The sequence below is a fragment of the Sorex araneus genome, chromosome 6 (assembly GCF_027595985.1).
Source record: "Sorex araneus isolate mSorAra2 chromosome 6, mSorAra2.pri, whole genome shotgun sequence".
In the NCBI taxonomy this organism is placed as follows: domain Eukaryota; kingdom Metazoa; phylum Chordata; class Mammalia; order Eulipotyphla; family Soricidae; genus Sorex; species Sorex araneus.
Window position 1 is genome coordinate 157,010,356 of NC_073307.1, and position 72,089 is coordinate 157,082,444.

The 72,089-nt window shown below is 39.1% G+C and overlaps 3 protein-coding genes and 2 pseudogenes across 3 annotated transcripts; 4 read left to right on the plus strand and 1 right to left on the minus strand.

Annotated features, from left to right (window-relative positions):
• Positions 1–2,706: 2,706 nt before the first annotated feature.
• LOC101549073 (olfactory receptor 1440-like) lies at positions 2,707–4,930 on the plus strand. The gene is made up of 2 exons (XM_012935867.2): positions 2,707–2,784; positions 3,968–4,930. Exons 1-2 carry the CDS (start codon positions 2,707–2,709, stop codon positions 4,928–4,930), a joined length of 1,041 nt encoding a protein of 346 aa, XP_012791321.2.
• A 920-nt stretch (positions 4,931–5,850) lies between these two features.
• Positions 5,851–24,344, plus strand: LOC101549608 (olfactory receptor 5A1-like). Its single transcript, XM_055143785.1, has 3 exons — positions 5,851–5,902; positions 20,671–20,690; positions 23,382–24,344. Exons 1-3 carry the CDS (start codon positions 5,851–5,853, stop codon positions 24,342–24,344), a joined length of 1,035 nt encoding a protein of 344 aa, XP_054999760.1.
• A 908-nt stretch (positions 24,345–25,252) lies between these two features.
• LOC129406042 (olfactory receptor 1440-like) lies at positions 25,253–54,190 on the plus strand. Its single transcript, XM_055143786.1, has 2 exons — positions 25,253–25,330; positions 53,228–54,190. Exons 1-2 carry the CDS (start codon positions 25,253–25,255, stop codon positions 54,188–54,190), a joined length of 1,041 nt encoding a protein of 346 aa, XP_054999761.1.
• On the plus strand, positions 34,264–34,346 carry LOC129406157 (U4 spliceosomal RNA; annotated as a pseudogene).
• Positions 37,634–37,730, minus strand: LOC129406154 (small nucleolar RNA U3; annotated as a pseudogene).
• Positions 54,191–72,089: the final 17,899 nt, after the last annotated feature.

Genomic DNA, 72,089 nt, shown 5'->3' on the forward strand with positions numbered 1-72,089 from the left:
GCATAAGGCTGACCCAAGTTCGATTCCTCTGTCCCTGTCGGAGAGAGCCTGGCAAGCAACCGAGAGTATCCCACCCACACCACAGAGCTTTGCAAACTACCTGTGGCATATTCGATATGCCAAAAACAGTAACAACAAGTCTCACAATGAAGACGTTACTGGTGCACCCTCCAGGAGAATGCACGAATAACTGGACGACAATGTTAACAGTGCTATCATTGATTTACTATTTGTGGAATACCAGTTTAGCGTTATACATCTATATCTGTGTAGGTGTCACCATAACCCAATTAAAGAAACAGAGTGGGGCATGGAGCTATTGTATTGCCCGTAAGGTGTTAGCCTTGCATGTGGCCAAACTGGCTGCCCTCCCAGTGCTACATCAGGTCCCCCAAATCCCTCTAAGAATGATCTTTAGCACAGAGTCAGGAATGAACACTGATGACCCCGGGGTGTGCCACCAAAATCAGAGAGAGTGACTATTCCTAACAAAAGAGAGAAAAGCAAAGATAGTAAGGGAACATCAAGTGGTCAAAGTCGTCAAAACTGATGAATTTGTCTAGAGAACTGAGCTCTTAAGGCAGGAGGAGTACTTAGAACTTTGGGCCTCCCGGGTATGTTTTCAGTAAGTAAGAATTTTATACATTTAAGTACCTAAATAAAATAATTTAGATTATATCATTCTTAAATAAAATGTGATTTTATTCATAATTTACTAAAGTGTAATTTTTATTTTATTTTAAGATCATCTAAATTTAGTTATTTACTGTTAAAATGATAAATCAATGTGGTAAATCTATATAGTAAAATCTTAAAGCCAAAGAACTGTTTCAAATAAGAATGTAGAAAGCTCAATCCCCTACTGAAGAAACACACTTCACCGTTAAAGGTTCACACCAGATTTTTCCCAGAGGTTCTCAATGACTATTAATATGTTTTGGTGATATAAATTTATTTCACCATTTAAAAGGTCATCAGAGGAACTGAAGAGATAGGTCTGGGTGAAGCACTTGCCTTGCATGTGGCTGATCTGCATTTGATTCCTGACACCCCAGATAATTTTTTAAACACCACCCAGAAGAGATCTCTGAATACAGAGCCTGGCATAAGCACTGAGCATTGTCAGTGGTGACCTCCAAACAAACAAAAATTTAGGAAGTGACGTTTATAACAGACCCATAATTCTTCCAAGGTGAAAGGAATTTTGATATAATGAAGTCTCAGAAGAATAATGTCATGAAGGAATATCTTGTTGAGACCAATTATTAGACTTCATCTGCCTCTGTACCCAGGAGAGGTCATTGCCAGCTTGCAATGTTAATTGCTCTGATTAATTGCCATTGGCCTCCCATTTTCTTTCTTAGATGTGATGGAGCAGGTTCAGGAACATTTAAGGCTTCTTTTTTCACAGTAAGATGATTTCTGGAGTTTCAGTGAGTCAAACATCATTAACAAAAGATTGTTGACTCCCCTCAAGTTAACTCCCTAATTCTCTTAGAACATTCATGAGGATCCCCTCAAAGCAGTAAAAGAAACATCTATTAGCCTTTTCTGAATCCTGCGTACACTACAAGTAAAAGAACCTGGATCACAGGAAAGTAGAACTTTGAAGAATTCTTAGGTGAGTTATTAGACACTGATTGGAAGAATATAAGCACCTATGAACTAGAAAGAAATCAAAATGTGTACAAATATCTCAGTATCATTGTCCTTAAATTTTAAATTTTATAGGGGTCCTTTCCATACCTCATTTAGCATGCAAATGTAAAGCAAAATCTGTTGAAGGACAGTGTCATAGCATAAAGTGGATCTACACTGCCTCTAACTCGTCTGTTTAAGAAAAAAGAACTAAGAATCCAGGAGCTGTGAATTATTTTAGAGTTCTGTACTACCTTATCAATTCTATTCCTTAGTGGTCTCAGAAGATTCTCTGGGTTCCATCCAGAATTGAGTAGCTCTGTGTGTCATCTATTACGGTGCTAGGCTCTAGAATAAGAAAAAAGAATCAGTCAAGAAAATGGAACACTTGCTTTTCTGAGAATAATCTTGTTTGTACTAAAGTGTTCAAAAGAGCTCTTCAGACTTTGCTTCCTGGCCTACAAAATTTTCACCATTCAGACAATTAAATATTAGAAAGGATTACTGGTCTTTCCTAAGAAACAAGCGCCACTTTTCATGTTTCTTTTTCATCTTCTCCTTATTCTCACCCTCCCGCTCTCCCCAATAACTTCCCCCTATCCTCACCCCTCCTCCTCTTCACCCCTCCTAATCAACCTCCTCCTTCTCCTCCTGCTCCTTCTGTTCTTCTCCTCCTCTTTGTCCTCGTCCTTTTCTTCTCCTTCTCCTGCACCTCTTCCTTCTTTTTCTCCTTCTCCTTCTGATCCTTCTTTTCTCTTTCTCCTTCTCCTTCTCCCTCTTCTTCTTCTTCTTCTTCTTCTTCTTCTTCTTCTTCTTCTTCTTCTTCTTCTTCTTCTTCTTCTTCTTCTTCTTCTTCTTCTTCTTCTTCTCCTTCTTCTTCTTCTTCTTCTTCTGCTTCTGCTGCTGCTGCTGCTTGTTCTGCTTCTGCTTCTTCTTCTTCCTCCTCCTCCTCCTCCTTCTCTTTCTCCACCTCCACCTCCTTCTCCTCCTCCACCTCTTTCTGCAGGGTCCGGTGGAAATGAGTATGGAAAGATGAATAAGTTATATCAATAATTATGTGATGGAAAAATGAAAGATGAATCAACAGCACCTGTATCTGAAACAAAAGAAAATTTTGATGAAATATATGATGAACTCAAAGTAAAGGTGAGCTAAAATATGTGAAGTCAAAAGTTCTTAATAAGAAATCATGAATTTTGCATGATTTGGAGAACAAACATGGTCATTAGACTTACTCAGATTAGGAACAGTGTCGTTGGTTCCACATAGTTCTTTGAATATGGTTCTTTTATCGGTTTTGCAGTTTTATTCAGTTCAATTGCTGTAATTATTTATATTCTACATATAAGCAATATGCATTGTCCTTCAGTATAATTATGTCCTTTCAATTCATGACTCATTTCTCAGGATAATCAATTCAAGATCCATCCATTTGTTTCAAAATGTATTTTATCGTTTTTAATGAAAAAACATTCAAAAAATAATATGCACCAACTTCTAGTACTGACCATCTGTTGATAGATATATTGGTTGGCAGTTGCAAGTAATGCTCTTATTAGCATATGGATTTAATAAATGTATTCTTACATGTTTAATAAGTGCCTGAGAGTAATACTATGGAAACATATAGAATTTCCATTTCAATATTTTTAACTCCATGATATTTACCACAGTGGTTGTACGAACTGATATCATGCTCAACAGTTTACATTAACCTCAATTGTGCACCAGAATTCACTTTTCTCCACTTCTTCGCCAAGAATGATTTCAATATTTGCCTTATGTGATTCTCACAGATGTGAACTGATATACTGTAGTTCACTATTTGGTTTTCACTTCCTAATAAACATACAGAACATTCATTTCATGTGTCTGTGGAGAAGTGTGTAAGTTTTATGCCAAAATTGATTTGGTTGTTTTGTTGTAGTTGTAGCTCTTTTGTATCCGTGTGATAAATTTATACACTCCCAAAACGTCTAAAACATTGAAGATGATTTATGAAATGTACAGATTGACACAATATTAGACACAAGGATATAAGTATAAGACTATACTCAGAGTCAGCTACCTGGCTAGAGAAAATAATGAGCATTCTGTTTGGTTTTTCTTTGTTGGGTGATGAAGTGAAGTGTTTGCTCACACATGACAGTGATCAGAAGTTACTCCTGGCTCTGTGCTCAAGGATCACCCCTAAGTAAAACATATGATTTCAAGGATTTGTCCGATGTTGGTCATGTTCAAAGCAAGTGTCTTTCCTGCTACACTCTCTCTCTAGCCATTTGTTTGGTGTTTTGAGTCTGAATATTTTCTTTCATCTTTTCTTCAACAGATGTCTGAAAGCATCTCTAAGGAAGGATATAGAAACCACACCTCTGTGGCCATGTTTGTCCTATTGGGACTCACAAGTGAAAAAGATCTACAGTTCATTCTCTTTCCTGTCTTCCTAGTGATCTACCTGGTGACCGTAATTTCAAACCTGGGTCTGATCATCCTAATCAGAATGGACTCTCACCTGCACACACCTATGTACTTTTTTGTCAGTTGCCTGTCGTTCATAGATATATGCATTACGAATGATGTTAGCCCAAAGATGCTTTCAGATTTCTTTAAGGATAGAAAGATGATTTCCTTTGTTTCATGTGCTACTCAGTATTTGGTGTTTGCTTGGATGGGTCTGTCTGAGTGCTGCATCTTAGCCACCATGGCCTATGACAGATACGTGGCCATTGGTAACCCTCTGCAGTACTCAGCCATTATGAACCCTAATTTCTGTTGCAAAATGGTTACTGCAGTCCTTGGAAGTGGTTTTATTGGTAGTTTACTTGAAACAGTGACGTGCATTAATCTTTATTACTGTGGTCCAAATGTCATTCGACATTTCTTATGTGACTTACCCCAGATTGTTTCCTTGGCTTGCTCCAATACCTTTGTTTGCCAAGTCATGATTTTTCTGGTGGCTCTGCTATTTGGGTTTGGTTCTATGCTCTTTGTCCTTTTATCCTACACTTTTATTGTAGCTTCTATCCTGAAAATATCCTCAGCTAGAGGCAGTCTCAAGGCCTTCAACACCTGTGCCTCCCACCTGGCAGTTGTCACCCTCTTCTATGGCACATGTCTCTCTGTGTACATGAGTCCTAATTCTAATCATTCCAAGAGTCAGGACAAGGTTCTGTCAGTGTTCTATGTTAATGTTATTCCCATGCTGAATCCTCTTATCTATAGTCTGAGGAACAAGGAGATCAAAGAGGCTCTTAAAAGGGTGATGAAGACGGCAAGATTTTTATCTCAATAGAGTAATACCTAGTAGGGGGTTTTAAGACATATAATAAAGGTAGTGTAAGAATTTATAAGTGCCCTATTGTCAGTTATAATAACAGTCAGATAGATATAATAATGAACAATCCTGTTTTCTTACTCCTTATGACATCATTCTAAGTGGTGAGGTAATGTCACCATAATTGAAATTGGTTTGAAAAATTTGTTTCTAGGAGCCCAGATTGATAGTACAGTGTGTAGGGTACATCCTGGCATGCAGCAACCCAGTTTTGATACCCGGCACCACATAGGGTCCCCTGAGCACCACTATGAATGATCCCTGAGCACAGAACTAGAAGTGAGCTCTAAGCAACTGGGTGTGGTGAATAACTTAAATAAACAGAAATAAAAGCTTGTTTCCATGTTCTAATCCAAGATCAAGGCCTACGTAATGAGACTAGAAATCCTTGTAGATATATGTAAAGAAATTAGAAGCTCAAGATGCCACACAGATTGTTGTTTTCATCCCTGTTTCGCTTTATTTATTTATACATTCATTAAGGATTTATACATCTATAAAAATAGAACAAAATAAAGCATGTGAAATTATTTTTAGACAATAAATGAATGCCTAATACATCTATACTGCAACAAAGAGAGTGACTGTATGTGTGTATCTGATAAAGATGTAAGAGAGAGAGTGAGAAAGGTTATATCAGGCAATTTTTTAGAAATACACTACATTTAGCAGTCACATGTTTCTTTCCTTTATTAACTAATGCTTTTATATTGAAAGACATTACAATGATTTATAAACATTTTTATAGCTTTACTTCACAATCACTAAGTGTAGCTTTAATAAGTATTCTTATGTATGTGGGACTTAAAGATACATCAGTAAGGTGCAACAAAAAGAACAAAGGCAACACAATCGAAGAACTGAGCAACACAACGGAGATGGTGGCTTGGATCGTTGATAGCAGCAAATTTGGGATTTTGAGGAGGAGAGGTAAGTGCACAGGGCTAAGTGTTGTGTTGACACATTTGCATTGGAAAGCATTCACCTGTAATAAAAGTATTGTAAATCATAAAACATCAACTAAAGTAGACATAAAAATAAATATACATTTTTAAAATATTCTTATAATTGGGCTCTCTCATATAACAAATTTCTAACTTCTGTATCTCTTTTTTTAAAAAAATTTATTTTATTGAAACACCATGTGGAAAGTTACAAAGTTCTCAGGCTTATATCTCGGTTATACAATGCTCAAACACCCATCCCTTCACCAGTGCCCATATTCCACCACCAATAAAAAAAAAACAAAACAAAAACAAAAACAAAACCAGTATACATCCCACCCCTCACCCCCCATACCCCCCATGCGTGACTGATAATTTCACTTCCTTTTCTCTTTACCTTGATTACATTCCAGATTTCAACACAAAACTCACTATTGTTGTTGGAGTTTCAACACAGACTCACTAATTTTGTTGGAATTTATCCCCCAAGAATAAAGCTCTATTGACAAGGAAATATTTGATAATAAGTTTTCCACTGATGAGAATGAAGAGATAAAAAGTCACGTGGCAGCCTTAGCAGCCGCGCGGTTTACAATTTCTGTATTATAGTAATTAAGTCCAGGGAGATTTAAGATGGAAATGAATCATTTCCCTTCCTGGAACAGCATGGAGCAAAAGCTTAGTTCACAGTCTGCATACATGGTTGCAAGCACTCGCTGGAACCCCAAGTCCTAAAGCTGTGTCTGGTTCCTGCTCGTTCCACATCCACGCGGCTGTGCAAAGGCATGGCCACCTGGACGAATCTCGGCCGGAGCCTGAGCTCCGGCCCAGGCCTGAGACTGCCCAGGTGTCCCGCGGCAGTTTCAAGTTCAAAGCACATTTCTCTTTTTTGGTTTTATCTAGGTCCAAAAATTATCAATTCCCTTCCCAAGATTATAGAAATGTATATGTATGCAATGTTGTAATGCTTTTTCACGACAGCAAGACTGATCACACATCGTTTATGAGAGAAATTATAATCTATAATTTAGAACATTCAATTTGCCAAATATTAAATCCTTACCAATATTCCAGCTTTTTTTAATTAATGAAGCTACATTAGGGCACAGATACAGATTTACATATTCTCGTGATTGTGTTTCTGTCATGCACAGCTTGAGTACCCATCCATTCCACCAGTGCCCGTTCTCCACTGATGACCCCATCATCCCTCCAACCCCCATAATCCATCTCCCCACCCCGCCCCTCTGGCAGGGCATTCCCTTTTGTTCTCTCTCTCCTTTTGTGTATTGTGATTATCAATGGAGGAATTGGGTGACCATCGTGTTCGGTCTATACTCTGCTTTGAGCACCCCTCTCCCATCCCGAGCGTACCTCCCACCACATTTTCCTTGGTGTTCCCTTCTTTATCTGAGCTGCCTTTCCCCCCAGCATTTGAGGCCATTTTCCAAGCTTTGGAGCAAATCTGGTACTTATTTCTGCTCTTCATGGGTGTTAGTGTCCCATTCTGTTGTTTTATATTCGCAAATGAGTGCAATTTTTCTGCGTCTGTCTCTTTCTTTCTGACTCAATTCACTTAGCATGATACTTTCCATGTTGATCCACTTATATGCAAAGTTCATGAATTCATCTTTTCTAACAGCTGCGTAGTTTTCCATTTTGTAGATTTACCAAATTTTCTTTAACCTATCACCTATTCTGGGCACTCGGGTTTTATCCAGATTCTGGCTATTGTAAACAGTGCTGCGATGAATATACAAGTGCAGATGTCATTTCGAATATACTTTTTTGCATCTTTGGGATATATTCCCAAAAGTGGTATTGCTGGGTCAAATGGGAGCTCAATTTCAAATTTTTTGAGCAGTGACCATACTGTTTTCCAGAAGGTTTGAACCAGTCGGTTTTACCACCAGCAATGTAGGAGGGTCACTTTCTCCCTGCATCCATGCCAACAGTGGTTGCTTCTGTTCTTTTGGATGTGGTCCAGGATCTGTGGTGTGAGGTGGTATCTCATAATGTTTTGATCTGTACCTCCCTGATGATTAGTGATGAAGAGCATTTTTTCATGTGCCTTTTAGCCATTTGTATTTCTTCCTTGAGTAAGTTTCTGTTCATTTCTTCCATTCCACTTTTTTTCATTTATTTTTGTTGCAAATCAAATTTTACTGTCATAGTACATTATCAATGTTTAGAATACTTGTCAATTTGAACTTTATGTCCTTTCTAATGACTTGTATTTTAAATTATAATTGGTTGTGTATTAATATACTCTTTCATCTCAGGGAGAATATTTATATTCATAACATATGCAGTGGGTACTCTATATTATAAAACTGTGCATGTCCTCTAACATCCTGACTGCATCCCTCTATCCTCAAATGTATTTATCTGCATCCCTCCATCCGCAAATGAATTTATCTTGTTTTCTTTACAAGCTGAAATCTTTACTCTCACCCTCTTAAAAGATAAAGGTCTACCTGACCTTGTTACCTTTTGATAGGTATTTATTTGATCCTAGTATATTTCAATAAAGTAAAAGTAAATTAAAAATAATTTACTAATATTTTTATGATTTATGTCTCCATGGTCCCAGACAGGTTGCCTTGTCTAAATCTATACCACAAAAATTGACTGTTTCTGAGGTAAATTATATCTCTGAAATTTGTCCAAATTAGCCTATAATATTCTACCGGCCCCCATTTTTATTCCATAGGTACAGTTTACATTCATGGTTATCTGCAGGCAAGAAAGGCAACACATTTTTTCTTTCTTTTTTAATGAATCAGCTTGAGGTACAGTTACAGATTTGCAAACTTTCATGCTTACAATTCAGTCATTCAATGTTCACCACCAGTGCCAATTCTCCCTTGGGATCAAGACAATACATATTGAACAAATTGCTGCATATTGAATGGTGTGCTGAAATATTTAGGAATTTCTACAAATACCATTCCATAGACTGAGATTATATCAGCAATAAACTTCTTTTGCCAGTCTTATTGAGATATAGCAACTGTGTCAGTGAAATGGATACAATATACTGATTTCATATCTGTACATATTGTTAAACAATTACAATGTTACAAATTGTTTTACACTATAATTTATATAGCTATCATGTTTTACTCATGTATGATGCAAATGTGCATAGATTTATACAATATGATACAATTTTTGGTTGTTTGGGGACCACGTCACTGGTGCTCAAGACTCACTTCTCTGTACTCAGAGATCACTGCTGGTGTGCTCAGGGGATCTTCTGGGTGCTAAAGATTGAATCCAGATAGGCTGCATGCAAGGCAGACGTTCTGTCCCCATGAGATACCTGATCTGTTGTTGACCCAAAAAATTCATCTTTAGGGCATGGCTGTATTAAACTCATAAAAACCCACTTATGTGGAGAATTTACAAGTGGATTTCTATAAACTGCACGTTACCTTTGCTTCACAAGAGAACCACATCTTATGCACTAGAATTATTGATTTGTAATGAATGGCACTTTTTTGTAGTAGTTAGCTAACTGGCAAAACCACTTGCTGTCTGCCTTCTCCAAAAATTAAAATTAAGAAGGGGTGGTGGGGAAGAAGAGAGTTAAACAAATGGGGGCACATACTTTGCATGTGGAAGGCTCCACTTCAATCCCTGGACCCCCATGGTCCATTGTAAACTCAAAGTTTTGAGTCAGCAATAGTACTTGAGCTATTTTCTGTGTGCCCCACTCAAAAATAAAACTTAAGCATACAGAGTTTCACTACTGTCAAATATACATGTGGCCAAACAAAGATATTTATAAGGACATATTCTGACTCTTTATTCCCATGAAATGTATTTAAAGATGATGATAGAGAAACCAGCATAAATAAATGATTAACTAAATTCAGTATAAGAACCCAAAAGGGTTGTGTAGGCAAAAAAAAAAAACCTGTACTTTCTTACCTTGCCCTATAGTCTAACTTTTTTGCTTTGTTTAGCTTCACAGATACGACAGAGTGTCCTGGACAATACAGTCTTCCTACAGAAGCATTTGTTGTTCATTCTGGCACCAATTGGCCCACACCCCCACCATTCTAAAAATGTGCTTCATTGTTCTCCTTCTCTACAAAAACACTTCTTTTGCCCCTGCAAGGCAGATGGTTACTGGGAGGACAGAAGTTCAGCATCACCCAACCAACCTATTTGTTGCCAACAAAGCTCTTTCTCAAACAATCACCTGATCAACTGACCCTCTAACAGCAGTAAAACAGACTCTTGCAGTCACCATAGCCCCACTAAAACCAAAGCATGAGGCCTGATTCCTTTATATAGTAAAGATTGGCTACAAAATATAAGTTTTAAGAAGAGTGTCACAGTGAACTGAAGACTACACAGAGAAGTGTGCAGAAGGGGGTTCTCATGTGTAAGGAGCTGGGAGATGGCTTAAAGGATGGGAGTGCATGCCTTACACTTGCCAGGTGCCCAGTTCTGTCCTTGGTACTGACCATCTTGTAGGTGGGCGGTAACGCTGTCTTTTGAAATCCTGTGGAAATCCAGTCTGTAACAGCTCTCGTCAGCGGTTGTCTCTAAATCACATTCCGTGTACAGCCCATCAGATTTTTGACATCTTTGCAAACAGACAACATCCTTGATTCTTGACTGTCGATGGAGATCAGAACTCAGGATTCCTACTCTCAATGGGGTGAAACTTGATTCTCCAAGCATTCCTCTTTAGGATTCCTGTTTTCAAGGGCCCAGGTCTCTGAGGCGGATGTTATTGCAGGAAGAACTGGGGAGTCTAAAAGATGTGCCCAGAGCCACAGATTCTTTGTCCTCTTATCCATTTCTTCCACGATGTTGACGCCTTTCTACACTGCTCCCTTCCTCCTGCACAGTTCTGGCAGCAAGTCATTCCTCATGTTGAATTCTCAACCCAGGTACACAGAGCTGCTGCATTTGGAGATGTTTGTTCCATTGTGAGCAAATGGAACGTCAGGAAATAGTTCGTTTTTCATGAACATTGTTTTCCTGAGATTCAGCTGCAGTCCGACCTTTCCACACTCGCGGTCAAAGTCAGCCAGCATTTCTGCCGCTTGGCTAATGTTTGGTGTTATTAGAATAATGTCACCAGTGAGGCAGAGGTGGTATAGTTGCCCACCCCCTATCTACACTCTAATTCCTTCCAGTTCCAGGCATCACATGACATTCTCTAGGTTGGCACTGAAGTGTTTTGATGAAATGGTATCACCCTGCTGAACACCTCTCTTTACTTCAGTGATCACTTCCTTTTAGAATGGTGAGATCCTGATGGTGAATCCGTAATACAGCTCGTGGGGGATCTTGATGTACTGAGTTTGAACGCCCTGTTTGGCTAGGGCTTCGATGACTGATGACTTCAGTCTCAACAGAATCAAAGGCCTTCTTTAAATGGAAGGACATTAGACAGAGCAGCATCTTGAACTCTGGTGAAACTTCAATGAGCTTGGTCACTGTGTGGAAATAGTTGATCGTGCTAAATCCTTTTTGGAACCTGGCTTGCTCACATGGTTTTCCTTTGTCTCGTGTTCTGCCTATTTTATTCAGGAATATTTGAGTGAACAACTTGTAGATGATGGATAACGGGCAGATTGGGTGATAGGCAGGTTGAATGATAGTTGCCGATTTCATGTATGTCTCCCTTCCTGTGTAACAGAATGGTCCTGCTGGTTTCTCATTGGGATTGAACCTTGCATACGGACAGGCAGTGTGTGAAGAGCCGAGCCAGTGTATTGATTAAAACAGGTCACAGATTCTTCAGGTGTTTTGATATGACCTCGTCTGGACTGGGTGCTATATGTGTCTTTACCAATGAAATGGTATATCGGTTTTTGGAAGGGAGGACATTGGGAATGACAATCCATCCTGTGGAATTTAGTATATGGGCAGGTGGATGTGGCTGTCGAAGATTTCTCAGTAGAAGTTGTGAATAATCCTCCCCATTGCCCTTCTGGAAGATGTGATAGATACATCAGAATGTCAGAGGGCAGTCATCTTGACTCTTGTATTTGGCAAATTACAGGTGGGCATTGCGAATACTTTTCCTGGCTTCTGCTGCATCGGCCAACACTGCTGCTCTTCTCTCTGTGAGTTCTTACTTTATCACTTCTCTGCACAGCTTTGCGAGCTCAGACATTAGCTTGTGATTGCCTGAGGCTCCTGCCAAACCACGTTGACGAATGAGCTCCAGAGTTTCCAAAGACAGGCGTCTGTTTGTGGCTTTCACACTCTCAGCATTCATCGTGCCATCATGGAGCTTATTTCTAACCCAGGATATATTAATTAATAGAACTTAAGGCATTTCCTATGCTTATGTGCATAAAATAAAAAATCAAAATTTAAGTCAAACGTTTTTAGTTAAAAATCAATTTTGATTGAGGTTTACTTTCATCAAAGTGGTTCTTGTATTCATACTTTGCTTTGAGTTCATCTGTAGAAACGTAAAAGCACAGAAAGATGAGCTTATCCCCTCCCATTGTCAATGACTTGTAAATCATTTTCAAAGGAGCATGCATTATTCATCACAAGTATATCAAGTTAATTTGGGTTTTGTTGAGCTTATTTGTTATAATTTGGTTGGAAAATTTAGCATGTAATTTTTTATTGCATCAATGAGAAAAGATCTCAACAAAGTTTGCCCTACTTCTTTTTAAAATTTATTTATTTATTTTTTCATTTTGATTTTTGTGATTTCATTTTCTTTTTTTAATTTATTTTATTCTTTAATCAGTGATTCACCATGAGGGTACAGATACAGATTCACACATTTTAGAACTTGTTTTACCCTCATAAAATGTTCACAAACACATCCCTCCACCAGTGCTCGTTTTCCATCACCAATTAAACCCAGTATCCTTCCCCCCAATCCCATCTCCCCCCCACCCCACTCCACCCTGCCTGTGTGGCAGGGTACTCCCTTTTGATATCTCTCTCTCTACAATTGGGTATTGTGGTTTGCAATAGGGGTATTGAGTGGCCATTGTGATCAGTCTCTAGTCTACTTTCAGCACACATCTCCCTTCCTGGGAGGGATCTCCAACCACATTTTACTTGGTGTTCCCTTCTCTATCTGAGCTGCCTTTTTCCCCAGCATGTGAGGCCAGCTTTCAAGCCATGGAGCCAACCTACTTGTACTTATTTCTACTATTCTTGGATATTAGTCTCCTATTCTGTTATTTTATATTCCACCACCACATACTTTATGTAGATATTATTTCGGGAAATGAACTGAGAAACTGCACTGCTTGCTACTTGCCTAGTAAATGAGATAAGTTGTGGAAGAATGTACTCCTTTTAGGAGGAAGAAATGAGAAAGCATCTATTCACAGCATTTTTTTAAATGATAAACATTGCAAAGCATCTATCCATAGGTTACTAAGGAATGAAATATCACAATAAACCCTACTGGAAACATAAAGTCATTTTAAACCAGTGATAATGCTTTAATCTTAGAAAATGTTGTTATCATATTGTTATTTCTCAGCCAATACAGACTCTATAATTTATGATTAAATCTTAAATCAAGTTTTCTCTTTTTTATTAAGAAATCAGCAATTTCCCTCTTGCTTAAAAAATTTATTTTGGGGGGCCGGAAGAATGGTACAGCAGTAAGGGGATTGCGTTTCACACAGCTAAACCTGGTTCGAAACCTGGCATCCCATATAGTTCCCCAAGCACCACCAGGAGTAATCCTGAGTCAAAGCCAGGAGTAACCCCTGAGCATCACTGGGTGTGACCCAAAAAGAAAATAAAAACTAATTTTGGTTTTGTTTGATTTTTCTTAAATTATTCTTAGTATAAGAATCATTTCTCAGGGGCTGGAGCAATAGCACAGCGGGTAGGGCGTTTGCCTTGCACGCGGCCGACCCGGGTTCAATTCCCAGCATCCCATATGGTCCCCTGAGCACCGCCAGGAGTAATTCCTGAGTGCAGAGCCAGGAGTAACCCCTGTGTATCGCCAGGTGTGACCCAAAAAGCAAAAAAAAAAAAAAAGAATCATTTCTCAAACAGGTACCTCGGATCCCTGCGTGCTCCACTTCCATCCAGCCCGGCCTCCCCAACCTCCACCGCCTGGGGCTTCCCGGCAGCGGGCATTGCCATCGCCTGAGCCCTCTGTGCCTGCGTCACCATCGCCGGTCCCCTCCAACAGGTCCTTGTGGATCCACTAAAGCGGACATTAACTCCAGGACTGACTGGGGGTGTGGCCTCCACGGAAGGGGGCGTAGCCTCATCAAAAGTGGGCGTGGCCTTCTGTGGAGCTGGTGGCTGCTCATGCTGCCGCAGTTATATCCTCCACTCCCAGCATCATGGACTCCCTCTAAACCTTCATTATCTAATTTTGTGGAAAGCGTTCTGGCCACCTCAAACACAACACGACAACAGAAAACTACAAAACGAGAATCCATAAAATAAAAGAGAAAACGACACGAGGAAATGGAAACATACTCCTTGCTCATGGATAGGAAGAATAAACATTGTCAAAATGACAATACTCCCCAAAGCACTGTACAGATTCAATGCGATCCCTACAATTATACCCATGAAAAACTTCAAAGAAATGGAGCAAACATTCCTGGAATTTATATGGAACAATAAAAGCCCACAAATAGCTAAAGCAATTCTTGGGAAAAGGACAATGGGAGGCATCACCCTCACCAACATCAAAATCTACTATAAAGTGGTAATAATCAAAACAGCATGGTACTGGTCCAAAGGCAGATCCACAGACCAATGGAACAGGGTGGAATATACCTACACACAACCCCAATTGTATGAACATCTAATCTTTGATAAGGGAGCAAGGAATGTGAAGTGGAGCAAAGAAAGCCTCCTCAACAAATGATGCTGGCATAACTGGACAACCACTAGTAAAAAATGGGTTTAGATCTCGACCTATCACCATGCACAAAATTCAGATCAAAATGGATTAAAAACCTCAACATCAGACCAGGATCCATAAGGTACATTAAAGACAAGGTTGGCAAAACTCTCCACAACATTGAAGCTAATGGCATATTCAAAGATGACATGCCACTAACCAACCAAGTGGAAACAGAGATAAACAAATGGGACTATATTAAACTAAGAAGCTTCTGCATTGCAAAAGATACAGTGACCAAAGTACAAAGACAATCTACACAATGGTAAAGAATATTCACCCAATATCCATCAGATAAAGGGCTGATATCAAGGATATACAAGGCACTGGTTGGAATCTACAAGAAGGAAACTCCCAACCCCATCAAAAAACAGAGGATAGAAATGAACAGAAATTTTCTCAAGGAAGAATTATGAATGGCAAAAAGTCACATGAAAAAATGCTCTGTGGGGACCGAGACCCTGGGAAAATGAGAACTTAGCCATTTCCCGAGACAGGGAGTGCCCACCAAGATACTGTATTCTGAAACAGACATCCTGTACCAAGGGCGAAACCCACAAAGATGACAGGCATATCATGTTCCAGTCTGCTGATCCCCCTTACGCAAATGCCCCGCGAATGCCCAGCGTGATCCACCCTGGCCCCCTTGCAAAAGCCTTGCCCCTCAGCCTATATATTCTGTATACTTTCCTTCAATAAACAAGACCTTGAAAACAGTTCCTACTATGAGGCTCTGGAAGAGGGATGAGGGGGAAAAAAAGGAAAAGGAAAAGGGAAAAAAAAGAGTTATGTACTTGGAGCATTGTGGCTACATATCTCTTCATTCTCAGCAATGGAAAACTAATTATCAAATGCTTCCTTGGTAGTAGGGCTGTCTTTCTTGGGGGGAAACTCCAACAACAATAGTGAGTTTTGTGTTGAAATATGGAACGTAATCAAGGTAAAGAGAAAATGAAATGAAATTTATCAGTTATAAGTTGGAGGTGGGGGGGCGGGGGTGGGGGGTATACTGGGGTATTTGGTGGTGGAATATGGGCACTGGTGAAGGGATGGGTGTTTGAATATTGTATAACTGAGACATAAGCCTGAGAACTTTGTAACTTTCCACATGGTGATTCAATAAAAATATGAAAAAATAAATAAATAAATAAATAAATAACTCCCGACTCTTTCACAGTCTGACCTCTGATTTAAATCACTAACTTATAGCCCTCTTCACACTTGAAGCTAAAATGTATTCACATAGTCTAATGATTCATTTCACTCTTAAGTAGATTTACTTTCATCATCGTCAACAATTCCCCACAGCCTAATAATCATTTATTATCTCTAATCTTCAAGGGAAAAGGCAATGAGTTATTTTTACATCTTTGATATTATTAATGAATTTAATGCACTCAACATTTCTTACAACAAGACCTTAATGATTCACCTAACAGTTCTGGTAAAATTTAATCTTGTGAGTTCTAACTCCTCAGACTTCATGGTATAACCAGATAGTTAAATATAACCAAGACATTGTTCACTGAAGGCTTCTGAGAGTAACCCACCCTGTCAGTACTCTGAGTACTCAAGTCCACAGTCTTTTGATAAGTGAAGTTTGGTTCACATAACTTTTTTTCAGAAGCTATCCAACCGGGGAAGATAAGGTCTCTAAAAGCTGTGGGGTTTGTTCTACCACAATTAAGAAAAGATGTGGGAACAAAAAGAAAAAATAATTAAAATTTTATAGGCTGAAACATTTTCCCTTGGGCATAGAGGAAGATCAACTCTATAATTGGTCCCTTGTTGAGGCTACAAGAGATTCCTATCACAAGAGTGTAATCTCTTGAGACATTATTATATGAAGATAAAACTTCCTTCAATCTTAAAAGTATCCTGTGGCTAAAAATCAGAGGTAACTCCCAAGATTATAATGAACATAATAGCAAAGTATAGAAGTAATAACTCATCGAACCCATCTTCCTGGCAAAAGCACCAGGAAATAGCATAACATAGTCAGTACTAAATCAGACTTTCTTCAATAGAGGAAGTCTCCGCCCTCAGCCTTCTTTCTTTGAATCACTTGTTTTACTTTCAGCTGGAATGCCTTAGATGAACCAAGTTCAGAAACATTAGAGGAAGCTGGAGTAGAGTTGATCAAATGAAGTCCTTTGTTTTTTCTCATGAGTAAATCTGTATGCTTTGAAAAGTAGGAGAGTGAGAATGAGATAGAAGAGATAAATGACTGTGAATGGAGGATGAAGATCAGGGGAAAAGAGAGAGGACCGGACAAAGTGTTCACTGTCACTGTCATCCCGTTGCTCATCAATTTGTTCTAGCAACACCAATAACGTCTCTCATTGAGAGACATATTGTTACTGTTTTTGGCATTTCCAATACGCATGGGTAGCTTGCCAAGCTCTGCCGCGTGGGCTCCATACTCTTCGTAGCTTGCCGGGCTCTCCGACAGGGGTGGAGGAATTGAACTCCGGTTGGCCGCGTGAAAGGCGAACGCCCAACCTCTGTGCTATCGCTCCAGCCCCAGACAAAGTGCTCATAAACATTAAACATATAATAAGCAAGTCTCCCCAAAATACATGCCATATTTTTTTCAATCATCACTTTCAATACTTTTCCTTCATTGAACTTTCAATTAAAAAGTGTGCTTGTACATATGTACACATCTGTAGCACTGTAGTACTGTCCTCCTGTTGTACATCAATTTGCTCGAGTGGGCACCAGTAACGTCTCCATTGTGAGGCTTGTTGTCACTGTTTTTGGCATACTGAATATGCCATGGTAGCTTGCCAGGCTCTGCCATGTGGACGGGATACTCTTGGTAGCTTTCAGGTCTCTCTGAGTGAGACGGAAGAATTGAACCTGGGTCAGCCCCATGCAAGGCAAACGTCCTCCCTGCTGTGCTATAGCTCCAACGCTGTACACATATGTACACAATGTAAACGCACACATTGTATGTGCATAGATATTATGTATTTATACATGTATGAGCTACAGAGGAAGACAATTTTTAAGTCTTTTACTACTCACAATAACAGTTTTCTAATCTTTATTTAATTATTCTGACCATCAATACAAGCTTAGTGTTGATAAAAGGGTGGGGGAAGTGAGTCTCCTTTGCTTGTTTTCTTATTTTAAAGTTATCTGTTTTTGCCATTGAGTGTGGACTTTTATTGTACTGATTTTGTTACATTGAGGTGTTTTCCTAATCTGCCTTGTTTCTTGAGTTTTTAAAACATGAGTCAGATGATTGAGTTTTGAGAATGTTGAATTTTGTCAAATTATTTCTGTATCTGTTGAACATGCAACTTTTTCCCTCATTTTTTTTATGTGGTACATAAAATGAGTTGATTTGCGAGAGTTGAAGCATCTTTGTTTCCTGGAATAAATCCTCAGGATAGAGAGATAGTACAGCAAATGGGGCGCTTGCCTTGCATGCAGCCAGCCCTGGTTCACTACATTTGGTCCCCTAAAGCTCCACCAGGATTGATTCCCTAAGAACAGACCCAGGAATAAATCCTGAGTATCACCTGATATAACTGAACAATAAAAAGAAACAACTAAGAAATATATCCCACTAGTTCTTGATGCTTAGTCATTTCATTGTATATTGAATTAGATTTATTAATATTTCCTTTATTGTATTTACGTGTTGTTTGTCATACAATTTTACATTCTTATGGTGCCTTGGTCTGATTTTTGGTATCAAGCTGCTTCTTCCTTCAAAAGTAAGTTTTGAAATCTTCCTTCATGAAAGTTTATTTCTCTGACAGTCTTTAAACCGATGTTTGATAAATAAAAACTAAAGTAAAGTGAATTAAAACATCATATATGCCTTAAAAATTTAGAAAAAGTTAACATGATGTCATAAAGATATGAATAGTGAAGAAATGTCAAAACATTGGTAAAATATCAAACATGTAATTGAGAGTAAAAAATGTATGTCATTACATTGGAATCCATATATTATGGGTAGTATGAAAAGTCAAAATAAATTCACTATCTCCTAAATTTGAAACTACATTCTTGCCCTCAATTGTCTGGACTTTCTCATCCATGTAATATGTGCTTTTACGATGTGTCTAGAGAAAGAAAAACAAGATCTTGAGGAGGAAGGACATACCTTATACCTTTTGTTAATGTCTGATGCTGCAAAACAAGAATTACTTCTGTTCATTTGGAGATTTAAGAGTGGATCATAATCAGTTGTAAAAGTTCTCCCATTTGTACTTGGGGAAAATTGACTATTTCATTTAAATGTTTTTTTCCCCCCATCGACTCAGTTTTCTATCTTTTCCCTTTTGTCTCTGCCCTTCTTCCACCTTTTTTCATTCCCTGTTCTTACTCTTTCATAACTGTAAAGAAAATAGTTGGAATCACAGGATTCAAGAGTAATTTTTGTTTCTTTCTCACTACTGCAAATCCCTATAAGTATATCTAAATATGATAAATCTCAATTAGCACAATGGGTAGGGCATTTGCCTTGCACGCTGACGACCAGATTTTGATTCCTTTATCCCTCTCAAAGAGCCCGGCAACTACCAAGAATATCTTGACCACACAGAAGAGCCTTGCAAGCTACTTGTGGGTATTTAATATGCCAAAAATAGTAACAAGTCTCACAATGGAGACGTTATTGGTGCTTGCTCCAGGAAAATGCATGAATAGCGAATGACAAGGCTAACGGTGCTATCATTGAATTACTATTTCCTGGAATACCAGTTTAGCATTATACATCTACATCTGTGTAGGTGTCACCATAACCCAATTAAAGAAACAGAGTGGGGCAGGGAGCTATTGTATAGCCCGTAGGGTGTTAGCCTTGCATGTGACCAAACTGACTGCCCTCCCAGTGCTACATAAGGTCCCCCACGCCCCTCTAAAAGTGATCACTGAGCACAGAGTCAGGAATAAACCCTGATAACCCAGGGATGTGCTGCCAAAAAAAAAGAGAGTGATCAATTCCTAACAGGAGAGAGAAAAGCAAAGATAATAAGGGAACATCAAGTGGTCAAAGTCATCAAAACTGATGAAATTGTCTAGAGAACTGAGCTCTCATGGCAGGAGGGATGCTTAGAACTCTGGGGAGGGAAGTGGGCTCTCCGGGTATTATGTTTTCAAGAAAAGGCTAAGTAACAGTTTTATAAATCTAAGTACCTAACTAAATTAATTTAGATTATTTCATTCTTAAATAAAATATGATGATTTTATTCATAATTTAATGAAATGTAATTTTTTATTTTATTTTAAAATTATCTAAACTTAGTTATATGCTTTAAAATAATAAATAAATATGGTAAACCCATATAATAAAATCTTAAAGCCAAAGAACTGTTTCAAATGAGAATGTGGAAAGCTACGATTCTCTACTGAAGAAACACACTTCACTGTTGACGGTTCATAGCAGATTTTTCCTAGAGTTTCTTTGATGATTATTAATATGTTTTGTGATATAAATTTATTTCACCATTTAAAAGGTCGTCAGAGGAGCTGAAGAAATAGGTCTGGGTCAAGCACTTGCCTTGCATGTGGCTGATCTGCATTTGATTCCTGACACTCAAAATCCCATAAACACCACCCAGCAGAGATCTCTGAATATAGAGCCCAGCGTAACCTCTGAGCACTGCCAGATGTGGCCCCTGAACAAACAAAAATTTTACAAGTGATGTTTATAACAGACCCACAATTCTTCCAGGGTGAAAGGACTTTGATATAATGAAGTCTCAAAAGAATAATTCCAAAAAGGAATATCTTGTTGAGACCAATTATTAGACTTCATCTGCCTCTGTACCCAGGAGAGATAATTGACAGCTTGCGATGTTAATTGCCCTGCTTCGTTGTAATTGTCCTCCCATTTTCTTTCTTAGATATGATGGAGCAGGTTCAGGTACATTTAAGGCTTCTTTTTTCCACATTAAGATCAGTCCTGGAGTTTCAGTGAGTCAAACATCATTAATAAAAGATTGTTGACTCCCCTCAAGTTAACTCATTAATTCTCTTAGAACACTGACAAGGATCCTTCAAAGCAGGAAGACAAACATCTATTGGCCTTTTCTGATTTCTGAGTACACTACAAGTAAAAGAACCTGGATCACTGGAGAGTAGAACTTTGCAGAATTCTTAGGTGAGTTATTAGACACTGCTCTGAAGAATATCAAGGACCTATGACCTAAAAAGAAATCAAAATGTGTACACACAACTTGGTATCATTGTCCTTAAATTTTAAATTTCATAGGGGTCCTTTCCATATCTCCTTTAGCATGTAAATGTAAAGCAAAATCTGTTGAAGGACAGTATCATAGCATAAAGTGGATCTACACTGCCTCTAACTCATCTGTTTTAAAAAAATAACTAAAACTCAAAGACCTGTGAATTATTTTAGAGTTCTGTACTACCTTATCAGTTCTATTCTTTAGTGGCCTCAGAAAGTTCTGTGGGCGCTATCCAGATTTGAGTAGATCTGTGTGTCATTCATTGCCATGCTAGGCTCCAGAATAAGAAAATAAATCAGTCCAGAATAAATGGAACACTTGCTTTTCTGAGAATAATCTTGTCTGTACTAACGAGTTCAACAGAGCTCTTCAGACTTTGCTTTCTGGCCTACAAAATTTTCCCAGCTCAAACAATTTAATATGAGAAGGATTACTGATCTTTTTAAAAAACAAGGACCACTTTTCATGTTTCCTTTCCATTTTGTCCTTCTCTTTCCCCTCTCCCTCTCCCCAACACCCTTTTTTCTTTCCTCAACCCTCCTCTTCCTCACCCAAGGTTTACCTCCACATCCACATCCTCCTCCTCCTTCTTCTCCTCTTGTCCTCCTACTCACCTCCTCCTCTCATCCTCCATCTCTCCTCCTGCTCATCTAATGCTCCTCCTCCTTCTTTTTTTCTTTTCATGCCCCTCCTCTTTTTCTCCTCTTCTTCTTCTTCTCCTTCTCCTTCTCCTTCTCCTCCTCCTCCTTCTCCTTCCCTACTCCTCTTCTCCTCCTCCTCCTCCTCCATCTTCTTCTTCTCCTTCTCCTTCGCCTTTTCCTTCTCCTTCTCCTTCTCCTCTTCCTTCTCCTCCTCCTCCTCCTCCTCCTTCTCCTCCTCCTCCTCCTCCTCCTTCTCCTCCTCCTCCTCCTTCTTCTTCTTCTTCTTCTTCTTCTTCTTCTTCTTCTTCTTCTTCTTCTTCTTCTTCTTCTTCTTCTTCTTCTTCTTCTTCTTCTTCTTCTTCTTCTTCTTCTTCTTCTTCTTCTTCTTCTTCTTCTTCTTCTTCTTCTTCTTCTTCTTCTTCTTCTTCTCCTTCTCCTTCTTCTTCTTCTTTCAGCCATGTCAAAAACAAAAGAAAACTTAGGCATCTTTGAAAAAAAAAGTGAACTAAATATATGATGAACTCTAAAAAAAGTTTAGCTAAAAATATGTAAAATTTAAATTTCTTAATGAGAAGTCATAGAATCTGGCATGATTTAGAGATCAATCATGGTCATTAGACTTACTCAGATTAACAACAGTGTCATTAATTGCATATACTTTGTGCACAAGGGTTTTTGATTGATTTTGTTTTTTTTTAGTTCATTTGCTATTATTATTTTTATTATACATATGAGCAATATGCATAGTCCTTTAGTATGATTATTTCCTTTCAATTTATGACTCATTTCCCGGGATAATCAATTCATGATCCATCCATTTTTTACAAAATATATTTCACCTTTTTTAATGATAAAGCATTCCAAAAATAATATGAACAGCTTCTTGATCTATCTGTTGATGGACATTTAGGTTGGCATTTGCAAATAATGTTATTAGCATATGTATTTAATAAATGTTTTCTTACATGTTGAATAAGCGTCTGAGAGTAGTACTATGGAAACAAATGGAATCTCAATTTCAATTTTTTTATCTCCATGACATTTACCACAGTGGTTGTACCAACCGATATCACACTCAACAATTTACATTAATCTCAATTGTGCACCTGAAAATATTTTTCTCCACTTCTCTTCAAAGAATGATTTAAATTTTTGAATTATTTGATTATCACAGGTACGACTTGACATGCTGCAGTTAACTTTTTGGTTTTCATTTCCTAATTAGGGATATAGAATATTTTTTCATGTGTCTGTAAAGAAGTGTCTAAGTGTTTTCCCAAATTTAATTTGGTTGTTTTGTTGTTGGTGTTGTTGTACTTGCTGTTGCTCTTTTGTAAATGTGTGATAAGTTTATGCATTCCAAAAGGTCTCAAAGATAGGCGATTATCAATGGAACGTACAGTTTGACAAAATGTTAGATACAATGCTATAAGTACAATACTATACTTAGTGTCAGAGCTGGCTAGATGAAAATAATAATCATTCATTTTTGGTTTTTGTTTGTTGGTGAGGGAGTGAAGTATTTGGCTCACAAATGGCAGTGATTAGAAGTTAGTCCCTGCTCTGTGCTCAAAGATCATCCCTAAGGACCACATGTGCTTTCAGGGATTGATCCAATGTTGGTCATGTTCATAGCTAGTGCTTTTCCCTCTGTACTCTCTCTCTCTTGAGCCCTCCATTTCGTATTTTGAGTCTGAATATTTTCTTTCATATTTTTCTCAACAGATGTCTGAAAGCATCTCTAAGGAAGGATATAGAAACCACACCTCCGTGACCATGTTTGTCCTCTTGGGACTCACAAGTGAAAAAGATCTACAACTCATTCTTTTTCCTGTCTTCCTAGTGATCTACCTGGTGACCCTAATTTCAAACCTGGGTCTGATCATCCTAATCAGAATGGACTCTCGCCTGCACACACCTATGTACTTTTTTCTCAGTTGCCTGTCGTTCATTGATATCTTCTATACGACTTCCGTTAGCCCAAGGATGCTTTCAGATTTCTTTAAGGATGGAAAGATTATTTCCTTTGTTTCATGTGCTACTCAGTATTTGATGTTTACTTGGATGGGTCTGTCTGAGTGCTGCCTCTTAGCCACCATGGCCTATGACAGATATGTGGCCATTGGTAACCCTCTGCAGTACTCAGCCATTATGAACCCTAACCTCTGTTCCAAAATGGTTACTGCTGCCCTTGGAAGTGGTTTTATTAGTAGTTTAGTTGAAACAGTGACTTGCATTAATCTTTATTACTGTGGTCCAAACATCATTCGACATTTCTTCTGTGACTTACCCCAGATTGTTTCCTTGGCTTGCTCCAATACCTTTGTTTGCCAAATCATTATTTTTCTGATAGCTCTGTTGGTTGGGTTTGGTTCTATGCTCTTTATCCTTTTATCCTATGGTTTCATTGCAGCTTCCATCCTGAAAATATCCTCTGCTAAAGGCAGTCTCAAGGCCTTCAACACCTGTGCCTCCCACCTGGCAGTTGTGACCCTCCTCTATGGCACAGCCCTCTCTGTGTACATGCGTCCTACTTCTAATCATTCCAAGAATCAGGACAAGGTTCTGTCAGTATTCTATATTAATGTTATTCCCATGCTGAATCCTCTTATCTATAGTCTGAGGAACAAGGAGATCAAAGAGGCTCTTAAACGGGTGATGAAGAGGGCAAGATTTTTATCTCAATAGAGTAATACCTAGTAGGGGGGTTAAAACATATAATAAAGTTAGTGTAAGAATTTATAAGTAATCTATTGTCAGTTATAATAATAGTCAGGTAGACATAATAATGAATCATTCTGCTTTCTTACTCCTTATGTTATCATTCTTAGTTGTGAGGTAATATTATCATAGTTGAAGTTGGTTTTAAAAGTTTGTTTCTATGAGCCCAGATTGATAGCACAGTGTGTAGGGCACATCCTGGCATGGAGAACCCCAGGTTTGATATCCAGCACCACATATGGTCCCCTGAGCACCAATACGAAGGATCCCTGAGCACAAAACTTGGAGTAAGCTGTAAGCAAGTGGGCGTGGTGAAAAAAATAAATAAATAAATATAAAAAAAAGCTTGTTTCCATGATCTAATTCAAGACCAAGGTCTAAGTAATGAAAATAGAAGTTCTTGTATATAAATGTAAAGAAGTTAGAAGTTCACGATGCAACATAGATTGTTATTTTCATCAGTTTCCCTTTATTTACATATATATATTAATTAAGGATTTTATAAATCTATAAATATAGAGCAAAAATAAAGCATGTGAAATTATTTTTAGACATTAAATGAATGCTTAATACACTTACACTGCAACGGAGAAAGTGAATGTATGTGTGTATTTGATAAAGATGAAAGAGAAAGGGAGGGTAAGAGTGAGATAGATAATATCAGGGTCATTTTTTAGAAATACACTACATTTAGCAGTTACATGTTTCCTTCTTTATTAACTTATGCTTTTATATTTAAAGACATTACAATGATTTTAAAACAATTTTTATAGCTCTACTTCACAATCACTAAGTGTAGCTTTAATAAATATTCTTATGTTGTGGGAATTAAAGATACATCAGAAAGGTGCAACAAAAAGAACAAAGGTAACACAATGGCAGAACTGAGCAACACAACTGAGATGGCGGCTTGGGGAGTTAAAGACGGCAACATTGGGTCCTTGGGAAGAGAGGTCGGTGCACGCGGCTAAGTGTTGTGTTAATATATGTGCATTGAAAAGCATGCACCAGTAACAAAAGTATGATTTTATGATTTACAAATCATAAAACATGAAAAAAGTAGACATAAAAATTAATAGACATTCTTAAAAGTACTCTTAATTGGGTTCTCTAGTGTAACAAATTTCTAATTGCCGCATCACTTTTTGGTTTTATCTATGTCTAAAAAATCTCATTCCCACTCTGCCATAGTGGCAGTTTGCGGTGGGGGGAGATGGGACTGGGGAGGGTGGGAGGGACGCTGGGTTTACTGGTGGTGGAGAATGGGCACTGATGAAGGAATGGGTTCTCGAACTTTGTATGGGGGAAACATGAGCACAATAATGTATAAATCTGTAACTGTACCCTCACGGTGATTCACTAATTAAAAAATAAATAAATAAATAAATAAAATTTTAAAAAATTATAATAAAAAATTAAAAATCTTATTCCCTTACCAAGATTATACAAATGCATATACATGCAATGTTCTAATGCTTTTTATGACAGCAAAACTGATATCAAATATCATTTATGGGAGAAATTATAATCTATATTATAATCTATAATTTAAAACATTCAATTTCTCAAATATTAAATCCCTACCAATATTCCAGTTTTGTTCATTTATTTTTGATGTCAGTCAAATTTTATAATCATAGTATATTATCAGTGTCTAGAATACTTGTCAATTTGAGCTTAATATCTGTTCTAATGACTAGTATTTTAAAATTACAATTGCTTATTTATTAATATACTCTTTTATCTAATGACTTGTATTACTTATAGTCCTGTTGATCTTCGATTTCCTCGAGCGGGAGCCAGTAACGTCTCCATTTGTCCCTGTCGCAAGCTAGTGCAGCCCAATGATACCTGCTAGCTCCAGGAACAGGAAGAAACTCAAATTGTTCATTCAGAGATTTGACGAAGAAATCTGAACATCTAGTTGGTGGGCAGCCACGAGGTCTTCTGACATCCCGTGGAATTCAGTTGGTAACAGCTCTAGTCCAGCGGTCGTCTCTGAATCACATTACATGACCGACCCATCTGATTTTTGATGCCTTGGTAAACGAGACAGCGTCCCTGATTTTTGACCGTCTATGGAAGTCAGAACTTCAGAGTACTTTTCTCACTTGAGTGAGACATGAGATTCCCAGCATAGCTCTTCTGATTCCTCTTTGGCACCCTAATAGCATTCTCATCCTGTTTGCATAGGGCCAAGGTCTCTTCATCTAATAGAAAATGATTTATATTCATAACATATCCAGTTCATGCTCGTTATTATAAACCTGTGAAGTGCTCTAACATCCTGACTGCATCCCTCTATCCTCAAATGTATTTATCTGCATCCCTCCATCCGCACATGTATTTATCTTGTTTTATTTGCAAGCTTAAATATTTTCTCTCGCCCTCTTACAAGATAAAGGTCTACCTGAGTTTGTTACTTTTTGACAGGTATTGATTTGATCCTAGTATATTTCAATAAAGTAAAAACAAATTGAAAATTATTTACTAATTGTTTCATGACTTGTGTCTCCGTGGTCCCAGACAGTTTGCCTTGTCTAAATCTACACCACAAAAATGGACTGTTTCTGGGGTAAATTATGTCTCAGAAATTTGTCCAATTTTGCCCATAATATTCTACCCCCACCCCATTTTCAATTCATAGGTACAGTTTACGTTCATGGTTATCTGCAAGCAAGAAAGGCAACACTGTTTATTTTTCTTTTTTTTTAACGAATCACCGTGATTTACAGTTACAGATTTGCAAACATTCCTGCTTACTATTCAGACATACAATGTTCAAGTACCCATCCCTCCACCAGTGCCAATTGTCCCGTGGGATCAATGCAACACCTTTTGAACTATTGCTGGATATTGAATGGTTTGCTGATATTTGCAGGAATTTTTCCAAATACCATTTCATATAATGAGACTATATCAGCAATAAACCTCTCTTTAGCCAGTCTTATTGAGATATAACAACTGTGTCAGTGAAATGGACAGAACATACTGATTTCATATCTGTAGATATTGTTAAATGATTACCACTTTACAAATTGGTTTAGTCTATAATTCATATAGCTGTCATGTTTTGCTCATGTATGATGCAAATCTGCATAGATATAGTCTGATACAATTTTTGGTCATTTGTGTTGGGACCACATCAATGTTGCTCAAGAATTTCTTCTTGCTCTCTACCCAGAAACCTATGCTGGTAGGCTCAGTGGACCTTTTTGTTTTTTTTTTTTAATTTTAAATTTTTTATTGAGTCACCATGTGGAAAGTTTCAAAGTTTTCAGGTTTGAATCTCAGTTATACAATGCTCGAATGCCCATCCCTTCACCAGTGCACATATTCCACCACCAAGAATCCCAGTATAGCTTCACCCCGGACCCCCACACCCCTAATGCCCCCATGCCCCTAGCTCCCTCACCCTTAGCTCCCCCTCCTGTGTAACTAAAAAATTTCACTTTACTTTCACTTTGATTACATTCAATATTTCCACAAAACTCACTATTATTGTTTGGAGAGTCTCTCCCCTAAAGTCAGACCTGCTGAAAAGGAAGCATTAGACAATTTGTGTTCCATTGCTGAGGATGAAGAGGTATGAGGTCGAGTGACCACACTTACTAGCCTCTCGGTTTTGGGTTTCTGTATTTTAGTATTTTAGTAACTAAGTCCAGAGAGATATCTGTCAGAAGTTGCATCATTGCCAACTTGTACTTCTCAGTTACATTATATTCCACATATGAGTGCAATCTTTCTATGTCTGTCTCTTTCTTTCTGACTCATTTCACTCAACATGATACTTTCCATGTTGATCCATTTATATGCAAATTTCATGACTTCATATTTTCTGACGGCTACATAGTATTCCATTGTGTAGATGAACCAGAGTTTGTTTAACCAGTCATCTGTTTTGGGGCACTCTGGTTTTTTCCAGATTCTGGCTATTGTAAACAGTGCTGCAATGAACATAGAAATACAGATGTCATCTCTACTATACCTTTTTGCCTCTCCGGGATATATTCCCAGGAGTGGTATTGCTGGGTCAAATGGAAGCTCAATTCCTAATTTTTTGAGAATCGTCCATATTGTTTTCCAAAAGGGCTCAACCAGTCAGCATTCCCACCAGCAGTGAAGAAAAGTCCCTTTCTCCCCGCATCCACGCCAAACCCGCTTGTTTTTGTTTTTGGGGATGTGGGCCTGTCTCTGTGGTGTTAGATGCTATCTCATAACCATTGTTATCTCATAACCATGAGTTTTGATCTGCATTTCCCTTATGATTAGTGATGTTGAACATTTTCTCATGTGCCTCTGAGCCATTCAGATTTCTTCTTTAGGAAAGTTTCTGTTCATTTCATCACCCCATTTTTGATCGGGTTGGCAGTTTTCTTCTTGTGGAGTTCAACCAGTGCATTGTATATCCTTGTTATCAACCCTTTATTGGATGGGTACTGCGTAAATATCCTTTCCCATTCTGTAGATTGTTTTTGTACTTTGGTCACTGTTTCTCTTGAGGTGAAGAAGCTTCTTAGTTTGAGATAGTCCCATTTATTTATCTCTGTTTTCACTTGCTTGGCCAGTGGTGTGTCAGCTTTGAAGATACCTTTGGCTTCAATGTCTTGGAGGGTTTTGCCGACCTTGTCTTCAATGTACCTTAGGGATTCTTGTCTAATGTTGAGGTCCTTAATCCATTTTGATCTGACTTTTGTACATGGTGATAGGTGGAGGTCTAAGCCCATTTTTTTGCATGTAGCTGTCCAGTTTTGCCAGCACAGTTTATTAAACATGCTTTCCTTGCTCCACTTCGCCTTTTTTGCTCCCTTATCAAAGATTAGATGGTCATATACTTGGGGGGATGTGTCAGAGTATTCAACCCTGTTCCATTGGTTTGCCGCTCTGCCTTTGTTCCAGTACCAAGCTGTTTTAATGACTACCACTTTGTAATAGAGTTGGAAGTTGGGGAGGTTGATTCCTCCCATTTTCTTTTTCCCAAGAATTGTTTTAGCTATTCGTGGGGGCTTATTGTTCCATATGAATTTCAGGAGCTCTTGCTCCATTTCTTTGAAGAATGACAAGGGTATTCCTATAGGGATCGCATCGAATTTGTACAATGCTTGGGGAGAATTGCCATTTTGAAAATATTAATTCTTCAAATCCATGAGCAGGAGATATTTTTCCATTTCCTCGTGTCTTCTTTTATTTCCTGAAGTAGCGTTTTGTAGTATTCATTATACAAGTCCTTTACCTCCTTAGTTAAGCTGATTCCGAGGTACCTGATTTTTTGAGGCACAATTGTGAACGGGATAGCTTTTATCATGTCGCTTTCTTCTCTCTCACTATTTGCATATAAGAAAGCCATGGACTTTTGGGTATTGATTTTATAGCCTGCAACTTTACTATATGAGTCTATTGTTTCTAGGAGTTTCTTGGTAGAGGATTTAGGGTTTTCTAAGTATAATATCATATCATCAGCGAATAGTGAGAGCTTGATTTCTTCCTTTCCTTCCTGAATGCCCTTAATATCTTTTTCTTGCCTAATCGCTATTGCAAGTACTTCCAGTACTATATTGAACAGAAGAGGAGAGAGTGAGCATACTTGTCTTGTCCCTGTTCTCAGAAGGAAGGGTCTTAGTTTTTCCCCATTGAGGATGATGCTTGCCGTAGGCTTGTGGTAGATGGCTATGACTATATTGAGGAAGGTCCCTTTTATACCCATTTTGGCGAGACTTTTCATCATAAACGGGTGCTGGATCTTGTCAAATGCTTTCTCTGCATCTATTGATATGATTATATGATTTTTATCCTTTCTTTTGTTGATATGATGGATTATGTTGATTGATTTCTGAATGTTAAACCATCCTTGCATCCCCAGGATGAATCCCACTTGGTCGTGGTGTATGATCTTTTTGATGAGTCATTGAATTATGTTTGCTATTATTTTGTTGAGAATCTTTGCATCTGTATTCATCAGGGATATTGGCCTGTAGTTTTCTTTTTTTGTGGTGTCCTTGTTTGCTTTTGGTATTAGGGAGATGTGAGCCTCATAGAAACTGTTTGGGAGGGTTTCTGTTTCTTCAATTTCCTGGAAAAGCTTGAGAAGAACTGGCAATAGGTCCTCTTTAAATGTTTGGAAGAATTCGCTAGTGAATCCATCTGGGCCTGCGCTTTTGTTTTTGGGAAGACTTTTGATTACCGTTTCAATTTCCTTGATGTTAATAGGACTATTCAGGAACTCCAGGTCTTCTTGGTTCAGCCTTGGGAGGTTGTAGGAATCCGGTAAGTTATCCATTTCTTCTAGGTTCTCTTGTTTCGTGGCACAGAAATTTTCAAAGTAGCCTCCGATGATCTTTTGAATTTCATTTGTTTCTGTTGCGATGTCCCCTTTTCATTTCTGATTCGACTTATAAGTGTTCTCTTTCTCTCTTTCTTTGTGAGTCTTGCTAGTGGTTTATCAATCTTATTTATTTTCTCAAAGAACCAGCTCTTGGTTTCATTGATCTTTCGAATTGTCTTTTGGGTTTCCATGTCTTTAATTTCTGCTCTAAGTTTTATTATCTCTTTCCTTCTGCCTGGTTTGGGCTGCTTTTGTTGGTCTTTTTCTAAGGTCTTGAGCTGTGAAGTCAAGTTATTTGTGCGGGCCCTTTCTTCCTTCCTGAGATATGCTTGCAGAGCTATAAATTTTCCCCTTAAAACGGCTTTAGCTGCATCCCACAGGTTCTGGTAGCTCGTGTCTTCATTCTCATTTGTTTCCAGGTACCTTTTGATTTCTTCCTTGATTTCCTTCCAGACCCACTCATTGTTCAACATCGAGCTATTTAATTTCCAGGAGTTTGATTTATTTTTCTGCATCTGTCCATGATTATCTTCTATTTTCAGTGCATCATTGTCTGAAAAAATAGCTGGTACAATGTCTATTTTGTTGATTCTGTTAAGGTATGTTGCGTGGCCCAGCGCATGGTCTATTCTGGAAAATGTTCCATGTGCGCTGGAAAAGAATGTCTATTCCTTTTTTTTGGATATAGAGCCCTGTATAGATCTATTAGCCCTCTCTCTTCTATTTCTTCCTTCAAAGCCATTATTTCCTTGGTGAATTTTAAACTTCTTGATCTGTCCAGAGGTGATAGGGTGGTGTTGAAGTCTACAACTACTATTGTGTTGCCCACAATGTCCTTCTTAAGGTCTGTTAGCAGCTGTTGTAGGTATTTAGCTGGCCCTCATTGGGTGAATACACGTTTAGGAGTGTGATTTCTTCCTGCTGTACATATCCCTTGATTAATAAAAAGTGGCCTTCACTATCCCTTCTAATCTTTTTCAACCTGAAGTCTATGTTGTCTGATACTAGTAAAGACATCCCAGATTTTTGAGGGAGTTGTTTGCTTGCAGAATTGTTTTCCATCCCTTGACTTTGAGTCTGTGTTTGTTCTGGCTATTCAGATTTGTTTCTGCAGGCAGGAGAATGTTGGGTTGAGTCTCTGAATCCATTTTGCCAGTCTGTGTCTCTTAATTGGTGAATTCAGACCATTGACATTGAGAGAGATTATTGTCATAGGGTTTGTGCCATCTTTCTGTAAATGTTTGTTGTGCTTGTAGGGGTTTTTCTTGTCTTATAGTAGCCCTTTAGCCCTTTTTTAGGTTTGGTTTAGAGTCTATGAAGTTCCTGAGTTGTTGTTTATCCCCAAAATAGTGTATAATTCCTTCGAGTTTGAATGAGAGTTTGGCCTGATAAAGTATTCTTGGTGAGGCATTCATTTCATTGAGGTTTTTCACTATATCCCACCACCGGTTTCGAGCTTGAAGGGTTTCCTCCGATAGGTCTGCTGTGAACCTAAGGGGTGCTCCATTGTATGTGTTTTCCTTCTTCGACCTTGCGGCTTGCAGGAATGTGTCTCTATCTGTTACGTCCATCATCCTAACTATGATATGTCTTGGAGTTTTTCTGTTAGGGTCTCTTTTAGCTGGTACCCTTCTGGCTCCTTGAATCTGGATGTCTGCATTGTACAGCTCTGGGAACTTTTCAGCAATGATTTTTTTGACTGTGGCTTTTTCATTGGGGTTGGTTCCCTGTCCTTCTGGTAATCCAATGATTCTAATGTTGTTCCTCTTGAATTCATCCCCTAGGACTCTAATTCTCCCTAGAGCTATTTTGAGGTCTCTCCCCATTGATTGTTGTTGCCTATAGGCTGCCTGGAGCTGATCTTCAAGCTCACTGATTCTGTCCTCTGCTGCAGTCATTCTATTGTTGAGGGCACCCACTGAGTTTTTAAGTTCATCTACCGAATCCTTTATTTGTGACATTTCCTTCTGTAGATTTTTTCTTTCTGTTCTCATTTCTTCCTGTAATTTCTCAGCTGTCTGTTGTATCATTTCTGTGAGGTCGTCCTTTAATGTAATAAATACCTTGTCAAACTTTCGATTGAGTTGATTGAACATCTTGAGGATTTCACCTCTGAATTCTTTGTCAGAGAGCTCCAGTTTGTAGGTAAGGTCTACTGGTGCATCAAGACTCTTCTTCGTACTCCCCTTGTGGCGGAGATTTGCGCTGTTTCTTCATATTGCTGTGGTAGTATGGAAAAGGTTTACCTCTGGCTGTGAAAAAGAATTCAGAATGGGCTTGGTCAGTGGTGATCAATTTCTTCTGTACTCCCTCTAGCACATGTCCCTCTCTGATGTTCCTCTATTATTTATGTGAAACTTCAGCATTATTTTTTGAGAGTGAGGTCCGTTAGCTTTGGCTTGAATAGCTGCTTCTATTCATTGGTAGTTTTCAAATTTGGAATTAGGTAGGAACTTACTTAGGAAGTATTTTAAGGCCCTCTAAGATGATACTCAGGGATATAGGTGATGAATATTGAGAAGTACCAAAAAATTGCTTGGTATTTGAAAGAAAATAACTGCAGCTGCCTTCGCGGCCACCACTCCGGAGGAGGCCACGCCCACTTTGTTGAATCCACGCCCACTTTTGTTGAGGGCACGCCCACTAACACAATGTGGCTGGGTGACCTCAGGGGGTGGGGAGGTGAAGGCGCAGATGGGATGGGGCCCCTTCACTCCACTAACCTGAAAAGGGAGCGGACCAGTGAGCCAGCGCTGAAGGTGATGCAGGTCTAGGTGGGCTTGCTCAGAAAGGGTGGAGCCCGGGTCCGAGGAAGATGGCACGGGGGGGGGGGGGTGGGAGAGGGGGAGGTGCAGGCACAGATGGGATGGCGCTCATTCACTACACTAACCTGAAAAGGCTGTATCAAACTCATAAAAAAAAACACTTATGTGGGGAATTTACATGTGGATTTCTATAAACTTCACTTTGCCTTTGCTTCCTACAAGCCAACCACATCTTATGTACTAGAATTATTGATTTGTAATGAATGTCATTTTTCTGTAGTAGTTAGGCAACTGGCAAAACCACTTGATGTCTGTCTTCTCCAAAAATTAAAACTTAAAAGGGGAGTGGCTGGGAAAAAGATAGTTCAAAGAATCGGAACATGCTTTGCATGTGGAAGGCTCCACTTCAGTGCCTGACCCCCCATGGTCCCCTGTAAAATCCAAGTTCTGAGTCAGCAGTAGTACCTGAATGGTTTTCTGTGTGCTCCACTCAAAAATACATCAAAAACATACAGAGTTTTACTACTGTCAAATATACATGTGGCCAAACAAAGATATATATAAGGACATATTCTGACTCTATATTCATGTGGAATGTACTTAAAGATGGTGATCGTGAAACTAGCATAAAGACATGATTAAGTAAATCAGTATAAGAACACAAAAAGGTTGTGTAGGCAAAGAAAACTGTCCTTTCTTACCTACCCCAGTCTAACATTTTTGCTTTGCTTAGTTTCACAGATACGACAGAGTGTGCTGACAACACAGTCTGCCCACAGGGGAATTTATTGTTCATTCTAGCTTTGCACAGTGGCGGTATCCTTGCCAATGAGGTTTATCTGAGGTGCGATCATTGCTAATTGAAAACTTTATTGTTCATTCTGGCACCCATTGGCCCACAACCCACCCCCTTTCTACAAATCTACTTCATGTTCTCCTTCTCTACAAAAGCCTTCTTGTACCCCTGCAAGGCAGATGGTTTCTTGGAGGACAGAATTCCAGCATCACCCAACCAACCTATTTGTTGCCAAAAAAGGCTCTTTCTCAAACCATCACCTGATCACTGACCCTCTAACAGCAGCAAAACCAGACTCTTGCAGTCACCATGGCCCCGCTAAAACCAAAGCATGAGGCATAATTCATTTATATAGTTAAGATTGGCTATAAAAATGAGTTTTAAGAATAGCATCACAGTGAACTGAAGACTACACAGAGAAGAGTGGAGAAGGGGGTTCTCATGAGTAAGGAGCTGGGGAGATGGCTTAAAGGATGAGAGTGCATGTCTTACACTCGCCAGGTGCCCAGTTCCATCCTTGGTACTGTGTTCCCCCTGGGGGTCGACAGGGGGGTGAACCCAGAAGCACAAGTCTTGAGCAGTTGTGCATAGCCAGCAAAGCCAGAGCAGAACACTGAACTGACAAGGCCCACTCATCCATTTGAGTAAGGCTGTAGCTCCTGTGTCCTGTGAGCACTGTTTGGGAGGCTCCTCAAAACATGTCAGTGCAAAGAATCATTCTGGATAGGAACTGTGTGCTTCAAGGAGGTAAAGGTACAAACAGGATAGCCTCTCAATATCTGTGTTGTGGACCATAGTGTCCAGAAAGAGAGCGTGAGGGGGAGAGAGAGAAGGAAAGTGCCTGGCATAGAGCCATACAGGAAGGTTGGGGTGCGGGGGAAGATGGCAGGATGGAAACTGGTCATTGATACTGGTAAATGGACACTGATGGAGGGAGGGATGTTGTATCACTGTATGACTGAAACCTGATCATATATCGTTTCATAACTGTGTATTTCACTGTGACTCAATCAAATAGATAATTTTTTAAATGGCATAATGTGAGGAATATTATAACAGCTAAGGTGGTTGCAAGGCCAATTAGATACCCTTGCACCACATATGGTTCTCCTGAGCCCTGCCTGGAATGATCCCTGAGCAGAGTCAGGAGTAAGCCCTGAGAACTAACTGGTATACCATCCCCGAAAAAAAACTATTAAAAGTTTGATGAGTAATGAAGATGCTCTTTACCCTTTTGAAGTCTATACTTTGACCCACTTTGCAATGCTGAAAAGCCATTGCAAAAATTATTTTTCTATCAAATTAATAAAACATTTTATTTTTATGATCAATGGTAGCAATTCATTAAAGTAGAATAGAAAAAATGAAATTATACCACATATTGAGCATTTAGAATGTACGAGACATTACTTGAATGCTGGAGCGATAGCACAGCGGTTGGCGTTTGCTTTTCACGTGGCCAACCGGAGTTCGATTTCTCCGCCCTTCTCGAAATGCCCGGCAAGCTACTGAGAGTATCGAGCCTGCGCGGGAGAGCCTGGCAAGCTACCCGTGCATATTGGATATGCCAAAAATAGTAACAATAAGTCTCTCGATAAGAGATGCTACTGGTGCCCACTTGAACAAATCGATGAGAACAAGATGACAGTGATATATATACAAAGTCATTTAATTCATCAAGGAACCTATTGCATAATTAATATTATTCTTATTATGTGTAGAATAAATTTTTTATTTTTTTCTTTGAAAAATAGTTTTATTTTATTGAATCACTGTGAGATATAGTGACAAGCATTCATGTTTGAGTTACAATCACACAATAATCAAATACCCATCCCTTCACAGGTGCACATTCCCCACCACCAATATCCCGGGTATACCCTCCCTTTTCCACCCTCCTCCTGCCTCTATGGCAGACAATATTCCCCATACTCTCTGTCTACTTTGGGCATTATGCTTTACAGCGCAGATAGGGAGCGATTATCATGCTTGCTCCTTTTTCTACTTGTAGCACATATTTCCATCCTGACAGATTCCTCCAACCATCATTTTCTTAGTGATCCCTTCTCTATTCCAGCTGCCTTCTCCCCATCCCACCCGCTCATGAGGCAGGCTTCAAACTATGGAGCAATCTTCCTGGTCCTTGTATCTACTGTCCTTGGGTGTCAGTTTTGTGTTATGTTATTTTATACTCCGCAAATGAGTGCAGTCTGTCTATATCTGTCCCTCTCTTTCTGACTCATTTCACTTAGCATGATACTCTCCATGTCTATCCACTTATAAGTAAATTTCATGACTTCATCTCTCCTAACAGCTTCATAGTATTCCATTGTGTAGATGTACCAAGTTAGAATAATATTATAATATATAAAATAGAAAGATATATGCAAACCATGTCTCTGAGAAGAAGTAAGATTAATATTCAAAAAAGCTAAAAGATTCTACAACCTAATATAATAAAACTAATTTAAAACTTGGCATCCATCCTGAATAGGCAGTTTTTCAAAGAAGACTATGGCCAACAGAACATGTAAAGGTAATCACTTTCACTAATCATCAGGGAAATGTAAATCAAAAACTAAGTGGGATATCAATAAACATCTCTTTGGATTTGGTAATCTCTTATTACCAAAACTCAAGGTCTATCAAATGGTAAGATGTATATAATGAGAAGCTTTGTGCATGAATGTAGGAACTAAGTTTCTACAAGCACAGAGCAAAATATTAAAGAGATCCTCTGAAAGTTCAAGGTACTGAGCTGGAGACATAATTTAAATTATAAAAGAAAAGCTCAAGGGGCTGAAGCGATAACTCAGGAGGTAAGGCACTTGCCTTGCAGGTGGCTGACCCAAGTTCGATTCCCGGTATCCCATATGGTCCCTTGATCACCGTCAGGAGTAATTCCTGAAAGCATGAGCCAGGTGTAACCCCTGTGCATCACCGGATGTGGCCCAAAAATCAAAAAAACAAGAGCTCAAGTTTGATCATAAGCACCGTATGGTCCCTAAACACCATGTATGGCCTTCGTGGCCTCGGACAATCTCCAGGATGACTCTGGTGTCTTCCAACTCCACCCGCTGAGAAGTGAGTCGCATATACTCACCCCTGAGCACAGGACATAGGAATGACTGAGATCCTCTGACTACTGCTTAGGGTGACACCTCTAATAAAAACATACTGCCTATATTCTACCAAGTTCTTCCTATATTCTACTAAATTTATTTGTATATATCCAAAGGCACGAAAAATCACTGACCTAAGTATCCATGCCCCTTTATGTACTATTGGAAAACGTTATCCAAACATTTGCCCATTCTCCCTTGGCAATTTTAAATGTTCAAATGATAGATAAATGATAGAATCATTGTAGGTATATACTTGTATATGTGTATATAGAGTTGCCACTCTACACGATCATAGAAACTTCTCTAGTAATATACTATAGAAACCATCCCTGAAAGTATAGACACCTCATCATAAATGGAAATATACATTTATATATATATGCCTCTTGGAGAGCCCGGCAAGCTATCGAGAGTATCCACCCACACAGAAGAGCTGTTAAGATCCCCGTGGGTGTATTCAATTTGCCAAATACAGTAACAATAACAGGTCTCATTCCCCTGACCCTGAAAAGATCCTCTAATATTTGGGAAAAATGATTAAGGAGAGGCTGCTAAAATCTTAGGGCTGGGACGAATTGAGCTGGCGCCTGCTCAAGTTAATCAATGAATAACGGGACGATGGTGAAAGTGACAGTGATACAGTATATAGAATCACATTATATAATTAGGTGTCAAACATATAATATGGATTGATTTTGTAACTATGTAATAAAATTATATTATTAGATATAGGGGTTCACATTTATATGAATGTTTTTCAGATAAAATGAAAATAATGAGCTAGTGGCAAGCAGAGCGATGTGCTAAGTGAAATCAATCTGTGAAAGAGTATTTCATGATCCCACTATAAGCAAAATCTAAATATAAACGAATTCAAGAGGTCAAAGAATGGATTTGTGATTCTCAGAGGAAGTTGATGTGAATGAGTTAGTGGGTATTGTGGCCAAAATTTCTAGGCTTCCATTTACATGATCACTAAGTACTGGGAATAAAATATAGTATACTGTGACTATAATTAATACTATACCCTATATTTGAAAGTTCCTAAAAGAAAAGCTCTCAGAATTCCCATCATAAGGAGTAAAATTTTAACTATGTGCTGCTCTAGGTATTTTTGTGGTGATCATTTTGAATATACATGTATATATCAAATTATTAAATGATCCATTAACTGCATCTCTGAATATAATAAAAAGACTAAAAAATTAGTTTCAGTATTGTCTCATTCTGTGAAATTCAAGATTATTATAAGGGCTATGAAGAAGTTTATGCAAAGGTTTAGGAAACAATCTATATAGGAGGCCCTGAAGGTGCACCATTTGTTGACAGAGACATTAAGGACAGTTAACAAGCACATCAATATTCAATAAGTGGACCAGAGGTTGGGGTATTTTACATAACTACCTGAAGGCGTCCTTAAAACCTCAAGTCTTGACAATTTCCTGTTCTATTTTTGCCCATGTTTCCCCTACATCTGAAAGATCCTAAATGGTTTTATTCTATGCTAAGCTGGGACATCTTTGCAGCCAACAAAATTATTCTATTCTTATCTGATTGCAGTTTTGCATTCTAAGACCTAAACTATTTTACCAGGGGCATATTCCATTATTGGGTTGCTTTTCATTATTATTAACATGAAATCGCAGTTTGCAAAAACCCAGAGGGTCTGGACGGTATTGATGCAGGTGAAGCAGAAGCAATGACTACGGTCTCTGTTGGTTCACAAATCCCAGGCACTTCAATATTTTCAAGAGACAACATATTGAAAAATAAAGATGCTCAGACTTGGTTTGGAAAGTAGAAAAGTATATTGGAATTAGAATGGAAAAGAGAAGCTCCCCAGTAGGGAGGAACAAAGTATAGAACTATGTTAACTATGGTCTTTTTGTGAGAGTTATATAGGGAATCTGGGTCTTCGTGTAACTCCTGAATTGATGGGTATGACCTACTCCACCAAAAAAAAAATAAGTAAAAGACTTAATGATGCCTTTAGACAAAAATTTTCGAGGTATATTTGTTAGACACTGCATAAAACCTACTTATTTGCATCTATAATATAGGTGTTACTGTTACACCTGATTTCTGTCCAAGGATCACTAGTATCACTTGTGATCCCGTTGATCTTCAATTTACTTGAGTAGGTGCCAGTAATGTCTCCATTCATCCCTGTTTCGTGCTAGTATAGCCCAATGATATCTGCTCGCTCTAGGAACACGAGGAGCCTCAAACCATTCATTCAGGGTTTTGACGAAGAAGTATGACCATCTTGTTGGTGGGCAGCCATGCAGTCTTTTGACGTCCTGTGGAATCCAGTCGGTAACAGCTCTAGTCCAGTGGTCATATCTAAATTGCATAACTTGTCCAGCCCAGCTGAGTTTTGATACCTTGGGAAATGAGACAGCGTCCCTGATTTGTACCGTCGATGAAAGTCAGAACTCCGGATTCATACTCTCACTTGAGTGAAAGGTGATATTCCAAGCATAGTTCTTTCAGTTCCTCTTTGGGATACCTGATTAGTGGTCTCAACCTCTTTTTGCAGGGCGCAGGTCTATGAGAAGTATGTTAGTGCTGGAAGAATGGTGGAGTCAAAAAGATGTGCCCAGAGCCAGAGGTTCTTCATCCTCTTAACTTCTTCTTTGAAACTCTTGAAGGCATTCCACACTGCTCTCTCTGGCAGCAGATTCTTCAAATGTTCAGGTCTGACCCTGTCTGGACTGGGTGATGAACGCTTCTTTTCCAACGAAATGGTGTGTCAGATTTCAGAAGGAAGGACGTTGGGGACGACATATCCATCCTGCAGAATTTGGTACGTGGGCTGGTGGACATGGCTGTCAAAGAGATGCAAGTAGAAGTCGTGAATAATCGTCTCCATTGCCCTTCTGGAAGATGTGATAGATCCATCAGGACATCGGAGGGCAGTCATCTAGGTCTTTTAGTTGGCTACAGACAGGCAAACATTGCGAATACTTTTCCTGGCTTCTGGCGCATCAGCCAACACTGCTGCTCTTTTCTCTTTATCGCTTCTCTGCACAGCTTTGTCACCATGGACCTTAACTTGTGATTGCGTAAGGCTTGTGCCAAACCACATTGACGATTGAGCTCGAGAGTTTCCGAAGACAGGCTTTCCCACTCTCAGCATTCCTCAAGCCATCATGGATTTGATTTCTAACCAAGGATATAATGATTAATAGAACTTAAGACATTTCTTATGCTTATGTGCATAAAATGGAAAAATCAAAATTCAAGTCAAACATTTTTAGTTAAAAGTCAATTCTGTTGCATGTACACTTTTATCAAAGAGGTTTTGGTATTCATACTTTGTATTGAGTTCCTCTGTAGAAACATAAAAGCACAGAAAGATGTGCTAATACCTTCCCATGGGAATGACTTGTGAATCTTTTTAAAAGGAGCATACATTATTCATCACAAGTATATCAAGTTGATTGGTATTTTTGAGGTTATTTGTTATAATTAGGTTGGAAAACTTTGCATGTGCTTTTGTATATCGCATCAATGAGAAAAGATATCAACAAAGTTTGCCCTACTTCTTTTAATACTTTATTTATTTTTTAAATGAATCACCCTGGGGTACAGTTATAGACTTACAAATTTTTGTGCTTATGTTTCAGTCATACAATGGATCTAGTGCCCATCCCTCCACAGTGCCCATTCTCCACCACCAATGTTCTCAGCATCCCTCACATCGACTATTCCTCCCTCAAACCCCCGCCCCCTGCTTCTGTGACAGAACATTCCCTTTTACTCTCTCTCTCCTTTAGGGTTTTGTGCTCTGCAATGTGAGTATTGAGTGACCATCATGTTTTGTCTAAAGTCTACTTTTGGCATGCATCTCCAATCCCAAGCCTGTCCTCCAAGCATCCTTTACTTGGTGGTCCCTTCTCTATCTGAGCTGTCTTTTCCCCCACCATGTGAAGTTGGCTTCCAAGCCATGAACCAAACCTCCTGGTACTTATCTCTACTATACTTGGGTGATCGTCTCCCATTCTGTTACCTTATACTCCACAAATGAGTGCAATCTTTCTATGTCTGTCCCTCTCTTTCAGACTCATTTCACTTAACATGATATTTTCCATGTTGATCCGCTGTTATGCAAATGTCATGACTTCATCTTTCCTAACAATGGCATGGTATTCCATTGTGTAGATGTGCCAAAGTTTCTTTAACCAGTCATCTGTTCTTGGACTCTGTTTTTTCGATTCTGGCTATTGTCAACAGTGCTGCAATGAATATGCAAGTACAGATGTCATCTCTACTATACATTTTTTGCTTCTCTAGGATATATTCCCAAGAGTGGCATTACTGAGTCAAATGGAAGCTCAATTTCTAATTTTTTTACCGAAACAGTTGGCATTTTCACCAGCAGTGAAGGAGAGTCCCTTTCTCCCTACATCCACGCCAACAGCGATTGCATGTGTTTTTCTGAATGTGGGCCAGTCTTTCTGGTGTGAGATGATATCTCATTGTTTTGATCTGTACCTCCCTGATGATTAATGATGAAGAGCATTTTTTCATGTGCCTTTTGATATTTAGATTTCTTTTTTGAGAAAGTTTCTGTTCATCTACCCATTTTCTGATGAGGTTGGATGTTTTCTTAAAGTGTTCAACCACTGCCTTTTATATCCTTGATATCAACCCCTTATCAGATGGTTATTGGGTGAATGTCTTTACAAATTCTGAAGATCATCATTGTATTCTGGTCACTGTTTCTTTTGAGGTACAGATGCTTCTTAGTTTAAGATAGTCCCATTAACTTATCTCTGTTTTAACTTGCTTGGTAAGTGGCATATCATCTTTGAAGATACCTTTAGCTTCAATGTTATGGAAGGTTTTGCCAACCTTGTCTTCAATGTGCCTTATGGACTCCGGTCTTATGTTGAGGTCTTTAATCCATTTTGATCTCACTTTTGTGGATGGTGTCAGGTAGTGTCAGATTGTGTCTGATCCCATTTTTTTTTGCAAGTAGCTGTCCAGTTTTTCCAGCACCATTTGCTAAAGTCTTTCCTTGCTCAACTTAACATTTCTTGCTCCCTTCTCAAAGATTAGATGATCAATAGCTAAGGCAGTTTGCCGTACTTCTAAGAACTGTGTTCAAAGATAATTGGAAATGATCGCTCTGGATAAAACTGTGAGCTGAAAATTAGGTAAAGGAACAAACACAACAACCCCTTAGTATCTCTATTGCAAACCATAATATCCAAAGAGAGAGAGAGAGTGAGAGAGAGAGTGAAAGAGAGAGAGAGAGAGAGAAGGAGTGTGCCACCTTAGAGACGACCTGGGGTAGGGGATGGGAGGGACACTGGGGATGTTGGTGATGAGAAATATACACTGGTGGAGGGATAGAGGTTGGACCATTGTATGACCAATACCTGACCAGGAAACCTTCATAAAGGCATATCTCACAGTGTTTTATTGAGAAATGAAAAAAGAACGTGGCCATTATCTACTCATTTGAAACTTTACATGAATTTAAGTAGCACTTTTTATAGAAGCAGATTTTATTCATTTGTTTTTAATTTATTTGCAATAGTACCATATTTATGTTTATAGTAATGCCACACCATGCAAATATCTGAGTGCTACACACTCTGATGTAGGGGTAGTTGTGTTTATCCTGACTGTGCTCACGGTTTACTCCTGGCTCTGTGCTCAGGAATCATTCTTGGCAATACTCAAGGCACATTATATGGTGCAGGGATTGAACGTGAGGAGGGTGTCTGCAAGTCTCCTGCTTAACTTCCTGTACTATCTCTCTGGACAATAAGTAGTTTTGTAAACTGAGAAGCACTTTAGACTCAAGGGCGAGTGTGAACACAATAACTCATATGTAAAGGTGTTATGCAGTTCTCTGGGTAGAGTTTACAAACGGACTTAAGAAAAACCCAATACCATCCCAACCCTCCATGCCACACGACTCGTGTGCAGCCCCAGGACATGATCTCAATCCAGCATCCATGGGACAGGGATGCCCACCCCCAGCCGCCACCGACACTGTGCTTCCTATTTCCTAATTCAGGTACGCCTGCTCCCCTCACTGAGCTTCCCAGTCATCCGTGCCCATGGGCTCCGCATGCGGGCCCCAGGACCCAATCTCAAATCCAGTGGCCAGTGGCCAGAAGGGGCTTGACCTCTGTGGTAGGGGGCATTGTCTCTGCTGCAGAGGGCGTGGTCTCCGGGGGCTGCCTCAGTTATTTTCCCCTGTTTTAGTATACTTGACAGACGTCTTTATCCCATTACCAAACTCTGTGGAGATCTCAAAAACAAAAGTCAAATAAGCCACTAGACAACTCCAATTGCACCTACATATAGAAACCTCACAAAAAGAGAGATTAGCTCTAGTGAACTGGGAGGTCCCACCTCCATACAACCATGACAGCATGAAAAAACAGCGCAAATCCCCACAGCAAAGAGAGGACGAAGAAAAGAGTCAAGAAGCCTCAGCACAAATATGATCTCTCCAGTAAAGAATTCAGGGAAGATATTAGGAGAATGTTCATCAAACTTAAAAAAATGTTGGAGCAGTGATGAAAGAAATTACAGGAAGTAATGAGTGCAGAAGTAGAAAAGCTACATTCAGAAATGTCACGAAGAAAAGACACTGTAGACGAAATAAAAAACACAGTGGGAGCTCTCAACAGTAGAATGGCTACAGTTGAAGATAAAATTAGTGAGCTTGAAGATGAACAGCAGAAAGCCTGCAGGCTACAGCGTACAATTGGAAAAGACCTCAAAATAGTTTTAGGGTGAAGCAGAGACCTATGGGATGATGCCAAGAGGAATAATATAAAAATCATTGGAGCTCCAGAAGGACAGGGAGGCAACCCTAATGAGAAAGCCACAGTTAAAGAAATCATTGCTGAAACGTTCCCAGAGTTGGATAATGCAGATGTTCAGATCCTAGAGCTCAAAGAGTGCTAGCTAAAAGAGACTCTAATAAAAAGACTCCAAGACATATCATAGTCAGAATGATGGATGCCACGGATAGGGACACAATACTACAAGCAGCATGGTCAAAAAAAGAAATCACATACAAAGGAGCACCCTTAGATTCAGAGCAGACTTATCAGAGGAAACCCTCCAAGCCAGAAGACAATGGTGGGATATAGGGCAAAAACTCAATGAAATGAACGCCTCACCACTAGTACTTTATCTGGCTAAGACCTCACTCAAATGTAAAGGAACCATACAAAATATCATGGATAAACAACAGCTTAGGAACTTGATAGACTCAAAAGCAAAATTAAAAGAAGGACTAAAGGGGCTCCTGTAACAAAAGAAAACCCCCTACAAGCACAACAAACTCCTACAGAAAGATGGCACAAAACTCCATGACAATAATATCTCTCAAGGTCACTGGTCTAAATGCACTCATCAAGAAACACAGAGTGGAAAAATGGATTCAGAAACTGAACCCAGTATTCTGCTGCCTACAAGAAACACATCTGAATGGTCAGAGCAAACACAGACTCAAAGTTAAAAGATGGAAAACAATCCTTCAAGCATACAACTCCCTCAAAAAAATCCAGGATGTTCATACTAGTATCAGACAATATAGATTTCAGGTTGAAAAATCTTAAAAAGGACAGAAAAGGTAATTTCGTACTAATCAAGGGATACATACAGCAGGAAGAACTCACATCCATAAACGTATATGCACCTAATGAAGGACTAACAAATTACTTAAAACAACTGCTAACAGATTATAGAGAGGATATTGCTAGCAACACAGTAGTAGTTGGAGACGTCAACACTGCCTTATCATCTCTGGATAGATCAACAAGATCAAAACTCAGCAAGAAAACACTGACCTTGAAGGAAGAAATAGAAGTGAGAGAGCTAATAGATTTATACAGGGCTTTGCATCACCATATAAAAGAATACACATTCCTTTCTAGTGCACATGGAACATTCTCCGAAATAGATCCTGAGCTGGGTCACAAAGCATACCTCCGTAGAATCAGGAACATAGAAATTTTATCAACTATTTTCTCTGACCCTGATGCGCTGAAGATAGAAGTTAATCATGCACAGAGGCAGAGGACCAAAATATACACCTGAAATTTAAACAACTCAATGTTGAACAATGAGTGGGCCAGGGAGGAAATCAAGAAAGAAATCAAAAGGTACCTGTAAACAAATGAGAATGAAGACATGAGCTAACAGAACCTGTGGATCACAGCTAAAGCTGTGTTAAGGGGAAAATTTATAGCTCTGCAAGCATATCTCAGGAAAGAAGAAAGGGCCCACATAAATAACCTGACCTCACAGCTCTAAGACTTTAGAAAAGGAACAACAAAAGGAGCCCAAACCAGGCAGAAGGAAAGAAATAATAAAACTTAGAGCAGAAATAAATTATATGGAAACCCAAAAAACAATCTGAAAGATCAATGAATCTAAGAGCTGGTTCTTTGAGAAAATCAATAGGATTGATAAACCACTAGCAAGACTCACAAAAAAGAAAGAGAGAGAGAGAACTCGAAAAAACCGAATCAGAAATTAAAGGGGGGACATCACAACAGAAACCAAAGAAATTCAAAGATCATCAGAGATTACTTCGAAAATCTGTACACCACAAAACAAGAAAATATAGAAGAAATGGATAAATTCCTACACTCATATAGCCTCCCAAGGCTGAACCACGATGATTTAGAATACCTGAATTACTATCAAGGAAATAAAAACTGTAATCAAAAGTCTCCCTAGAAACAAAAGTCCAAGTCCAGATGGATTCGCTAGTGAATTCTTCCAAACATTTAAAGAGGACATGTTGCCAGTTCTTTTCAATTTTTCCAGGAAATCGAGGAAACAGAAATACTCCCAACAGTTTCTATGAGGCACATATCACCCTAACGCCAAAATCAAACAGAGACACCACAAAAAAAAAGCCTAAAGGCTGCTGTCTCTGGTGAACATGGATGCAAAGATTCTCAACAAAATATTAGAAAATAGAATCCAGCAACTCATCCAAAAGATTGTACATCATGACCAAGTGGGATTCATCCCAGGGATGCAAGGATGGTTCAAAATTTGGAAGTCAATCAACATATTTAATCCACCATATCAACAAAAGATAAAAACTATATGATCATATCAATAGATGCAGAGAAAGCATTTGACAAGATCCAACACCTGGTCACGATGAAATCGCTCACCAAAATAGGCATAGAAGGGAACTTCCTCAATATAATCAAAACCATCTATAAAAGCCTATGGCAAGCATTGTCCTCAATAGGGAAAAACGAATGGCATTCCCTCTAAGATCAGGGACAAGGCAAGGGTTCCCACTCTCAGCACTTCTGTTTAATATAGTACTGGAAGTACTCGCAATAGCGATTAGGCAAGAAAAAGACATTAAGGGCATCCAGATAGGAAAGGAAGAAATCAAGCTCTCACTATTCACAGATGATATGGTATTATATTTAGAGAATCCCGAAGCTTCTACAAAGAAACTTCTCAAAACGATTGAGTCCTATAGTAAATTCGCAGGATATAAAATCAATACCCAAAAGTCCATGGCTTTCCCATATACAAATGATGAGAGAGAAGAGAGTGATATGGAAAAAAGCAACCACGTTCATTACCATGCGTCAGCAAATCAAGTACCTCGGTATCCATTTATCTAAGGCACTGAAGGACCTATACAGAGAAAAATACAAACCGTTATTTCACAAAATAAAAGGGGACATGAGGAAATTGAAGCACATCCCTTGTTTATGAATTGGAAGAATTAACATTGTCAAAATGGCAATAATTCCCAAAGAATTATACAGATTCAATGTGATCCCTATTACGATACCCATTCTTCAAGGAAGTGGACCAAAACTCCTAAAATTCATATGGAACAACAAACCCCTACGAATAGCTAAAGCAATTTTTGGTAAAAGGAAGATGGGAGGCATCAACCCCCCAACCTCAAACTCTACTACAAAGCAGTAATAATTAAAACTGCATGGTACTGGAACAAAGGCAGAGTAGTAGACCAATGGAACAGGGTATAATATCCTTACAGATAACCTCAAATATATGATCATCTAATCTTTGATAAGGGAGCAAGAAATGTGAAGTAGAGCAAGGAAAACCTCTTTAACAAATGTTGCTGGCAACACTAGACAGCTACATGCAAAAATAATGGGCTCAGACTTATAATTAACACCATGCACAAAAGTCAGATCAAAATGGATTAAAGACCTCAACATTAGACCAGAATCCATAAGTTATATTAAAGACAAGAATAGAAAAACCCTGCATAACATTGAACCTACAGGTATCTTCAAAGAGGACTAGCCACTGACCAGGCAAGTGGAAACAAAGATAAACAGATGGGATGGGACTATCTTAAACTGAGAAGATTCTGTACCTCAAAAGATACAGCGACCAGAATACAAAGACAGACTACAGAATAGGAAAGGGTATTCAACCAATACCCATCAGATAAGGGGTTGATATCATGGATTTACAAGGCACTGGTTGAGCTCCACAAGAGGAAATCATCCAATCCAATCAGAAAATGGGGTGATGAAATGAATAGAAATTCTCTCAAAGAAGTAATCTGATTAGGTAAAAGGCACAGGGAGAAACATTCTTCATCACTAATCATCAGGGAGATACAGGTCAAAACAACAATGAGATACCATCTCACACCATTGAGACTGGCCCACATCAAAAGAACAAAAGCAACTGGTGTTGGCATGGATGTGGGGAGAAAGGGACTCTTCTTTATTGATGGTGGGAATGGGAATGTTGACTGGCTCAGCCATCCTTAGAAAACAGTATGGACGATTCTCAAAAAGTTAGAAATTGAGCTCCAATTTGACCTAGCAATACCACTTCTGGGAATATATCCTGGAGATCCAAAAAAGCATAGTAAGAGTGACATCTGTACCTATATGTTCATTGCAGAACTGTTCACAATAACCAGAATCTGGAAAAAACCCGAGTGCCAGAGAACAGATGACTGGTTAAAGAAACTTTGATACATCTACACAATGGAATACTATGCCGCTATTAGAAAAGATGAAGTCATAAAATTTGCATATAGGTGAATCAACATGGAAAGTATTCTAAGTGAAATGAGTCAGAAAGAGAGGGACAGACATAGAAAGATTGCATTTATTTGTGGAATATAAAGTAACAGAATGGGAGACTAAAACCCAAGAATAGTAGAGATAAGTACCAAGAGGAGTACTCCACAGCTTGGAAGCTGACCTCACATGCTAGGTGAAGAAGCATCTCTGATAGAGAAGAGATCACCAAGCAAAGGGTGCTAGGCGGGCCCACTAGCGATGGAAGATAAGGGCTGAAAATGGACTATAGATTGAACATGATGCCTACTTACTACCTCTGTAGCATACCACAACACCCAAAAAGAGAGAGTAGGCAAATTGGAATGCCCTGCCACAGAGGCAGGGTGGGGTTAAAGGGAAAGGGTTGGGGGTGGTAGGGATGCTGGGACCATTGGTGGTGGAAAATGGGCACTGTGGAGGGATGGGCACTCAATCATTGTATGACTGAAACATAAGTATGAAAACCTGTAAAGTCTGTAACTTTGTCTCATGGTGATTCACTAATAAAAAAAAGAAAAACCAATAGTACAGGTCAATAATCAGTATCCTAGGGACTATGACTTGTATGTCTGATTTGAATGGAAGAAATCTATACGTTCGAGGAAGTCAAAAGGTATGCTTTCAATTATTTTCTTAGTAAGATATTTTCAATTAGCAATATAAAAAATTTAAAAATATGTTACTAAGAAAAATTTTGGAAAGACAAATTAAAACAATGGACTGAAGCCAAGCACAGAGTGTAGTGTGATTGCCTTGCATAAGGCTGACCCAGGTTCGATTCCTCTGTCCCTCTCAGAAATCCTGGCAAGCAACCGAGAGTATCCCACCCACAGCACAGAGCTTTGCAAGCTACCCGTGGCATACGATATGCCAAAAACAGTAACAACAATTCTCACAATGGAGATGTTACTGGTGCACCCTCGAAGAGAATGCACGAATAACTGGACGACAATGTTAACAGTGCTATCATTGATTTACTATTTGTGGAATACCAGTTTAGCGTTATACATCTACTTCTGTGTAGGTGTCACCATAACCCAATTAAAGAAACAGAGTGGGGCATGGAGCTATTGTATTGCCCGTAAGGTGTTAGCCTTGCATGTGGCCAAACTGGCTGCCCTCCCAGTGCTACATCAGGTCCCCCAAACCCCTCTAAGTGTGATCATTTAGCACAGAGTCAGGAATGAACCCTGATAACCCCAGGGTGTGCCACCAAAATCAGAGAGAGTGATCAATTCCTAACAAAAGAGAGAAAAGCAAAGATAGTAAGGGAACATCAAGTGGTCAAAGTCATCAAAACTGATGAATTTGTCTAGAGAACTGAACTCTTAAGGCAGGAGGAGTACTTAGAACTTTGGAGAGGGAATTGGGCCTCCGGGTATGTTTTCAGGAAAAGGCTAAGTAAGAATTTTATAAATTTTAGTACCTAAATAAAATAATTTAGATTATATCATTCTTAAATAAAATGTGATGATTTTATTCACAATTTACTAAAGTGTAATTTTTTAGTTTATTTTAAGTTCATCTAAATTTAGTTATTTACAGTTAAAATGATAAATCAATGTGGTAAACCTATATATTAAAATCTTAAAGCCAAGGAACTGTTTCAAATAAGAATGTGGAAAGCTACAATCCCCTACTGAAGAAACACACTTCACCGTGAAAGGTTCACACCAGATTTTTCCCAGAGGTTCTCAATGACTATTAATATGTTTTGGAGATATAAATTTATTTCACCATTTAAAATGTCATCAGAGGAGCTGAAGAGATAGGTCTGGGTCAAGCAGTTGCCTTGCATGTGGCTGATCTGCATTTGATACCTGATACCCCAGATAATCCCCTAATCACCACCCAGGAGAGATCTCTGAATACAGAGCCTGGCATAAGCACTGAGCATTGCCAGTGGTGACCTCCAAACAAACAAAAATTTTGGAAGTCACGTTTATAACAGATCCATAATTCTTCCAGGGTGAAAGGACTTTTGATATATATGAAGTCTCAAAAGAATAATGCCATGAAGGAATATCTTGTTGAGACCAATTATTAGACTTCATCTGCCTCTGTACCCAGGAGATGTCATTGACAACTGCAATGTTAATTGCTCTGCTTAATTGCCATTGTCCTCCCATTTTCTTTCTTAGATGTGATGGAGCAGGTTCAGGAACATTTAAGGCTTCTTTTTTCACAGTAAGATGATTTCTGGAGTTTCAGTGAGTCAAACATCATTAACAAAAGATTGTTGACTCCCCTCAAGTTAACTCCCTAAGTCTCTTAGAACATTGATGAGGATCCCCTCAAAGCTGTAAAAGAAACATCTATTGGCCTTTTCTGAATCCTGGGTACACTACAAGTAAAAGAACCTGGATCACAGGAAAGTAGAACTTTGAAGAATTCTTAGGTGAGTTATTAGACACAGCTTTGAAGAATATAAGCACCAATGATCTAGAAAGAAATCAAAATGTGTACAAATATCTCAGTATCATTGTCCTTAAATTTTTAATTTTATAGGGGTCCTTTCCATACCTCATTTAGCATGTAAATGTAAAGCAAAATCTGTTGAAGGACAGTGTCATAGCATAAAGTGGATCTACACTGCCTCTAACTCGTCTGCTTAAGAAAAAATAAGTGAGACTCAAGGAGCTGTGAATTATTTTAGAGTTCTGTACTACCTTGTGAGTTCTATTCCTTAGTGGCCTCAGAAGATTCTCTGGGTGCCATCCAGAATTGAGTAGCTCTGTGTGCAATCTATTACGGTGCTAGGCTCTGGAATAAGAAAAAAGAATCAGTCAAGAATAAATGGAACACTTGCTTTTCTGAGAATAATCTTGTATGTACTAAAGTGTTCAAAAGAGCTCTTCAGACTTTGTTTCCTGGCCTACAAAATTTTCCCCACTCAGACAATTAAATGTTAGAAAGGATTACTGGTCTTTCCTAAGAAACAAGCGCCACTTTTCATGTTTCTTTTCCATTTTCTTCTTCTTCTCACCCTCCCGTTCTCCCCACCAACTTCCCCCTATCCCCACGCCTCCTCCTCCTCACCCCACCTAATCAACCTCCTCTTTCTCCTCCTGCTACTTCTGTTCTTCTCTCCTCTTTGTCCTCCTCATTTTCTTCTCCTTCTCCTGCACCTCTTCCTTCTTTTTCTCCTCTTCTGCTCTTTCTTTTCTCCTTCTCTTTCTCCTCCTTCTTCCTCTTCTTCTTCTTCTTCCTCTTCTTCTTCTTCTTCTTCTTCTTCTTCTTCTTCTTCTTCTTCTTCTTCTTCTTCTTCTTCTTCTTCTTCTTCTTCTTCTTCTTCTTCTTCTTCTTCTTCTTCTTCTTCTTCTTCTTCTTCTTCTTCTTCCCCCTCCTCCTCCTCCTCTTCCTCCTCTTTCTCCACCTCCACCTCTTTTCTCCTCTTCCTCCTCTTTCTGCAGAGTCCGCTGGAAATGAGTATGGGGAGATGAATAAGCTATATCAATAATTATGTGATGGAAAAATGAAGGGTGAATCAGCAGCACCTGTATCTGAAACAAAAGAAAATTTAGGCATCTTAGAAAAAGAAAGGTGAACAAAATATATGATGAACTCAAAGTAAAGGTGAGCTAAGAATATGTGAAATCAAAAGTTCTTAATAAGAAGTCATGAATCTTGCATGATTTGGAGAACAAACATGGTCATTAGACTTACTCAGATTAGGAACAGTGTCGTTGGTTCCACATAGTTCTTTGAATATGGTTCTTTTATCGGTTTTGCAGTTTTGTTCAGTTCAATTGCTGTAATTATTTATATTCTACATATAAGCAATATGGATTGTCCTTCAGTATAATTATGTCCTTTCAATTCATGACTCATTTCTCAGGATAATCAATTCAAGATCCATCCATTTGTTTCAAAATGTATTTTATCGTTTGTAATGAAAAAACATTCCAAAAATAATATGTACCAGCTTCTAGATGTGACCATCTGTTGATGGACATTTTGGTTGGCAGTTGCAAATAATTTACTTATTAGCATATGGATTTAATAAATGTTTTCTTACATGTTGAATAAGTGCCTGAGAGTAGTACTATGGAAACTCATGGAATCTCCATTTCAATATTTTTAACTCCATGATATTTACCACAGTGGTTGTACGAACTGATATCATGCTCCACAGTTTACATTAACCTCAATTGTGCACCAGAATTCACTTCTCTCCACTTCTTCGCCAAGACTGATTTCAATATTTGCCTTATGTGATTCTCACAGATGTGAACTGATATACTGTAGTTCACTATTTGGTTTTCACTTCCTAATAAGGGATATAGATCATTCTTTTCAATGTGTCTGTGGAGAAGTGTCTAAGTTTTATGCCAAATTTGATTTGGTTCTTTTGTTGTTGTTGTTGCTCTTTTGTAAATGTGTGATAAATTTATACATTACCAAAACGTCTAAATGATTGGAGATTATCAATGAGATGTACAGATTGGCACAATATTAGACACAAGGATATAAGTATAAGACTATATGTAGAGTCGGCTACCTGGTTAGAGAGAATAATGAGCATTCTGTTTTGGTTTTTCTTTGCTGGGTGATGGAGTGAAGTGTTTGCTCACACATGGCAGTGATCAGAAGTTTCTCCTGGCTCTTTGCTCAAGGATCACACTAAGGAAAACGTATGATTTCAAGGATTTGTCCGATGTTGGTCATGTTCAAACAAGTGTCTTTCCTGCAATATTCTCTCTCTAGCCATATGTTTGGTGTTTTGAGTCTGAATATTTTCTTTCATCTTTTCCTCAACAGATGTCTGAAAACATCTCTAAGGAAGGATATAGAAACCACACCTCCGTGACCATGTTTGTCCTCTTGGGACTCACAAGTGAAAAAGATCTACAGCTCATTCTATTTCCTGTCATCCTAGTGATCTACCTGGTGACCCTAATTTCAAACCTGGGTCTGGTCATCCTAATCAGAATGGACTCTCACCTGCACACACCTATGTACTTTTTTCTCAGCTGCCTGTCGTTCATAGATATCTGCTATACGACTTCCATTAGCCCAAGGATGCTTTCAGATTTCTTTAAGGATAGAAAGACGATTTCCTTTGTTTCATGTGCTACTCAATATTTGGTGTTTGCCTGGATGGGTGGGTCTGAGTGCTGCCTCTTAGCCACCATGGCCTATGACAGATATGTGGCCATTGGTAACCCTCTGCAGTACTCAGCCATTATGAACCCTAACTTCTGTTGCAAAATGGTTACTGCAACCCTTGGAAGTGGTTTTGTTGGTAGTTTTGTTGAAACAGTGACTTGCGTTAATCTTTATTACTGTGGTCCAAACATCATTCAACATTTCTTCTGTGACTTACCCCAGATTGTTTCCTTGGCTTGCTCCAATACCTTTGTTTGCCAAGTCATGATTTTTCTGGTGGCTCTGCTATTTGGGTTTGGTTCTATGCTCTTTATCCTTTTATCCTACACTTTTATTGTAGCTTCCATCCTGAAAATATCCTCAGCTAGAGGCAGTCTCAAGGCCTTCAATACCTGTGCCTCCCACCTGGCAGTTGTGACCCTCCTCTATGGCACAGCCCTCTCTGTGTACATGAGTCCTACTTCTAATCATTCCAAGAATCAGGACAAGGTTCTGTCAGTGTTCTATGTTAATGTTCTTCCCATGTTGAATCCTCTTGTCTATAGTCTGAGGAACAAGGAGATCAAAGAGGCTTTTAAAAGGGTAATGAAGAGGGCAAGATTCTTATCTCAATAGAGTAATACCTATTAGGGGATTATAAGACATATAATAGAAGTAGTGTAAGAATTTATAAGTGATCTATTGTCAGTTATAATAACAGTCAGATAGATACAATAATGAATAATCCTGTGTTTTTTACTCCTTATGACATCATTCTAAGTGGTGAGGTAATATCACCATAATTGAAATTGGTTTTAAATATTTGTTTCTAGGAGCCCAGATTGATAGTACAGTGGGTAAATCCTGGCATGCAGGAACCTAGGTTTGATAGCCGGCACCACATATGGTTCCCTGAGCACGACTATGAATGATCCCCTAGCACAGAACTAGGAGTAAGCTCTAAGCAACTGGGTGTGGTGAATAACTTAAATAAACAGAAAGAAAAGCTTGTTTGCATGATCTAATCCAAGATCAAGGCCTAAGTAATGAGAATAGAAATCCTTGTAGATATATGTAAAGAAATTAGAAGCTCAAGATGCCACACAGATTGTTGTTCTCATCCCTGTTTCTCTTCATTTACTTATACATTCATTAAGGATTTATACATCTATAAAAATAGAACAAAATAAAGCATGTGAAATTATTTTTAGACAATAAATGAATGCTTAATACATCTATACTGCAACAAAGAGAGTGAATGTATGTGTGTATCTGATAAAGATGTAAGAGAGAGTGAGAAAGGTTATATCAGGCAATTTTTTAGAAATACACTACATTTAGCAGTCACATGTTTCTTTCCTTTATTAACTTATGCTTTATATTGAAAGATATTACAATAATTTATAAACATTTTTATAGCTTTACTTCACAATCACTAAGTGTAGCTTTAATAAGTATTCCTATGTATGTGAGACTTATAGATACATCAGTAAGGTGCCACAAAAAGAATAAAGGCAACACAATCAAAGAACTGAGCAACACAATGGAGATGGTGGCTTGCGTTGTTGATAGCAGCAAATTTGGGATGCTGAGGAGGAGAGGTAGGTGCACAGGGCTAAGTGTTGTGTTGAAATATTTGCATTGGAAAGCATGCACCTGTAATAAAAGTATTGTAAATCAAAAAACATCAACTAAAGTAGACATAAAAATAAATGTACCTTTTTAAAATATTCTTATAATTGGGCTCTCTCATGTAACAATTTCTAATTTCTGTATCTCTTTTTTGGTTTTATCTATGTCCAAAAAATATCAATTCCCTTCCCAAGATTAGAGAAATGTGTATGTATGAAATGTTTTAAAGCTTTTTCACGACAGCAAGACTGATCACACATCGTTTATGAGAGAAATTATAATCTATAATTTAGAACATTCAATTTGCCAAATATTAAATCCTTACCAATATTCCAGTTTTTTCTATTAATGAATCAACATGAGGGCACAGATACAGATTTACATATTCTCCTGCTTGTGTTTCTGTCATGCACAGCTTGAGTACCCATCCCTCCACCAGTGCCCATTCTCCTTTGATGACCCCATCATCCCTCCAACCCCCATAATCCATCTCCCCACCCCGCCCCTCTGGCAGGGCATTCCCTTTTGTTCTCTCTCTCCTTTTGGGTATTGTGATTATCAATGGAGGAATTGGGTGACCATCGTGTTCGGTCTATACTCTGCTTTGAGCACGCCTCTCCCATCCCGAGCGTACCTCCCACCACATTTTTCTTGGTGTTCCCTTCTTTATCTGAACTGCCTTTCCCCCCAGCATTTGAGGCCATTTTTCAAGCTTTGGAGCAAATCTGGTACTTATTTCTGCTATTCTTGGGTGTTAGTGTCCCATTCTGTTGTTTTATATTCGCAAATGAGTGCAATTTTTCTGTGTCTGTCTCTTTCTTTCTGACTCATTTCACTTAGCATGATACTTTCCATGTTGATCCACTTATATGCAAAGTTCATGACTTTATCTTTTCTAACAGCTGCGTAGTTTTCCATTGTACAGATTTACCAAAATTTCTTTAACCAGTCACGTGTTCTCGGGCACTCGGGTTTTATCCATATTCTGGCTATTGTAAACAGTGCTGCGATGAATATACAAGTGCAGATGTCATTTCGAATATACTTTTTTGCATCTTTGGGATATATTCCCAGAAGTGGTATTGGTGGGTCAAATGGGAGCTCAATTTCAAATTTTTTGAGCAGTGACCATATTGTTTTCCAGAAGGTTTGAACCAGTCGGTTTTACCACCAGCAATGTAGGAGGGTCCCTTTCTCCCTGCATCCATGCCAACAGCGGTTGCTTCTGTTCTTTTGGATGTGGTCCAGGATCTGTGGTGTGAGGTGGTATCTCATAGTTGTTTTGATCTGTACCTCCCTGATGATTAGTGATGAAGAGCATTTTTTTCATGTGCCTTTTGGCCATTTGTATTTCTTCCTTGAGTAAGTTTCTGTTCATTTCTCCCATTCCACTTTTTTTCATTTATTTTTGTTGCAAATCAAATTTTGCTATCATAGTACATTATCAATGTTTAGAATACTTGTCAATTTGATCTTTATGTCTGTTCTAATGACTAGTATTTTAAATTATAATTGGTTTTGTATTAATATACTCTTACATCTCAGGGAGAATATTTATATTCATAACATATGCAGTGGGTACTCTATATTATAAAACTGTGCATGTGCTCTAACATCCTGACTGCATCCCTCTATCCTCAAATGTATTTATCTGCATCCCTCCATCCGCAAATGTATTTATCTTGTTTTCTTTACAAGCTGAAATCTTTACTCTCACCCTCTTAAAAGATAAAGGTATACATGAGCTTGTTACCTTTTGATAGGTATTTATTTGATCCTAGTATATTTCAATAAAGTAAAAATAAATTAAAAGTAATTTACTAATATTTTCATGATTTATGTCTTCATGGTCCCAGATAGTTTGCCTTGTCTAAATCTATACCACAAAAATTGACTGTTTCTGTTGTAAATTATATCTCTGAAATTTGTGCAAATTAGCTTATAATATTCTACCGGCCCACGTTTTTAGTCCATAGGTACAGTTTACATTCATGGTTATCTGCAGGCAAGAAAGGCAACATTTTTTTTTCTTTTTTAATGAATCAGCTTGAGGTACAGTTACAGATTTGCAAACTTTCATGCTTACAATTCAGTCATTCAATGTTCACCACCAGTGCAAATTCTCCCTTGGGATCAAGACAATACATATTGAACAAATTGCTGCATATTGAATGGTGTGACGAAATATTTAGGAATTTCTTCAAATACCATTCCATAGACTGAGATTATATCAGCAATAAACCTCTTTTGTCAGTCTTATTGAGATATAGCAACTGTGTCAGTGAAATGGATACAATATACTGATTTCATATCTATCTGTACATATTGTTAAACAATTACAATGTTACAAAATGTTTTACATGATAATTCATATAGCTATCATGTTTTACTCATGTATGATGCAAATCTGCATAGATTTATAACCGATACAATTTTTGGTTGTTTGGGTCCACGTCACTGGTGCTCAAGATTACTTATCTGCACTCAGAGATCACTGCTGGTGTGCTCAAGGGATCTTCTGGGTGCTAAAGATTGAACCCAGATAGGCTGCATGCAAGGCAGACGTTCTGTCCCTATGAGATACCTGATCTGTTATTGACCAAAAACATTCATCTTTAGGGCATGGCTGTATCAAACTCATAAAAACCCACTTCTGTGGAGAATTTACAAGTGGATTTCTATAAACTGCACGTTGCCTTTGCTTCCTACAAGCCAACCACATCTTATGCACTAGAATTACTGATTTGTAATGAATGTCACTTTTCCTTAGTAGTTAGGTAACTGGCAAAACCACTTGCTGTCTCACTTCTCCAAAAATTAAAATTAAAAAGGGGTGGCGGGGAAGAAGAGAGTTAAACAAATGGGAGCACATACTTTGCATCAGAATGTTCCACTTCAATCCCTGACCCCCCATGGTCCCCTGAAAACTCAAAGTTTTGAGTCAGCAATACTACCTGAGATGTTTTCTGTATGCCCCCCTCAAAATAAAACTTAAACATACAGAGTTTCACTACTGTCAAATATACATGTGGTCAAACAAAGATATTTATAAGGACATATTCTGACTCTTTATTCCCGTGAAATGTATTTAAAGATGATGATAGAGAAACCAGCATAAATAAATGATTAACTAAATTCAGTATAAGAACCCAAAAGAATTGTGTAGGAAAAGAAAACTGTTCTTTCTTACTCCCCCCTATAGTCTAACTTTTTTGCTTTGCTTAGCTTTACAGATACGACAGAGTGTCCTGGACAATACAGTCTGCCTAAAGAAGCATTTATTGTTCATTCTGGCACCAATTGGCCCACACCCCCACCTTTCTAAAAATGTACTTCATTGTTCTCCTTCTCCACAAAAACAATTCTTCACCATGACCAAGTGGGATTCATCCCAGGGATGCAAGGATGGTTTAACATTTCAAAATCAATCAACATAATCCATCATATCAACAAAAGTAAAGATAAAAACCATATGATCATATCAATAGATGCAGAGAAAGCATTTGACAAGATCCAACACACATTCATGATAAAAACTCTCACCAAAATGGGTTTTGGAGGAACTTTCCTCAAGATAGTCAAAGCCATCTGCCACGAACCTATGGCAAGCATTATCATCAATGGAGAAAAACTAAGGGTCTTTCCTCTAAGATCGGGGACTAGGCAAGGATGCCCACTCTCATCACTTCTCTTTAATATAGTAATGGAAGTATTAGCAATAGCCATCAGGCAAGAAAAAGATATTAAGGGGATTCAGATCGGAAAGGAAGAAATCAAGCTCTCACTATTCGCAGACGATATGATACTATACCTAGAGAAGCCTAAAAGCTCTAGTAAGAAACTCTTGGAAACAATTGATCTGTACAGAAAAGTCGCAGGCTATAAAATCAAGACCCAAAAATCCATGGCCTTCCTATATGCAAGCAATGAGACAGAGGAAAGCGACATAAAAAAAGCAATCCTGTTCACAATCGTGCCCCAGAAAATCAAATACCTTGGAATCAGCTTAACTAAAGAAGTAAAGAACCTCTACAAAGAAAACTATAAAATGCTACTCCATGAAATAAAAGAGGACATGAGGAAATGGAAGCATATCCCCTGCTCATGGATAGGGAGAATAAACATTGTCAAAATGGCAATACTCCCAAAAGCATTATACAGATTTAATGCAATCCCTCTAAGGATACCCATGTCATTCTTCAAAGAAACGGATCAAGCAATCCTGAAATTCATATGGAACAAAAAACGCCCACGGATAGTTAAAATAATTCTTGGGGAAAAGATGATGGGAGGCATCACCCTCCCCAACCTTAAATTCTACTACAAAGTGGTAACAATTAAAACAGCATGGTACTGGAACAAAGGCAGAGCCGAAGACCAATGGAACAGGGTGGAATATCCCTACACACAACCTCAAGTGTATGATCATCTAATCTTTGATAAGGGAGCAAGAGATGTGAAGTGGAGCAAGGAAAGCCTCTTTAACAAATGGTGCTGGCACAACTGGACAACCACATGCAAAACAATGGGCTTAGGCCTCTACCTGACACCATGCACAAAAGTAAGATCAAAATGGATTAAAGACCTCAACACCAGACCACCAACCATAAGGTATATTGAAGACAAGGTAGGCAAAACCCTCCACAATATTGAAGATAAAGTTAGCTTCAAAGATGACACGGAACTAAGCAATCTAGTAAAAACAGAGATCAACAAATGGGACTGCAATAAACTAAAAAGCTTCTGCACCGCAAAAGATACAGTGACCAGAATACAAAGACTATCTATAGAATGGGAAAGGATATTTACACAATACCCATCCGATAAGGGGTTGATATCAATGGCATATAAAGCACTGGTTGAACTCTACAAGAAGAAAACATCCAACCCCATCAAAAAATGGGGCAAAGAAATGAACAGAAACTTTACCAAGGAAGAGATATGAATGGCCAAAAGGCACATGAAAAAGTGCTCTACTTCACTAATCATCAGGGAGATGCAGATCAAAACAACCATGAGATACCACCTCACACCACAGAGACTGGCACACATCCAAAAGAACAAAAGCAACCACTGTTGGAGAGGATGTGGGGAAAAAGGGACCCTTCTACACTGCTGGTGGGAATGCCGACTAGTTTAGCCCTTTTGGAAAACAATATGAATGATTCTCAAAAAACTAGAGGTTGAATTCCCATTGGACACAGCAATACCACCCGAGTTCGGTAGCCTCCTGCCGCTTCCCCGACCCCGGGGAGGTTGATGGCGAAGATGTGGCAGGCGAAGGAAGGAACGGAGCCATGATGGTTGGTCTCACTTGCAGTTTATTCCAATCTTCCCTCTATACACTCTCCCTCCTCTATACCCTTTCCGCCTCTCTACACCTTTCCCCCCCCCCTTCACCTTCTCTCTGAACCCCTATTATTCATCATGGCCCTTCCAAAGGGCGCAATACATTGATGTCACCAAAAGCACCAAAAGATCTTACAGGAAGAACATTGAGGCAACATAATTCTCTTGTATTTGCAGGCCCTTAATCTAGGCCTCTGGAAAGAAGATACAAAACCAAAACCAAAGCCTTCTTTGGGCGGAAAGCACTCGGATTTACATCCCAAAGACCAGGCTGGGCTGCAGCAAGAAATCTACATGTCAATTACAAACTAGAAAGCACCTGAAATTTACATCCCAAAGACTAGGCTGGGCCAGAGCCTGGAATCTACAATGTCAAGTCAAGCCTGGCTAGCACCTTAGATCTGCAGGTCAAAGATCAGCTAGGTTTCTGTGACAAAAGGTTTCTGTGACAAAACTCCAGAAGGCAGCTGGAAAAGGGGAAATATTCCAACAGAAGACTACAGAGAGAAGAGTGGAGAAGGGGGTTCTCATGTGTAAGGAGCTGGGAGATGGCTTAAAGGATGGGAGTGCATGCCTTACACTCGCCAGGTGCCCAGTTCTGTCCTTGGTACTGACCATCTTGTAGGTGGGCGGTAATGCTGTCTTTTGACATCCTGTGGAATCCAGTCGGTAACAGCTCTAGTTCAGCGGTTGTCTCTAAATCACATTATGTGTACAGCCCATCAGATTTTTGACATCTTTGCAAACAGACAACATCCCTGATTCTTGACTGTCGAAGGAGGTCAGAACTCAGGATTCCTACTCTCACTGGGCTGAAACGTGATACTCCAAGCATTCCTCTTTAGGATTCCTGTTTTCATAGGGCCCAGGTCAATGAGGTGGATGTTATTGCAGGAAGAACTGTGGAGTCTAAAAGATGTGCCCAGAGCCAGAGAATCTTTGTCCTCTTAATCACTTCTTCCACGATCTTGACGCCATTCCACGCTGCTCTCTTCCTCCTGCACAGTTCTGGTGCCAAGTCATTCCTCATGTTGAATTCTCGACCCAGGTACACAGAGCTGCTGCATTTGGAGATGGTTGTTCCATTGAGAGCAAATGGAACGACAGGGAGAGTTCATTTTTCATGAACATTGTTTTCCTGAGATTCAGCTGCAGTCTGACCTTTCCACACTCGCGGTCAAGTCAGCCAGCATTTGTGCCACTTGGCTAATGTTTGGTGTTATTAGAATAATGTCACCAGTGAAGCAGAGGGGGTATAGTTGCCAACCCTCTATCTTCACTCTAATTCCTTCCCATTCCAGGCGTCATATGACATTCTCTAGTGTGGCACTGAAGAGTTTTGGTGAAATGGTATCACCCTGCTGAACACCTCTCTTTACTTCAGTGATCACTTCCTTTTAGAATGGTGAGATCCTGATGGTGAATCCGTAATACAGCTCGTGGGGGATCTTGATGTACTGAGTTTGAATGCCCTGTTTGGCTAGGGCTTCGATGACTGCTTCAGTCTCAACAGAATCAAAGGCCTTCTTTAAATGGAAGAACAGCATCTTGAACTCTGATGAAACTTCAATGAGCTTGGTCACTGTGTGGAAATAGTTGATCGTGCTAAATCCTTTTTGGAACCTGGCTTGCTTACATGGTTTTTCTTTGTCTAGTGTTCTACCTATTTTATTCAGGAAGATTTGAGTGAACAACTTTTAGATGATAGACAATAGGCAGATTGGGTGTTAGGCAGATTGGGCGATAATTGATAGTTGCTAATTTCATGTATGTCTCCCTTCCTGTGTAACAGAATGGTCCTGCTGGTTTCTCATTGGGATGGAAACTTGCATATGGACGGGTAGTGTGTGAAGAGCCGAGCCAGTGTATTGATGAAAACTGGTGACAGATTCTTCAGGTGTTTGGATCTGACCTCGTCTGGACTGGGTGCTGTACATGCCTTTACCAATGAAATGGCATATCGGTTTTTGTAAGGCAGGACATTGGGAATGACAGACATATCCATCCTGTGGAATTTACTATGTGGGCAGGTGGATGTGGCTGTCGAAGAGTTCTGAGTTGCAGTCGTGAATAATCCTCTCCATTGCCCTTCTGAAAGATGTGATAGATACATCAGAATGTCAGAGGGCAGTCATCTTGACTCTTGTATTTGGCAAAGGACAGGTGGGCATAGCGAATGCTTTTCCTGGCTTCTGCCACATCAGCTAACACTGCCGCTCTTCTCTCTTTGAGGTCTTACTTTATCACTCTTCTGGAGAGCTTTGTGAGCTCAGACATTAGCTTGTGATTGCCTGAGGCTCCTGCCAAACCACGTTGATGAATGAGCTCCAGAGTTTCCGAAAACAGTCATCTGTTTGTGGCTTTCACACTCTCAGCATTCCTTGTGCAGTCATGGAGCTGATTTCTAACCCAGGATATAATAATTAATAGAACTTAAGGCATTTCCTATGCTTATGTGCATAAAATGGAAAATCAAAATTTAAGTCATACGTTTTTAGTTAAAGATCAATTTTGATTGAGGTTTACTTTCATCAAAGTAGTTCTTGTATTCATACTTTGTTTTGAGTTCATCTGTAGAAACATAAAAGCACAGAAAGATGAGCTTATCCCCTCCCAGTGTCAATGACTTGTAAATCATTTTCAAAGGAGCGTACATTATTAATCACAAGCATATCGAGTTGATTTGGGTTCTGTTGAGTTTATTTGTTATAATTAGGTTGGAAAACTTTGTATGCAATTTTGTTTATCGCATCAATGAGAAAAGATCTCAACAAAGTTTGCCCTACTTCTTTTTTAAATTTATTTATTTATTTATCCATTTTTATTTTTGTGATTTCATTTTCTTTTTTAAATTTATTTTATTATTTAATTAATGATTCACCATGAGGGTACAGATACATATTCACACACGTTAGAACTTGTTTTTCCCTCATACAATGTTCACAGACACATCCCTCTACCAGTGCCCGTTTTTCCATCACCAATAAACCCAGTATCCTTCCCCCCCAATCCCATCTCCCCACCATCCCACCCTGCCTCTGTGGCAGGGTACTCTCTTCTTATGTCTCTCTCTCCAATTGGGTGTTGTGGTTTGCAATAGGGGTATTGAGTGGCCATTGTGATCAGTCTCTAGTCTACTTTCAGCACACATCTCCCTTCCCAGGTGGGATGTCCAACCGCATTTTACTTGGTTTTCCCTTCTTTATCTGAGCTGTCTTTTTCCCCAGCATGTGAGACCAGCTTCCAAGCCATGGAGCCAACCTACTTGTACTTATTTCTACTATTCCTGGATATTAGTCTCCTATTCTGTTATTTTATATTCCACCACCACACACTTTAATGTAGATATTATTTTGTTAGGGGCGGCAGATCTCTGCCCGGGGGAGGCTCGGAGAGACAAAAGAACAAAACCAAGACAACTCTTTCTGCAAATGCATGGGGTTTATTTAAGCCAATATAGCTATATTGGGACCTTCAATTGTGCCTCAATAGCGTGGCATAACTGAAGGCCCCGACCTCCAAAAAGCAGGCTGTATTTATACCCTTTTGGGGGAGAAATGAAAATCTCACATATCAAAGGGAATCACATAGGTCACTTAATTTGCATATCTAAACATTTGTTGACAAATGAAAATCTCACATATCAAAGGGAATCACATCTATATATCAAAGGGGATCACACATATTGGGGGAAAATTACATGTATTGAATCAAAGGAGAATCATACATATCAAAGAAAATCACAGGTATTGGATCAATAGGAAAACCATAGGAAACCATAGGAAACCATACAAAAGGGAAAACCACACCTATTTCACTTAATATGCTAATTTCAACATTTGTTGACCATTCCGAGCAAATGTTTGTTTACAGTTCCTCAGGGCAGTTTGTTGGCCCATTTGGTGACAGAGTCCTGCCCAGTGGAAGGTCCTGAAGACATCTTTCAAAGCAGTCAAGTAGTTAGTTACAAAGGGCAACTTCAGCGGTTAACCCTTAACCTGCCCTTCAGTTCTTGACTCTAAACTTGCCCTCCTCTTCAATCCCCACTTCTCCTTGTGAATATCTCTAATCTTAGAGATTGTGAAGGGGGTGTCTCCCGTTGTCTGGACATGCCACTAGTCGATGTCATTCTGGTTCCAAGAGGGGAGGCAGCTTTTTGATTCCATCCTCCTTCAAAGCAGTTGGTGTGTTCAGGATCACAGACCTCTCCAATGGGGTTCTCTGGTGGCAGTTTTTATCACCTGATTGAAACCAGATGTCTCAATGCATACGGATGAGGAGTTCACTCTGGCAGTGTACTCCCAGCCCCCATGGAGCTTGGCCTTGATACCTGTAAAGACTAGTAATAACTGGAAAAGAGAGAGAGATCATATTCTGGCCTACACTTCCCTTTTCAAGGCTAAGTTGGAACAGTGGCAGTTGACCTCCCCCCCAAATTTTTTTTTTTTTTAAAGAGAACAGAGTTCCTCCATTAATGGGGTTCACACTCACAACAGGGCAGTTGGGATTTTCAAGGCCGGAGGGGCTTCCTTAATCTAGCTACCTACTTTATATTCCCCTAGAGATTCCACCACCTTTAATCCTTAAAGGGAAAGTGGTCGAAGTTCCGTCTTCTGGAGCTGCTTCATGCTGACAGAGGGGTGCTGGCCCTGCCTGCACAAGGGGTGAAATCTCATGCTACCTTAATTTAGTGTGCCCCAGGCAATGAATTTGTTGGGTTCCTCAAGTTATCTGAAAGAAAAGATCAGATCAATTAGACTGAGGGATGGCACTTAGACCCTGGAGATGTGGAAGGTCCTTTTCTGACATAGTAACAACAATATAGTTTGCTATCTTAGAAAACATAAGAGTCAAAGCAACAGAAACCAAAGCAACGTAATGCCATACCCATTTCTATCATAAAAGCAATGGAAAGGAATAACTGCTTTACCCATGGTTGATAGAAAATGACTTCTTATGTTCAGATTTTTCTAGTAACATAGAAGCACCAAGCTACTTCTCAGATAGGAAAAGCTATCCATTCACTGAAACTATCAGTTGGAGCCAGTAGATACCTTGAATATAAGTGTTTGATCATTTGCATGTCAAGCTGCCAATCCTCTCCTTGATAAGTTCCTTGAAGTTACAAGTGTTAGGAAAGGAGGCCCACTGTAAGAAATCACGCAACCCGGAGATTCTTCTTGCAGTGATTTATTCAGAGACCTTCTCGGGAAAGAGGACCGAGGGACGAATGAGAAGAAAACCATACCTAGCTAGGCAGCTTCCCTCCTTATCTACCCCTCGCTGCCTGCTTACGCCCAAGTGTCTGCAGCTAGTTACAGCTCGTGGCGTGACAAGATATCCTGATTCCTTATCAGGTGTTATCTACGAAGCACGGTGTAATTAACAAGAAACAGGTGTCCACGAAGCATGGTCCCGTGGCCCGTGGCGGCTCTCCACAGCCCACGATTCATTAATGAAACAGAAAGCACAGTTCTGAGTTCCTTTCCATGAAAGATGGCTTTCACTAGTGTTGGAAGCTTAGTGTAACCCTTTATCTATCAATTTCCTTTTGAAACATTGTTCCAATGCCTATTGTCCCTCTTTTGCAGAGTATTTTAGATGAGTATTATCTGGATGGCGTATTAATCCCACGATGGAAAGAGAATTAAGAGCTGTTAAAATTCTAGTTCTTTCCAAATGACTGTGTTCATAGAACTAAGAGTGAATACTTAGATGTCCACTCTTGGCACTGTAGCCAATTGGCAGGTTGGGGGGGAAAGTAATTAATTCTGCACTTTGAGCTGAGGTTCCCCCACTAAAGCTCTGGCTTCCAATACCCTGGTCAGACTAGTGACAGCATCTTCAACATTGAGTCTCACAGACTAGACTGCTTACTTTACAGTCAGCAAAACACATTGTACCTGAATTACTCAAAAGGGATACCTTATAGATCAAGATTAGAATACATTTACTAGATCACTCTATAGAATTTGAATCTAATTCTTTAAAAAGCAAGTTACAGAAACATGGTTTTCTCTTCACCTTCATTTTAAAATTTGCCTGACGGCTTAACAAATCTGACTTGTTCTTTTGCATAAACACAGCAAGATTGGAGAACTCTCCATTTGGGGTACCCCATTATTTACTGAGAAGTCCTGGGGGTTGGCTAAAGACAGGAGGCATACCAATAACAGCATTAATCTTATGTGGCACGTCAGAGTTACCCAGGCCTGGCCATAAATGTCCCACGATGAACTGGATGGCTTCAGGTCTTCAGGTTGAACTGGAGGTGACCTTGAGCCTCATTTGCCATAGAGGCATCCTGGCAGAAAGGAGTCCCTCCCCTCCCTTCTTCAGGGCTGGGAGAGATCCTTGTTTCCAGGGTGTTGTTTCTTGATGCTGAGAGTAGGTCAGGCCGTGTCAGTCACATAGATTTCCGGATTCCTCATTCTCCATAGCAGTGATGATTTCCATTCTTTCCTTGAGCCGGCCTGCCTCTAGGGTCTCCCTGAGGTTTGTAGGGTACTTGAAACAGTACCTGTTAAATACATGCTCCTGTCATTTAGACCAATCCCTTGCTGTTTCCCTGGAAGAGGGTTTTGGGGTCCCATAACTGATTTTCCTGTCTGCATGAGGGGTGGACCCTATTACAGAGAGGAAAGACTTTTATCTGGATTTATGCAAACCAACACAGTGCCATGAAACATCAAAAACATACTGAAGGTACAAAAGAAGAGAAAAGCAAACATTTCACTTTACTCACAGTAAGATGCAACACACCCATTTGTTGTGGGTCCTAGTCAAAGGAGCTAAAATCTGTAGAGGAAAAGTGTACAATTTAACATCGTATTTAACCCATTCAATTCTATGTTGAGAACCTTGACTTCCCATTAATAAAAGCACTGTACTGGGAGTACTAGAACAATTCCGCATGAGATTTAAAGAGTTTCTTAAAACAGTGATCAATTTCTTTCCTTCAAACACAACTTCAAACCTTCTACACATTCCTCTATATTCATTCTGTCCTGTAACTTTCCTTCAACTCATTTCAAAATCAACTTCACTTTAACAGGATTCCTTGCCTTTTTTCAACTGATGATATCTGCATCCATTATCTTTCTGACTTAAGACATACATCTATATTCCTTATAGTCATCCCATAAGTTTAAACTTTTATTTTACTGAACTTAGTACAACATAATCTCCCAATTTAGACAATAGTTACCAATCATTTCATTTAACATGACAAAACTACTCTGCAGTACCATTTCAAAAGCATTAGGTTAGTTCTATAGATATTCATTTTACTGAACTTAGTACAACCTAATCTCCCAAATTTGGACACTAGTTACCAATGTCATTTAACATGACAAAATTACTTGCAGTGCTATTTCAAAAGCATTAGGTCAATTCTATAGATATTCAAAAAAAAACTTTAAAGATGCTCACACCTAAAGTTCTTAAAACATATTCATTGGGCAAAGGTTCAGTTCACATTAGAAATTAACCAGGAGACATCCTAGAATTCTGATTTCTAGGAAAACACGAATATAAAGATTAAAACACTCATAGATTACCATAAAACATTAAGGATCTCACACTTGCATACAAAGTTCTCTAGGTTCAGGATAAGGTTGGTACCGTAAAACCCAGACTAAGTCCTCAGGCCAATTCGGCCTGTCCTTTCTTCCTCAGATTTCCTTGTGACTTCCAGCTGAGATCTGTTTGAGGTGGTTTGGGGTCTTTATCAGGAAAATGAAGTTTACTCCAGATGAAGCCAAGCCATAGCAGGACCCAGAGTACATTAGTAGGTGTTATCTGTTAAAATATAAGCATAGACTTTTCCTCCTACAAGGGGTTTCACACTATTTCTTTTTTGTGTGTTTGTCAGATTTTAATGCAAATATAAGAATCAATTATTTTCCCAGACCCTTTCTCATTCACAAAGTTGCAAGAACCAGATACCTGGAAGAGTTAAGAAACCCGATTAGCAAGTCTTATTTGCTGGGCAAACCTGTAATTAGAATTCATTGTTGAGGGAGGGTCTGCATATCCAGTCTGACTGAGGCAGAGCCTGCTGAGCTGGAAAAGCAGGGGGATGGGTAGACCCAGGGAAAATCTTAAAAAAAAAAAATCTCTCAAACTGACATCTAAGATTAACCCTTCATTACCCTGAGCTAAGTAGCTTTAAAAAGTTTTGTTACCGAAATCTCAGAGATCTAATAAAACACAGGTACGATAAGTTTTTCAACCAATATTGCAACTCTAGAAAATAATATTTTAAACCGAAGCATTACTCTTTGAGCCTGTTTTCATATATCAGTTATTTCAACTCACAAGATTCTCTAGGTCAAATAATTCTAATCCAGTGCAGATACAAATATATACATTGGTATTCTAGCATAAGACCTCTGGACCATCAATTTTTGTGAAACACAGTAAAACCTTCTTTGACTTAAGTTCAATAGTTCTCGTACCTTAGTTAGTTCAAATCATGAGCTTTCTAACTTTAAACAAGTCCACCATACAGACATGCTTTCAAATACAGAGAGAGAGCCTCCACCTCCCCTTTATTTTTTTTAAACCAACCTTTGATATTAGCACAGAAAAAAAAAAAAAAACCACTCAGACCATCAATGTTTATGGAAACATAAGAAAACTTTGTCTATTTTGGTGGTTTCTATACCTCTGTTGCTTTAAAAACAGCTAAATTCCTCATTAAAATTAGCTGAGGCTTGTAAGATAAAGCCTTGCATCCTCTGAATTGTTATTTCACTTTAGTTTTAGGAGCTACTTCCTCAGCTCTTCCTAGATAGTACAGACTATGAATTTCAGAAGAGTTACAACTGTTAATAAACATTAATGTTCTTCCAATAAGAAATCTAGATTGAGAATTTCAATCCCTTCGTGGTTACCACATTCTGATTAGAAGTCTTTGTTTAAACCTGATCTAACAAGTTCCAAAGATACCTAAATCTTTTAAATTGCTGGACTACATATCACTCTGACTTCCTTGATTTTGTTTGCTCAGTTCTAAGAATTAATGACTTCAAACTAGCTCTAACACTCGAGTGTTCCACAGACAGACAGACAGACAGACAGACAGTTAGACAATGAACTGACTAAAAAACACCACTACACGTGCACACATTTGCAGTTGATCGATCGATCTGACCCTTCAAAAACGACAGGGAGAAAAACTGATAGACAGAGAAAGGAAAGAGCAGTCCCCAGGGCAAATTGAGCCCTGTCGGCCGATTGGGAACATTGCTCCCCGTTTCTCTGTCTGACCAGCCAGTTTCCTGCTTGTTAAAAACGGGTCAAGAAAGCGCTTTTGTTGATATACAATGGCAAAACAACAAATTATGACAAAGTTGCTGAAACCTGAGGTTGTCAGATGTTACCCTTTTAAGGTCAAGACTACTTCTGAGGCAGAGAGCTAGTCTCTTCTTATCAACCATAGGGATAGACTGCCTTCTTTTATAGGGAGAGAGAGATGAGCTCTAGCCCGAACCTCAGACCAATGTGCTAGGGTTAGGGACAGGGGAGTTGATGTGTTTTGTCCCATCTCGACGTACAGGAAGATTCCTGCGATCAAGCCTAAAACAAAACAGTACGCAAGCGCTTATCCCTTAGGGGACTTCAGAAGGAGAGAGAAACAGATGGTGCAGAGGCAGAGAAAGGGGAGTTTTAGCTGAGAATATAGAGGTTGCCGGAAGCTTGTGGAGCGGTCAATCTCAGAATTGAGATAGAAGCAAGAAGCAGGTATGGGAGTCAATATGCCAGAGGGGTTAAGAAAGGTTTAAATGACTCCTTTCACCTGCAAAATAAGGGGGAGGTGAAAAGATCCCTCAGGGGGACAGTTAACCTTAAAGGAAGGCCATTCAGCAGAACAAAGAGTTAACTATGAGAGAGAGAGAGAGAGAGAGAGAGAGAGAGAGAGAGAGAGAGAGAGAGAGAGATTCTGGCCATTGAGCAGACTTCAGACCAGTGAGAGAGAGAGTCAGAGACAGCCGGGTGGAGGTGGACTGTCCCATCCTCAGAAGATCTCTGTGGAGAAGGAGTCCGAAGGTGATAGAACAAACCCAAATGCCAGAAGGAGGGACAAATAGAAAAGCGGCCGATGTTCAGATTTAAAGCGGCCGATGTCCTGGGATAGACCAGACGTAGATCCTCTGGACCTACCAGATGGAGGCAAGCCAGGCGTCCCTGGGTCTCCCTTTATCATCCTGGGGCGTCCCCCAGGGCTGTAGCTAATGTCAACCGGACACGTCTGTCAGACACAAAGCTACTTCAGATCCCAGGACCGGTATACCACAGATACACAGATACAGAATAATTGTGCACATAAAGTCGGTACCGAAAAAAGTTGGCGCCAGTACTTACCCCAAAGAGAAGCTCGGGACTGTCCGGCGTCCCTCAGGCAGAGTCAGATCTCGGTGGGACCTCCAAATGTTAGGGGCGGCAGATCTCTGCCCGGGGGAGGCTCGGAGAGACAAAAGAACAAAACCAAGACAACTCTTTCTGCAAATGCATGGGGTTTATTTAAGCCAATATAGCTATATTGGGACCTTCAATTGTGCCTCAATAGCGTGGCATAACTGAAGGCCCCGACCTCCAAAAAGCAGGCTGTATTTATACCCTTTTGGGGGAGAAATGAAAATCTCACATATCAAAGGGAATCACATAGGTCACTTAATTTGCATATCTAAACATTTGTTGACAAATGAAAATCTCACATATCAAAGGGAATCACATCTATATATCAAAGGGGATCACACATATTGGGGGAAAATTACATGTATTGAATCAAAGGAGAATCATACATATCAAAGAAAATCACAGGTATTGGATCAATAGGAAAACCATAGGAAACCATAGGAAACCATACAAAAGGGAAAACCACACCTATTTCACTTAATATGCTAATTTCAACATTTGTTGACCATTCCGAGCAAATGTTTGTTTACAGTTCCTCAGGGCAGTTTGTTGGCCCATTTGGTGACAGAGTCCTGCCCAGTGGAAGGTCCTGAAGACATCTTTCAAAGCAGTCAAGTAGTTAGTTACAAAGGGCAACTTCAGCGGTTAACCCTTAACCTGCCCTTCAGTTCTTGACTCTAAACTTGCCCTCCTCTTCAATTTCAGGAAATAAACTGAGAAACTGCACTGCTTGTTACTTGCCTAGTAAATGGGATAAGTTGTAGAAGAATGTAACTCTTTTAGGAGGAAAAAATGAGAAAGCACCTATTGACAGCATTTTTTTAAAGGATAAACATTGCAAAGCATCTATCCATAGGTTGCTAAGAAATAACATCTCACAATAAACCCTACTGGAAACAGAAATTTATTTTAAACCAGTGATAATGTTTTAATCTTAGAAAATGTTATCATATTTTTATTCTCAGCCAACACAGACTCTATAATTTATGATTAAATCTTAAATCAAGTTGTCTCTTATTTATTAAGAAATCAGCAATTTCCTTCTTGCTTAAAAAATTTATTTTGGGGAGCCAGAACAATGGTACAGTATAGGATAACATAGCTTCAGGTAGTTTAGGTTTATTGGGTTACT

Bases quoted from the DNA above. Each gene is read 5' to 3' on its own strand.
- LOC101549073 (XM_012935867.2), top strand. From the start codon at position 2,707: ATGAAAGATGAATCAACAGCACCTGTATCTGAAACAAAAGAAAATTTT. The intron at 2,785-3,967 runs GTGAGCTAAAAT...TTTCTTCAACAG, and splicing joins ATGATGAACTCAAAGTAAAG to ATGTCTGAAAGCATCTCTAA.
- LOC129406042 (XM_055143786.1), top strand. From the start codon at position 25,253: ATGGCAGAACTGAGCAACACAACTGAGATGGCGGCTTGGGGAGTTAAA. The intron at 25,331-53,227 runs GTCGGTGCACGC...TTTCCTCAACAG, and splicing joins TTGGGTCCTTGGGAAGAGAG to ATGTCTGAAAACATCTCTAA.
- LOC101549608 (XM_055143785.1), top strand. From the start codon at position 5,851: ATGGTGGCTTGGATCGTTGATAGCAGCAAATTTGGGATTTTGAGGAGG. The intron at 5,903-20,670 runs GTAAGTGCACAG...TTTCTTTCTTAG, and splicing joins TGGGATTTTGAGGAGGAGAG to ATATGATGGAGCAGGTTCAG. The intron at 20,691-23,381 runs GTACATTTAAGG...TTTTCTCAACAG, and splicing joins ATATGATGGAGCAGGTTCAG to ATGTCTGAAAGCATCTCTAA.